The sequence below is a fragment of the Dermacentor andersoni genome, chromosome 5, assembly GCF_023375885.2.
Source record: "Dermacentor andersoni chromosome 5, qqDerAnde1_hic_scaffold, whole genome shotgun sequence".
Lineage (NCBI taxonomy): Eukaryota > Metazoa > Arthropoda > Arachnida > Ixodida > Ixodidae > Dermacentor > Dermacentor andersoni.
This window is the reverse complement of record NC_092818.1, coordinates 190,158,600-190,230,688: the sequence shown is the minus strand read 5'-3', so window position 1 is coordinate 190,230,688 and position 72,089 is coordinate 190,158,600. Positions and strand designations below refer to the sequence as shown.

The window sequence follows — 72,089 nt, the reverse complement described above, 5'->3', positions numbered from 1 at the left end:
TGTGCTATCATGCAGTAATCGTTTGAATATAACTCCTACCCGTCTCCCACTACGCACACTTAGACAATACAAGAGTGAGTCCGGAGAGGACAGGACAGATATGCGGCCTCCACAACCGGTACCGGTAACAGCGAGACAAATGCGGCGTGGGCGCAGAAGCGAGGTTTCTCATTATGTGCTTCGCATTTGTCTACCAAACCGCAGCAAAGCGACCGACCCATAGCGAACATGGCGGCGCAGGACGGCTGCCAGCCGCTGCACGGAATCAACCTGACCGGCACCGTGGTGCTCGCCAACGACAGCAGCCGCTGCCCGCTTGAGACCGTAGCTCGAAACTACGGCAGCGCCAACGCCTACGCGCTCGTTGTCGGCCTCTCCGACAACAAGCTCGTGAGTTCAGCGGCTCGCGACCATATATTATCGCTGCATGTATGGTCTACACCGTCTTGGTTTCATTCTTTTGGCACTGCCGTCGTGAAAATGCCAAGTTGTAAACAGATATATTCTCTTCTGTGTCAGCTGGCGGAAGACAGGCGCAATTTGAGATCTCTGGGAGGAGCTTTCGTCCGGCACTAGACCGTGATGATGATGATGATGATGATGATGATGATGATGATGATGATGATGATGATGATAGCGTTGCAAGCAGTGGCAGCAAGCTGGCGAGCGTGAGGAAGACCAAACTTGTCTCAATGACTTTCATCGCTTGCACATTGGCCATGACCTGAGCAGCGTTATACGCAAGGGCACCAGCGAATACACTCGTTTGTGTTGTCTCTTGTGCTGTTCACATTATGGTGAGTAACGAGGCAGACAATGTCAGCCTGTTACCTTATGATTGTTAACACCGTGGTTTAGGCGAAACTTCCCTCACTGGCACCAAATACGGTGGTGCCCTAGATCTCTTCTAAGAACCGTGTAAAATTGGCGCAGTAGCCATTGCACGAGCGTAGAGTGAGTGTTGCCAGACGAGGCACTCGCGCAGTGTCAATACAAATAGTTACTCCACACGTACAACCACCGTCAGAATTAACCAGAACAATGGATATACAACACTAGCAGCTTAATTGTGGGCTTAACTAGCAGCTTAACTTGGGCTTAAAACATCGGAATTTTCTTTAAGGAAGATACATTAAACTGCTACTTTCAAGGCACCTCTAACCAGAAATCTCCACCCCAGCAGAACAGTCTTTGAACCACGTGCCTTAAATTAAGCACAGGGCTGACGACATCGGCAAACGCCATTGCCCATCGATAACTGTTCACTGTAAAACCTTTGAATAACGCTGATTAGCAGCACACTTTAGCCTTCTCTTTTGCTAAATCACACTTCTATTTCAATGGAAGTGAACAACATTAGAAAAATGCGTGGGCGTACACATGTTCTTTTCCTATTTTCACAGGACGACGCCGTTTATGAAAGGAAATCATTGGAGCACCTCGATATAGTAGTTGGATTTGTAAGCAGGAGGAGTTTTGTAACTATGTTGGTGAGTGAAATACCTTGTATCCACGTATTTTTGCGTACTTTGACGTGCGGCAAAACTTGATGATGGTCATATTTTATGTTCACATTTTATTTTCTATAGTGTGAAAAGTTGGTCATAAAACTTTCAAATGATACCGCAGTATTAATTTTAATATTCAAAGTGTCCCGCCTTTTCAACGGCCATACTTCGTTTCTTCATTTTCGGAAGCTAAATTAATGTCTGAAAGCATAGCAATACTAATCCAACGCAGGAAGTTTAACGAAATTATGTGGAACTACGTTTTTTCGCGATGAACTAGAGCCCATGCTCTTTGTAGCACAAAGTGTAACAAATCAAAATTAAATTTTGCGTTTTTTGCGCACTTCAGAAATATATGCGAGTAGACCTCGCGCACTCGATGCTTGATTGATTGAAGTATACACAGGTGTCAATACCTCAGCGCTAGATTGTCTCATACAGACAGTGCTCACCAAACAGCCCAATACGGCCGTGCTGCTTCCTCCTGGACACTTAGAAAGTTTTCTTCCAAATGAATTGAGGCAATTTCATCCTTTACGAGCCGAGTAAAGACGTCGTCAACGTTTGTTTCGCTAATTCTTTCCCGGGTGGCACAAACATATTCCAATCGGAAGAAATTTGTGGAACATTAAGTACCAAGTTGCGGGAGACAGAACACGAGTTAAACCTATAAGGGTCTTAACAGCATGTTGTAAAATACTTCTATTACCCTCTTCATCGATATTGTTGTGGTTTCAAATGTACCGTTTCACTACATGTCGTTAGATCAAGTCATCCGATACGCGACAGCGTTGATTTCCGAAAATTTGTCGATGCCTATTGATGTTGGCATCGAGCATTTTTTTTTTTTGTAATAATCAGGACAATTTTACGTATTTGTTCATTAGTAGCGCTTATTGCCGATTTGTTTCTTTTTATATTTCATCAGAAACTGATGATGCCAAAGGAGCCGCTGACGGGATTACTGTTCACGAAGGAGTACGAGATGGACATAAGCCTGATACTAGTGTGGTTCATTGCCACTTTCAGCGTAGCGGCTGGCGCTTTTTGGGCAGGAACCGTCAGTCATCAGTTGTAAGTCACGAATAGAGCACTATCTTCTAAGTTTATATTAAACCAGAGACAACCTTTGGTTTCCGCCTTTGGAAACAAGTGACAGAAAAGGCAAAATAGTGCGAAAAGACACGGAACTGAAAAAGAAAGAAAGAGGCAGAACTGCAACACGAGGAGCACTAAACTGCATCTGAAGGAAAACCATCCACCCCGGTGGATCGTGGCACATGCGCGAAACCAGCCACAATCACTGCCAGAGCTATTAAAGGCGGATTTAGACGGGGTCAAAATGCAATAACACCCGTGTACTGTGAACCCCGTGTGTAATGTGTATCGCCGTCGAAACGTGCGCCTTCTGTGACATCAAAGTTGTTTTTTGATAATGTATGTACGTAAGGGGGGCTGGGTGTTGGTCATGTGATGCGTGTTATATATTAGTTTTCTTCCAGTAAACTTGAGTTGCTAGTACAGCGCCGTATTGTGTCCCCTTCTATTCCTTTTTGTGCGCGTCCGTTGCTCTGTAGCTACCTTGAAGCTTCACCAACTCGCCCGACTTTCCAGGTTATTGAACCCCAGCTGTCCAAAGTTAACGTTGAGTCCCCCACTACGGCATGCCTCATAATCATAGGGGGGTTTTGGCACGTTAATCCTCAGAATGTAATTTTTAAATGTGCTAACGTGTTTTTTTTTTCTTTAGTAAATGAGATATCAGGCATCTCGTTACTAACCTCAGATGAAATTAGTTCCTTAGTGCTTTGTACGCGTACCCAAACTTTTTGGGTGGCTTTTTCTATTACCTGGGAGATGTCAGGTATCAATATTCATCATGTCACCCAAAAGGTGTTTCTTTTCTTCCTTTTTAATTTTTCCGTACTCCAACCATTGCCATCTTTCGTTTTGCATTTTAGAGCCACTAAGTTGCTTAATCCGACCTCTAGGCTATTGACCACCACATATACCTAATATCATAGAAACAGAATTTAATTCCTTCCGTCCGCAGCTACCGCTATCACGTGCACAGAGCGAGAAAGCTGGCATCCGCCCCTCCTCGACGAGCACAAATCGAAGCGCGCAGGCCACGCCAGCCCGCTGCTGGTGTAGCTGACGCCGGGGCTGATGCTGGTGGTGCTGGTGGTGCTGGTGGTGCCGGTGGTGCCGGTGGCGCTGCTGGCGCCGTTGGCGGGGCCGCCAGAGGCGATGCCGGTGACACGAACAAGCATCTGAGTGACACCAGCTTCGCAGAAACGGTCGACATCGAGCTCACACCCTTCGCCGTCCTCGTCTTCGTGGTGTTCATGTCCTCCTCGCTCGTCTTCATCTACCTGCTCATCAAGTACATCGGTCAGTGCGTCACAGACCACAGCTTTCCGTGTCCCTCTTTGACTTGGCCCACGTTTCACTGGACGCGTCACAATTTTTACTTTCTGATTTCAACCTATCGGGTGTGACTTCTTCACGACCCCGGCGAGGAAGGTCAGTCGCAACGTCTTTATTGGCTGAACTACGTGCCAGCGCTTCCTAAAATGTGCCCACCACGCATACGCTTCGTGATGTCCAGTCTGGTTTATACAGAAGCGCAGTAAGAAAATATTTCGGGAAAAAAGTGCGACAGCGGCGCTTGCAAAATCGGGGCGAAAATTCGTAGCCGATTATCTATGCGAGTATACGAGGTCTGTTAGAAAAGTATCCGACCTTTGGTTGAAGAAAAAAAAAAACTGACACAACTGGAACGTTGGAAACTTAATCACCCTGAAAGTAGCTGGAGAAAAAAAAACTGACATAAATGGAGCGTTGGTAACCTAATCACCCTGAAAGTAGTCTTCTTGGGACTCCACACGCTTCTCCCAGTGGTGCTGCCATTGTTTGAAGCGTTCCGAGAAGGCCTCTTTTAGAATGGAGTTTAGCTCAGCTGTCATTGCAGCCATAATGTCCTCTCTTGTCTGAAATCGCGCTCCTTTCAATGGCGTCTTGATTTTGCGAAACAGCCAGAAGTCTCAGGGGGGCCATATCAGGAGAGTAAGGAGCCTGTTGAACTACAGGAGTCTGGTTTTTCGCCAAAGAAGTCTGAATCAAGTGTGAGGAATGTGCAGGAGCATTGTCGGGATGGGTGCGCCAATTTCCTGTTGACCACAACTCCGGTCTCTTGCTCCGCACAGCATCACGTAGGCGATGGAGGACATCCCTGTAGTACTCTGGTTATTGTTTGACCCTGTGGTGCATACTCGTGGTGTATTACACCGCGGGAGTCAAAGTAAGCAGTCAGCATCACTTTGACGTTGCTGCGCACTTGGCGGGCCTTCTTTGGTCTTGGTGACGTGGAGTGCTTCCACTGTGACGACTGGGATTTGGTTTCCGGGACGTACCCGTACAGCCAAGACACGTCACCAGTGATTATGGTGTCCATGAAGTCGGGGCCATTGTTTGTGAAATGCAGCATGTCCTGTGAGACTTCAACACGAAGTTACTTTTGCTCCACCGCGAGCAGCTTCGGCACGAATTTCACCGCAACTCTCTTCATGGTCAAATCTTTGGTCATAATGGAATGTGCAGAAAAAGATCTGATGCCCACCTCTTCTGCAATTTATCGGATAGTCACACGACGGTCCTGCATCACCACAGCGTTCACTTCGGAAGTGACCTGGTCATTCCGGCATGTTGATGGCCGACCGGAGCGTGGCTCGCTCTCCACCGATGTGCGGCCGTCTTTAAACCGGTTGCGGCACTCCTTAATCTGTGTGCTGCTCATAGCATCGTCACCGAAAGCCGTCTGAATCGTCCGAATGGTTTCAACTTGGCTGTCGCCCAGTTTCTCGCAAAATTTGACGCAGTAGCGCTGCTCCAGTCGCTCCGCCATTTTTCTTTGCATTAAAAAAACCGACGAGAGCACTGCGCACTACCTGACTCAAACGCTGCGTCTCAGCGACTGACGCTACCGGCAGGCAGGAAAAGAATCGCGCATGCGCATGAAGGTTCAAAGTCGGCTGATGCAAGCGCGCTTGTTTCATATCCATCAGGTGTTCGCAAAAAAAAAATAATAATAATACGGTCGGATACTTTTCTAACAGACCTCGTACAGTCTCCTGCAATGGTTTGTGGGAAAGCAAACGTGAAGAAAATGTGTGTGGTGGCTACTTAAAGTCCGAATAAATCAATCGGATAATAATGCCACGTCTGTTATTGTGTTATCGCACAAAAAATGCGTGCAGTGTTGTTTCAAAAATTTGGGGGTGATGGGCAGATGAGTGGTAAGTGCTAGAAAACCTTCGCAGGTGTATGCCAATCTGTGGGCTATATGATACTCCAAAGACTGTGAAACTACCAGCGCGCTCTCACACTCTTCATCGGCAGTAGTATGGGCTTGTTTGCTGACTTTCCTTAGCGATGATTCATCACCGACGCTGCCTGCGCGTTTTTACCGATGGCCTCGTCACGTGTACTACGGCTGCTTTTGGGGCTCTCAAGCAGGCTGCGTCGCTGGACCACGCGGTCATTTTGCGCCGTTGTAGCCGTATGAACTCCTAGCTTACCTCTAACGTGGACTCGGGCAAAACGGGACGTGTGGAACAAATATAGCGGATTACTGGCTAAAAAGACCGTGCAGAGGAGTTGTTGTCTATTCGAGCGAACATCAGCAGCACTACTCGCTTTTGCTGGCTTAGTGAATATGACGCCACTTAATTCTCTTTCTTTAGTGCCATTTGCTGGGCTAGTCTGTTCATGCTGATAAATTTCCTACCATAAGACCTATGGCCCATTTATCTCAACATGGCCATGGTCTTATAGTCTGAAATTGTTAATTATGTTGAAGCCAGAAAAAACAAAAGTGCTGGTTATCTTCTTTCTTTCGTTTTTACAGTGTACGTCATTATAGGAATGTTCGTGCTGGCATCGTCCGTCGCCCTCGTTGGCGTGCTCGAACCTCTGGTCCACAGGCTTCCTGTCGGCACTACGAAGTACGCAATGATTTTAAAACATTGCTGTCCAACTGGCTAATTGATGAAGCTTGATGTTTTAAACTATAGCACAACGGCCATAATATATGCGGTAGCGGAAGTCGCCGCGTTAAATTTGACCGCGAAATTTTTTTTTCTAACGTGCATCCAAACACGAGCGCTTTTCGGGCTCGGCCTCCACCGAAATGTGGCCGATGGGTTTAAAATCGAGCACTTGACTTCGTTCTTAGTGCGGCAAGGGAACGCTGTACCCACAGAGCGCTTGAATGCATAAAACAGCAGTTTCTTAAAGAAAGTAAGTGGAACGCCAATGCATTTCGATGGACACTTTGAAAATTAATATCTCGGAACTGATGCTGTCCAGATAATTCGTTCCAAGGGGATACGCTGTGCGAACTCAGCGGCTATAATTCGTAGATTGAAATATGTGGCGTAAGTCAATTAATTAAAGGTTAATCAGCGCAACTACATGAATTATTCAATTTAACATTTTCATTTCTCTTAGAAGTAATGGCCGCATCGTCGAGTAATTTAGATCAAAGGTTAGAATTGTGCTGTTTACCATTGGCAATACTTAAAAAAAAAAATGGTGCAGCTAAAAAAAGAAAGAGAAAAACACCCTGCATACTAACTAAAAGCTTTGTGAAATAATTCCGCAATCTTCCCGTAGCTCTGCGCGCTCGCATACGACGCGCATTTAGTTTTACCTAAATGTTTGATATCCCGTTCAGTCACTAATTATGACGCACTGTCAATGCACGTGTCAAAGTTACATATTTTATTCCAAGGGGCTGCAGACTCCATTGAAGTAAGGTCAAGGGTGGTAGGGTAATCAGTTGTGTTCTCGTGCAGCTTTTTAAGCGAAGCTTTCTTTTCCTCTTCTCCCCACATTTTGAGGTTTCTGCCTTGCCGATTATACAGTTTGGGCCACTGGGTATGGGAACATGCTTGGCCAACTCCTCAGAATCGGTATGTGCCACTAGCCAGGTGCCCGATTAGACAAATATAACAAGAGGTAAGAAAATGAGTCAGCAACAGAATCAGCCGAGAGTGAAGAAAGACGTAAAGGAATGAACGTATCTTTTTTTTTATTTCTCAGAGAGTAACAAAGGGTTACGGAGTAAAGCTGCGTAATGCAGTTTGACAGAGCTCCTGCCCCAAAATGGCCGAACCAGAGCTGCATTGAGCGAGAAGTACAGAAGCGAGCACAAATAAATGCTACTGCACTTAAGGTGGTCGTCGTCGTCAGCATCATCCTTTCTGTAAACATCAAAGAAAGCTCGACTTATCACTGATTCTCTCAGATATGTGGAAGCGCCGTTTTTTTATATATATAAGTAGTTGGATCACTGCCTCAAATCATACGCACAGCTTAATTATTGACTGCAGGCATTACGAGGAAGAAAGAGGTGTTGTTTCACCATCGCAGACGTACAACACGGCGCATCGGATATCCCGTCAAACATGTTTAGTGCCCTGAGCAGTTATGTACAGAAACACTCTGCAGGTGGGTCTGCAGAGGGTTCTGTTGAGCCACAGTTCAACGTCCACGGTTATTTTTTTTCATTGCCAGTGCTTAACATTAGTGGCAAAAATGCATCGCGTCAACAAATGTGTACACCCGCCACGATAGCTAAGTGGTTATGGCGTTGCACAGCGGAGCTCCAAGTCGCGGGTACGGTCTCAGCCGCAGCGGCCGCATTGTCGACAGAGGAGAAATGCAACAACGCTCGCGTGCTTTACTTAATTTAGATGCGCCTTAGAGAACACCAGGCGGTCAAAATTAAACCGGTGCACCCCTCTACGTCGCGCCTCATAATCATATCGTGGTTCTGGCGCGTGAAACTCCAGAATATAACTTTTTTAATGTTGAGCTCGATTACTTGTTTTCTTTCTTTCGTGTCTATCTGTATTGATAAGGGTGCCCGCCTACATGCTACCCTGCTTCTACGTCGAGATAGAAGTGCGGCAGCTGTGCCTGATTGTGCTCTCCGTGAGCGTGGCCTTCTCTTTTGTCGTGATCCGGCACCACCCGAAATCCTGGCTCCTGCAGGACGCCCTTGGCATCATATTCTGCATCTACATGATCAAGACCCTGCGCATGCCCAATCTCATGGTGATCGGGCATCGATTTCACTGCCTTTGTTGCGGCTCGCTTAGCAACAGTAACCTACTGAGTCTTATTTAACGATTAACACGAGAGGTTCGTATTTTGGGGCTAAACAAGACACGCTAAGTTGAGTGGCATATTTCTATTTTATCTTTATGTGATAATCTACAGGCCTCGCGCATGGAATGATAAATGAGCAGTTTAGAGCGTGGGCTCAAAATTGGTTCTGTTTAGCATTTGGGGCATATTCCGTTCCGCTGGCGCGATAGCACGCCTTCGTTAGGCCGCCCGGTGTCATTTGTTGTTGCGCATTATTATGAATTGGGAAATAGTTGTAACGTGTTTCTGTCGAATATGAGTATGGCACCTAAAGAACCTGTAGGGCCCGTATGCTAATGCAGGTTGATGTCTCTATCTGTATTGCGTAGTGCGTGCGTGTGTTATAATAATGGGTATACATTGTGTGTTCAGGCACACGGCTGGCATTTACAAGTAAATTCTTTATAACTACCATATGTGTGAAGCAGGGGGGATACGTTCAGAAAGTTTAGATGCAGGAGTTTGTAAAAAACTGGCTGTGGCCAATCGTAATATCAAACTAGATAATAGTCAGTGCTGCCAGCCAATGGAAAGGAGTTCTATATAGGGACGAAGAGCTTCGTGCGCGTACGGCTTTTGTGCCTCGCTTCGAAAACCCTTTGGATACAGCGCTTTGTAATCTCTTCAGGCCATTGGCGTTATTGGGTGTGCGATAACAACTGGTGGTAAATAGGAAACAATCCTTGTGGTAAAAAGATTTGTGAATCGGACGTCCGGACAAACCGCGGTAGGGCTAGCCTGTAACGAAGCTCAGAGAACGAGGAGCAAATGGGGTAGAGCAGGCCTGACCGCTGCATGTTTTGACGTAATTAACCGTGCTCATTCTTTACCGCAGGTTATCGCCGTTTTGTTGGTCTTGCTCTTCTTTTACGACATATTCTTCGTCTTTCTCACGCCGTTCATTCTACCAGTAAGTGAGCATGGCACACTTAACATTATACTGCACTTGGTATTTCGAGGCCACATCGCGTCGCTTCGTTGTGTCGCGCCTGATCGCATTTTTAACTGCATTCTCATACGATGAAGTTCGCGGGGCAGATAACTTCATTTCCTTGGTGGCTCGAACTTCTTTTTTTTTCTATTCAGAGCCGCACGACCATCAGCGGGCAGATGTGATTGAGTCATCGCTGTTCTGTGCCGGTATTAAGCTAGGAAAAGGAGCTGCATCGGCGTAGTCGATAGATTCTTGATTGGTGCAAACAGCAGCTGAAGTAATGCAACTGCATGCTCATTCAATACTCAGTATAGTCTTATTCTCGGTGATTGTCTTAACGACACCAACTGCATTAAGTTTGGTGGTTTCCTCTGTTCTTTTGTAACTCGGTGCCCATTGTTGCGACGCCTCGTTCTTTAACCTCGACCGGCGTTGTGATTGGGTATCGTGGCGTTGTCGGCAGGCAGCAGGCGTCCGGTAGACCATGGCGATCAGGCAGGGACGAGACGACTACTAGTGCGAAACTTGCGCTGTTTATTCAATGGTTGGTGAATATGTAAAAGAAGAGAATGAAGTGAAAAAAGTACATTGCGGGGACCTTTATATAGGCCAACTAAAATCGTAGGCGGTATCTTGCTCACGTCAACGTCACGTGACAGGCACCGAGTCTGGTTGTGGATGGGCGGCGGATCCCTTTTCCCCGCGGAGCTGGCACGGGCCCGCCTCCGCAGGTGGAAACCAGCAGGTCCGGGATCGTAGGCGCTTATCCTTTCCTCTAGGAGACGTCGGTTTGCGGTAAGCGTTCTCCCTTAGAGTTGGACAGTTCGTGGAAAGGGTTCTTCTAAAGTCGCACACACACGAAAGGGCCTGGAAGCACTGCGGGGCGCCAGCCAGACCGGCAACCCCTCGAGACAACCATGCCAAATCAGGCATCCATTCTTCGTTTCGCTTGCACACACACGAAGGGGCGTGTGAGTACTGCGGTGCACCTGCCAGACTGGTAACCACTCGAGAAAACCACACCCAATTAGGAATCCACCCTCCGTTTCGATGAGGCATGGTGGTTGAGCATCGTTTTTGCCCATTGTGTTACACGTCAACCGTAACACCATTCAGTTGTGGTGAAGTGGTCAATCATCTACTTTTCCAAGTGTAAAACTACGGCCAAGAATGTAAAAAGGACCAGAATGTGGGAACACAAAGTTAAAGCGTCCACTTTTTTTGATAGTGTTTTGTTTACCCTGTCCAATTCGCTCTTGTCTTCCCATGCGTTCCGTGCGACGCAAGTTATTGGCGCTCCCGTTATGGTGGTCAGCAGCAGATTCCGTCCCTTATACAACTGCCGGTCGGGAAAGCCGCAACTGCACCGAGAAATTTGATAAATTCTGTTGCACAATACGACAGAGAAAACTCGCCTACTCAGTAAGTGTTGTTGAGAGTAAATATTATGGCTACATATTTCTTTTTATGTTAGACCTTACGGTAATTCAAAGTGTTCAGCGCACGCTACCCTGGCCATTGAATGGCTGGCAACTGGCTGTAGTCAAGTTCGCTGTTTTTTCGGTAACATTGACCCGAATAAAGCTTGCCTACGAACTACTTCGTAAGCTCGGCATCGTTTTCACCCATACAGTCTCGTGATGCGCCACGTTTTTGGTCTCGGTTTAGTCACACAATACCTCGACGAATACATAGCGGGGTATTGTAGCAAAGACGCAGTCATTCAAACCGTGCTCACCTGCCGTACTCGTACGCCACCTAATGCATTATGCAAAATTCAACTAGCTCATTCGTTCCTTCTATTCTGCATGCTGTCAACCTTTCACGTCCGACTAAAGTCCGACTGACGAGTGTTTTCCGACTCCACTACTACAATGTGTGTGCCTTAATTAATTTCAGATTCTTTTTCCTCCGCAGAAATCGGACCCGCACAACGATACCAATAGCTTCGCGAAGTCATCAGGGGTAAGTCGGCGTGTACAAACGCGCGTTCTGATCAATCTGGAGAAGCAGGCCAAACTGGACTTGCTCTTCAGTACAATCATGTTGAAAACTACGAAACCAAACTCTTCATACGTGTATAACCTCAGTCCTGACTTTATGCACGCGCATTTACAGCAGAACTATTATTAAATTGATGAGTAGAGTAGAAACGTGCCAGGAATGATTGGTCGACAGGACAAACGCGGACAAACGCTAACTTCCAACTAAATTTTATTAAGCAATACAGCACAACTAAATGTGTTACAATTAAAGATAAGATATGCAAGAAATAGAGGTGGACTATCACAGAATGCACAACTCAGCACTATGTAGCGCGGCACGCGTGCAGAAGTGAAACCGCAGGAGCGCTAATTCCTTCTGAAGCATCAGGACTGACGTCGCGCTAACGCACAGATCTTACGCACTTTTCATTCATGCTGACTTTTAAGATTTCTTTCCTATACGCTGTCATTCAGATCTGTGCAACATCATGCACTGTTATGCACTTGTGAGATTCAGGTTTTCGGCAGTAACTTAAAGTGATATGGTTGCTGATGTATTTTTTATGCTGCGCTGCATAGTCGGCCATTCTCCACAAACTTCGTAAGCCACAAAAAGGAAACGCGTGTCCCCGCTTCCGGTCTCATAAAAGTGTGGTGGTCGAGCCAAAGCGCCCAAAGACACTTCATTGCATTCCATGTCCCGCGCACCTATATGCATGGTTGCTGGGCGGATGCAGTATTTGTGAATTTAGCTTGGTTCCTCTCTATTCAGAAACGGGAAATTCAGCAATACACTCACTAAGTAACCACTGAATCTACCGTATAGATCGATATATAGGTCGAGCCTAAATATAGGTCGACTCCTGACCTTGATTTGGCCAGACGACAATTCACAATGTGGTAAGACCGCCATATAATGTAAGAGGTGATTTTAAGCGTTTTTCTTTTCTTTTTTTTTTTTTTTGAAGAAACGTCGGCCTATATTTCGGTTGATAAGGTAGTTAAATGAAGTGCACTGTACTTGACTGAAAACAAGTCAAAATCTAGCAATGTTCAAATTTGTGGGAAAAAAATGGGAACTGAGAAAACACTCAAAAGTGTATATTGTCGCTTTATACTTGCAGTGATGGTGGAGGATCACACTACGCCAGAAAGTGCGAATGAATACTCACTCTTTATCGCCGAAATTCTGCTCAAGAACGAACAACGCTCATGCAGATAACACTGATTGCTGCGATCATGGCGCACTATCATAGCACTATTTTGGACGCCGTCAATTTCCGCCATGTTGGCGTTTTGAGCAAATCAGAAAGGTTGTAGTAGCCCTGTGGGCCATTCATAACTGACAAGACGGCGAATTGGGTGATATGGGATAAATTCATGGCAATCTCCAAAATGGTACCTACGCTTGTCGGTCGTTTGAATCTAGTCTCGCGCCTGAAGTCGGCCCGATATTTACGCACACGTCACCGTATATTTCAGAACAATCGCTGACACTCAAGCATATTCGAGGCAACACTATTTGCAACACTATTTTGTGTCACACTAGCAATCTGATTAAACGTGCCTTGTCACTATCGAATTAGCAACTTGCAGAAAGCTTACTGTACGCGAGCGCGAAAGCCCGATAACAGCGAAAGTTCAACAAAGCGGTCAACGGCAAAGATTAAAACATGACACGTGGCCATTTTAAAGAACTCCGCCACATGAACAGATATCTGGACCTGTATTCACAAAGTAAGTACACGAGAACTATTCGAAAGAACGAATGCCAGCCAGTCGCTATGACGGACATATTATAAACGAAGGTTGTTCGCCGGTGGTAAACACCACTACGAACCAAAAGATTTGTGAATTCGGCTCCTGAATTCTACACACTGATCCAATTCGAGAGGCTAAAGCCCACAAAATTTATGTATGCGTGATTCATCAGGACAATGCATCTATACTGTATTTACTATAAAAAATACAGTACCCTTGCGGAACTCGCATAGGCAGAGTAATTGTTTCAAACAATTAAGCAGTGTACATGTATGTAGTATGATAACATGTCGTCTATAGATTATTGTAGTATAATCGAAGTGTTTACAATACATACGCGCGCGTGTTCACTTGCTAAAATCCCTTTTGGATCCCATTACCTTGTAGTCGTTCGTTGGTGCCCCTTTGAGATAACCTTAAAACTACGACGATACTGCTTGCAATGTCGAACCTACAGCAGCCAGTCCTGCGATTACGGTGATATTAGGTTAAGAGATATGTGCTTGCACTATATAATTATTTATGAGTGTATTAGACTGTTGCTAGTGTTCAAGAAGTATTTGATGCCATAATACAAGCTCCGACCGAGGAAACTACGAAGTCTGTTTAATGATATTTATGCAAGCTCTATTTCTCTCTCCCCCCTCTCTCTCCCCTCACACGCAGTACGTGAAGAAACTATACGGTGTGCCGTTTAAGATAGCTTTATGCCACCCTCTATCAGCGTTACGGACAGGGCGTGAGCTGGAAGTACCAAAGAACGCTGTGTCTCGGCGTTCGCCTGTGCGCCTGGTATATGTTGGTGCGAGTCCTTCGGGATAGGGCGCACGCACTCGGGCTACTGCACGTTAAGCTTTTGACTACGCACATGTATCGCGTTCCTTGTACAACTAATCGCGCGTGACAGAACTTGAGTTTCCTGTTTGTGTTGCTGCATTCGGCGTGCCCAGTACAGTTGATTTAGCAGAATATAACAGGTTTATTTGTAACACTAATGAAGTTATTTAACCAATACACGTGATATCGCTGTATTGGATCAGCTGAAAGCGAAGACGTAATCTGCAATCCACTTAGCAAAAAGGCCTAGCAGATGGCAAACAAGCTTGTTTACACGTTCCAGAGAGGCGACAGTATCATGGTGGAAGTAGCCCGAGGCGGTGGCACCGATGAGATGATCCCGATGGTGATGCGGGTTCCTCGGTTCGGCAACCACGACCTCGCTGCTTGCTTCGGGGAATGGTCGTTGCTCGGACTCGGCGATATCCTTATTCCCGGTGGGTAGTGTCTATATGCATGACGTCACTAAACGTCACTAATTGCTTATGGAGAGCGTACCGGCGCTTGCGCTTGCGTCTCGGCCACTGGGGCACACGCGCGATTCCCTCGAAAGAGCGCGCGCGCGTGCTGCGGTCTGGCCGTGGTTGCACAAATCGTTGCCATGATGTGGAAATGCCATTGGGGGTTTTCGGAGTTCGCTAGCCCTCACTCAAAATTCTGGCGTCGTATATCTTAGGTGGTGGGACATACTTATCTTGCGATAGGTATCAGCAAGAGAAACAAGATGTGTCGGTTCTCCAGTGGCGAGCGTGAATGCCAGACGTGGCTTTGGTATATTCTCAGGTATACCAAAGTTGCCAGCTTTTGTTTTGTGGCGATAATAATCGTGTAAAGAATTGCTACGGGGTAGACTACGCCGTCTTTTAAACGGTGTGTCGCATCTCGCCTGCGTTTTACATTGCTCGGGTTAAATACTTAACGCTCCAGGAAACTTCTCGTTAGTTTACTTCTGATTTCAACGATGTTACTGTTGAGGCTAAGGCTGTCTCGACGGCCCCCTACTATTTCCTCATACCGTTCCTTCGTAGTGCTGATATATTCCACTTCCTTCTTGGTGCTCGCAGGATTCCTGGTTGCCTATGTGCACAGTTTCGACCTCATCGCGACTGGGCGCCGCTTGTATTACACTACGACAGTCATCGGTAAGTGCGTTCGTTGTCACGTTTGCTCTTTAACAGACTGCATGTGAAGCATCTCTCTGAAAAGCTTCTGGCTTCTGTGTGCGAGGACGTTCTATAGTTTGAGAGAATTTGAGCTCCGCTATCGGTGATTCTTTCAAGAGAGCCAGCACTGTAGGAAATTAGGGAAATCATTATGAAATCAGGCAATTCAATGCGCCATGGGAGTGGTGTATAATCTCCCTCTTTCATATGACTCTGCCTTTGTAGGACACACTGGACGGTGTGTGAATATAAGATTAAGGCAGCACGAGTCATCCACGTGGCAATGGTCAGTCAAATATTACCTTGCACTGAAAGGATTGCGGCTGCGTACCTGAGTTCAGCCAGGCTCATGTTGTTGCCAGGCATACATGATCAGACAACTAGGGAGGTTATCGAGGCATGGCACATACATAATAAAAAAGAATCATGTATCACTTTTCCTTCTATTGCATTGCATCAAAAATAAATTTAGTATTTTAAGGGCTAACTTGTTTGTTTAACCACGTGTGGATATATATTGTCTAGTTAATTGCGAGTAAATTTGAGTTGAGAGTCGACGCTTGTGTCCCTAGTGTCATTCGGTGTTCGTATTTTTCTATGGCGCGGTTTCAAGGAAATCACTATGAAACTGCAGTCTGGCATATCGCACAGTGACTCAGATATGCTGCTCATTTCTGAGTACTTCTAGCACATCTTCGTTCTTTTTATATTTTTTCGTTCTATGGTTAACTCCTTGCCCATAACAAATTTCGCAGCTTTCGCAACTTTCACAAGGGGGACTTCTTTCTTTTATTAGAATAAAAAATCGCCAATTTTTGCGAACGTTTCGTCAATCATCCACTTGTATTTCAAACTTAAAATTTTACTCAGATGTCGCTCTATTTCTGCAATTTCTGAAACTGGGCGCAGTCCAAAGATTTGTTGCAGTTGGCCTTTAAATTGATAGAGGCGAGCGATGCGTTATTCAGTTATGGGTGCGCGTAGCGTATGCCTGTTCATCTAGCCTCCCAAGCTCACAACTGAAGAGATTGTCTCACGATCTGGAACCTGAAAAAAAATTGTCTCTATACAAAAGGTGATAGTCAGTATAGGCTTAAGCAGACGAAAGCCGGATGTGCCCATCAGTGACGTTGCGTTTCACACGTCGAAATCAGGCATCCCTCTCGTTATTTTCTCATTCATTCGGTACATTAGGTCTATTGGGCTATCTCTGCAGCATTTGCTTTTTCTAACAGCTCTGTGAAAAACCACGGATCGCCTGACCAGTTTTGACATCATGTTGTGTCAGCCAAGCCTTATCGTGTCAGATTTCCTATTCAAAATAACGCACTCGTTGGCGTTAGGCAAAGTTTTCTTGAATCGTGTTGCAACTGTCCGTGCTGTTCACCGTGTGTTAAAACATAGCGAATACGTACCTCTTGGGCAAGACGCTTGTTCTTGGCTTTAAGAACGCGCTTCGATCCCGTGATACAAGTGGGCATGGCTCACATTCTCCTAATGCGAGCTTTTATATGTTATCCCGTGGTTTCAAAGCCTATAGCGTGGGCCTGGTGGTGACCTTCCTGGCGCTGTACATCATGAAGACCGCCCAGCCGGCGCTGCTCTACCTCGTACCTGCAACGCTGATCCCCGTCGTTCTCATCGCCCGATATCGTGGAGAGTTGCGCGAGATCTGGTACGGACTGAAGGTAAGTTACGGAACGTTGTCTTTGTGCGCTAAGACACATTCACTATTACTCCTGTCACACGGCACGTGTAATGCCATTCGCAGTGAATGAGATTACGTCTTAATGCCATCTTTGTTGCTTCTACACGGCCGTAATGAATGACATGTACAGCTAATGACATTCACCCATTGAATGAGTTTGCCGAACTCATGCAGCGCTCTGTCCTGTGCTCTTTATTTGCGCGTCATGTGTTTGCGCTGTACCTGTTTTTATTCCCAAGCGCGATTTGTGTAATCTCCATGACAGGGGCTTGGCAAAAATTACAAAATCGACAAGTTAAAACGAAATCTCATCAGAATAGAGGGTGTCATAATTGCTGTTATGAACTTTTTAGTAATTTTGTGACGCAGAGCACGATAGTTGAAGTGGTGTGTGCAACTATATTCTTGTTCCCAAGCTCGACTGGACTCTAGCACCTCTTGCTGGCCATGTTTACAAACGCTCGTTTGTTTTGTTAAATTTCTGCAACCAACCACGGAAGCTAACTCTACAGCTTCGTCACATGGAGAATGAGAAGTCAAAAGCGCACTGGACCGACGACGAGAGGTTCGCGCTATTGAAAGTGTGGGAAAACCACCTCAGTGATTTGCACACGGCGAAGCGCACCTGGAAGTGTACATGTCGATTACCGAATGCCTACGTGTGCAAGGTGCCGGTAAACATCGCCATCAATTGCGAATGCCAGTTTATATGCCCGTGTAGAAAGGGAACGCAAGACCGCAATGACATTCGGAATGAATGCCATTTACTGTGAATGACATTACACGTGTCGTGTGACAGAGGTTTAAGGCAAGCCAGTAGGCTCTCGGAGATTCGGTGGTTCGGCAGTGAAAGCGTGTTATAGGGGGGGGGGGGGGAGCAAGGGGAGGAGTGGCCGATCCCCAATGTCATCACAATATCATACCGCTGCAAACAAACTTCTACTTGCCTACAATGTGAACCCGGTAAAACCCAGAGTAAGAAAAAAAAATTACGGATTACCGGCTTAACAGCCCGCGCACAAAAGTTGTTGCCGATTCCGAGCAAGGTATACGCAAAGTAACTTTTATTTGATAATCATTCATAATTACGTTTTAGAACAAAGGTTTGGAACTCTGAAGGCAAGTTTCGTTGCTGGCTATTCTTTAATTCACATTTGACACCGAGCACGACATCGCCACACGAAATGGTTGCGGAATGCCCCCCCCCCCCCCCCCCCCCTCCCACCACATTTTAACAGCTTTCTTATTCGACATGATACTCGACCCTTCGTTGCACGCACCCCAGCCTGAGACGCCTCAGCCGTCGGAGGAGGAAGACGAGCCTCCTGCGGTCCCGAGGAAAGGCTCCGAGCGCCAGGGCCCGGCTGACTCGAAGGAACAAGGAAAGGCGCAGGAGCGGCGCAAATCCCGCGAGCCCTCGGAAGTCGGCGATGCCCCAGAGACCCGTGGCACTGCCGGAAGGCCTCCCTCCGCGGGATCGGTGGCGGCGACCTCGCCACAGCGGGTCGTGAGCCCCGCGATTCGTTCTCCCACAGGGGCTGCGTCCGGGACTGCGATTCCGCCGCACGCGTTGCTGGGCACCATGTTTACAGTGGGACTGCGCTAGATGAAAAAAGAGAACAGAAAAGTCGCTTCTCGAAAAACGCGTACGCTCTCGGCGACTCTGACTCGTGTTTGTCTTTTTAAAATACCGTACATGTCGACGTGTATGCTTGGCTGCAAGCTCGTGTTCCGCATGGTTTAGCAGTGAATTGCAACTTGATGGCTAACGGTGAGGTTCTGTTTTGATTTGGTACGCATATCGTTACCACATTCCTGCCTGTAGAAAACGTGCAAATATTTTCTTCGCATTTGATATTCCGTATCGAGTTCTTGATAATTCGTATCGTTGAATAAAACTTAAGTGCGATCCAAGAGCCACATTGACAAACCTTTCATTTCCATCGAAACTGAGAGTTGGGCGAGTTGGTGTGATTCCATCTTAACGAAAAAGTGCGCGAAAAAGACGTAGACGAAAAAAGAGAAACGACAAACACGGGCGCTACTGGCAACTAACAGTTTATTTCCAAAGAAACAGAAAAAGTAGAAAGATATGCTGAAAGGAGAACAAACATCCTCTCAAGTGTGCACGAGAAAACTAAAATAACTAAATATTTTAGTTTTCTTAGTCGATTACGAGACAGATTACTTGGTCGCCTCTACTTCGGCTTAGCGTGTTTTGCACCATCACACGTTGACATTATGTGTATTTGGTCTGTTTGTTTTACAGTGAATCTGTATATGGCCATCCGTCTGTCCGTCCGTCCGTCTGTCGGTCGGTCGCCTGTACGCAGAAGAAAACTCCTCCGGTGCAATCCCATGCGTATGCGCGAAATAAAACAGAAAAATAGGCGCGCGATTAGCCAACACCACTGAGGCAGCACAAAGCCTGTTTACACCGATCCATGACGTCACGCTATCTGGCCCGAAATTTACATTGACAAGGCTGGCGTGATGAAAGCGGTGACGTCAAAATCACTGTTGCCTACTCGGGAGCATCCTTATTAGATTCTGTGGCAGTCACGCCAGGTAACATGACGCCATGGATCGGAGTGAAAAGGCTTTGTGCAATCTAGGTGGTGTTAGATTAGCTGCTCCAGCAGTAACGTCGTTGCCCTCCGTCACAGCCGAGCGCGCACGCAGCAGTTTCTCTGCGGCTCCGAAATGGTTAGGCCACGCGTCATACGTACTCCCGAGGAGCAGACAGCCTTCGATCAGGAACGCCGCGAGCAGAACCAGGAACGAGCTCGTCTACGCCGTGCCGATGCTGCAGCCCGGGCACAAGAACAGGCTCGTGCAGCCAAGCGCAAGTAGCAACTGCGTGCCAAGGATCCGGCAGTCTACTAAACTGTCGTTTAATGAACTGTCGGGATTAACTCAGTGATAAACCCCGGGGCCGCACGTTTCAGCTTCACCGGTTAACCCTCCGTACGCAGTGCTTGGGCGGTGATTTTTCAATGCTTTGGGATAGTTCTAACTCGACCTGGCCTCACTTGCTTGCTGTCACCGCGGCATGCAGAATTCCCTCAGCTGAGCGCTACTCCGTACATCCATGCGTGCCTTTGTTCTCTTTTGTCGTTAGCGCCTTTTAGAACATCGGCCGCAGGCGTTTTCGTTTAGCTTGTACGGGATCCCGAAACTAATCAATTTCACCACATGCTTTGTGTTACTGCATGGCGATAAACGCAGAGGACACATGCCGTTGCTAGCGCTTCATCTGTAAACAGGAGCAGTTTTAGTAATGTTCTCGTTCAAGAGCATTAGTAGCTGCCGTCACATGCTTATATTTCGCTTCCATCGACACAAGCTCAAATCTGCGACAGCTTTGGTGATGGCTGTCTGTAGTTCCGGCCGAAAACTGGTATTCATTGTGGATAGGCAGTTTGTTTTGGCGTGTATAGTGAACGCCATCGGTGCGCTGCTATAACTGGCTAGTCCTCTCGTGCCACTGGTATCTTGTGGTATGACTTCACGAGGTCCACCTTGGAGAAGCTTGTAGCACCGTGCAAGTTTGTTGTAATATTGTGAATGTGTGGTACAGGGTGGCGCTATAAATTAGCCAGTTATAGCGGCGCGTGGATGGCGTTCATTGCAGTATCTTTTGTGTGGGCTGGGCCATTTGCCTGGTGCAGAATTCATGAAGGGCTGACGTCCAGGTTGAACGTTCAGATTGCTTGCGCTGAACATTTTTCTTTCACAAACATGGTGTGTACGCATTGCAGTCGAATTACTTTTTGAAGACCTCGCTTGTTGACGTAATGGGCGCGTCGTGGTGTAACCAAGCTGGTCATTGGCACTGCCTCGAGCACGGTGCGGCTGACACCTGTCATATGTGTAAATCAAAATTCACCCATGTGAGTTCGGAGGCGCGTAACCGGCTCACAATGGCTCGATGAACCCGCCGGGGTTGCTCAGTGGCTATGGTGTTGGGCTGCTGAGCATGAGGTCGCGGGATCGAATCCCGGCCACGGCGGCCGCATTTCGATGGAGGCGAAATGCGAAAACACCCGTCTACTTAGATTTAGGTGCACGTTAAAGAACCCCAGGTGGTCGAAATTTCCGGAGCCCTTCACTACGGCGTGCCTCATAATCAGAAAGTGGTTTTGGCACGTAAAACCCCATAATTTAATTTTAATGGCTCGATGATCAAAGGGATCAGGAATGCTGTAATACAGAGCACGTAAGACCAAGGGGCGGGCACAGTGTCGTGTCACCGGTGGTGTCGTGTGCTTCCGTTGCACCACTAAGCAAAGTAGGGTGCGCTGCGGCTTGCCTCTGTTTTTGTCCTGCGCGCCCTGACTTACCGCTGCCTTGTTCGGCAGAGCACAGTATATAAAAGCAATTCACAGGTGTCAGGTGTCAGAACCGGGAAAAGTAATAGTCCTCATTACTCCTGCCTTTCGCGACGTATTTCTCTTAGCGTACATCTGTCCTCATCACTCTTCCTTAGAAACAACACCCTTGTCCTCTAGACATCGCTGCGTCGACGTCGATTACAGTGTACACACGCATGAACTGCTGTTTCCATTTTAGCTTAGATTGTGACTGGTGTAGCGCATAAACATGCCATCACATGAAAGTTGGGACCGATTACGGCGCATAAACATAAACATTGCACCATATCACACGATATGATGATAATAAAGACATTGTACGTATGGTATCATTTAAGTAGCCGCTTCACGAGACCTTCGATTCAGCAATTCCAACATGCACAATGAATCAGCACAATGATTTTTCTTCACTCATTCTCAGTTGCGCTAATGTCAACATGACGTCATTGAATACCAACTCGCCGGAACCTGCAGCCTTGTTCTCGTACTGGTTGCTCTATCTATACTAATAGTCACAACCATTGAATAGTCGGCTGCACTTTCGTAATTGATGACAAAACGCAGCACAAAGAACTTGGGCGATGAGAGGCGCCGGAGTAGACGACTCCGGTTTGGTTTTGATCATCACAGGAATTTTCAAGGTGCAGCGATACCTCAGTGTACGGGCCTTTTTTATTGACATTTATAACGATGAGGAACGCGTATTTATTCAGAAATGAAACTTATAAGAAAGTTGATACTAATTCTAATACTGAGAAGTGTTTCGGTGCAAGGAAAATGACAAATGTTGCGCATCACCAACCTTTCCAGTCTGGCTGTTCTCGATTTCACGTTTACAGTCCTTCATTCAAAGCTTCGAAGTCTTTATTTACTTCTTATACCCCTCAAAATTCTCTTTGGAACGAAAACGCCGCCCGATTCTTGGTCGATGCACCAAAGTGGGTATGTGCCGCTGCTGGGGTTCATTATCGTCACCGTCTGTCTTGTTAGCGCAAACAGTGAAAAGGATGGCAAATACCAAGAGAAAATCAGTCTAATGGCGGCGGCAGGCGGTTGTAGCCTTATTTATTGCAATAGAGGCTCGCAGTTTTTTTTCTTTCATAGGCACGTCTACTGGAGAAGTGTTCTTGTTTTAAGGGCTCATCATCATCAGTTGAGATGTAGGGCGCCACGGACGGCTCCTACTGAGCGTGGTCGCGAGCGCCATCTGTCACTAAGCAGCGTCCATCCTGTAACACACACGCACAAGGTGCTGAAGCAACTGTCAAGCAGCCGGCTGAAAGGCTGTGTCCGACTCGGCGATGGCACCAGCACACCCTCAACGCAAGGCCGTCGCCGATAGCCGAGACAAACGGCGCGGGCTGTAGTCGTCGGCGCCTTTCGATTCCGACGGCGTCCGGTCTAGCCTGTCATGCTTGAAGCCACGCAACCAAGGCACAACGCCCCGGATCGCTCGCTGTGGAGACAGGCACAGGTTGGCTCACCTGTGACGCAGTGCTGCCGGGGCTCGTGAGCGAACCAGCAGGGCGTACAGTGCATGCATCTTACGCAAATGGCGTCGGCGAGACCTCCACGAAAAGCCAGCGTCGGGGCTGCGAGCTTCGTAGCAGCCGTGGGCCTGGCTTTCGTCTCTCTGACGGTAAGTGTGAGCAAGCAGAAACGGCCTTGTTGCTGCTTCGCGTATTTTCCCCCTTAAACACGTAGCCGACAGCGAAACGATCCCGCTTTCAATTTTATCGCGAAATGAAATAGAATACATCGTTCAGTCGGGAAGACACCAATATTGAAGCAGCGAGTAAAAAATATGTTCAAAATAAAATAGATATAAAGGAACAACACTTTCCACAAAATATATGAACGTACAGAACGCGTTCTTATCACTTAAAATGGTAATCTATAGCCTTAGGACACATTAAATGAAACCAAAATTTATACTTTTAGTGACTTACACGAAAGCCGCTGTAACGCTCTAAATACCTAAGATAATAAAAGGCCCATATTTATTGTGCGATCTTATCTTAGCTTAAAGATAATGACGGCAGAATGAAATATTTTCTACTTACAAAATAAATTAAGTTGTTGTTATTGACGCCTGCATCGCCAATTCGACACGTTGTAAATATCTGGCGACTATCAGGAGCGTGGATTATGGCTTTAAAAGATGGCGTATGTTGGCAGCACGTGGACAAGCTTGGCTCCATTAGCAGCGGGGTGGTAGGTAACGCTGTGAACTGCACCGAAGTGCCTATAGGTATTAATGTACCCGGTTTTACAAGTTACGGCCACTTGTGCTGTTACATATTACATCAATAATCTGCTCTTTGTTGTTTCATTTCTATTGTCGCACTAAGCGCTGTCAAGATTCCAAATAAATTCCCTTTCTAAGCACATTAATAAAAAAAAAAGCTTAGTGCCCTTCCACTCTTTGTAGAAGGATGACCAGCGAAGCCGTGTATATGGGCGCCTTAGTGGCGTACTGTACCTCCGCCGCGGTATAGGCCTGGCATTACACTATCTTCGGGATCGCCGCACGTATGGGGAGTGCTTAACGCCTGCTTCACCTCCGCCGCGGGTCGGCCTGGTATTGCACGATCTTCGGGATCGGCTCATGTATGGAGAGTTTTATGTCTACACGTGGACACGATTCCGGGAGGAACTAGCCCTTAACAGCTCCGGTGTAATTTCGCTGTAAAATTGGTTAAGTCTTTGTGTTTTCTAATTAATTAATTCCTCCTGCGAACGCGGGAGCACTGACACGTGCGCGCTCGCGCGGTAGCGCCGAGGGGCGCAAACGAGCCAGCTGTTGAAGAAGACGCTGCTAGAGCCAATCGTGATGATGATAGTTTCGTGTTGACACACGGACACGATCGTGGGGAGAGTAACCCTTAACAGCTTCGTAGAAGAAAAAAAAAACGACTATGTGCAGCTAATCCCGGCTGCTATCGAAGACTGCGTTTACCACGCTTTCGGAGGTGGTTGCTCGTGGCACTATATTGCACTATATGTGCTATGGGTGACGCTCCCTTTACTGCCGTGCCTTAGATATACACGGGAACCAACCCGTACTTCGAGCTATGCTGCCCCAAGGACCAGTTCGGAATTCCGTGCATCCAGAGGATCGGCGTCTCAACGGCAGCGTTAAACAACAGCGTTAAGAAATGTTAGCTGTCAGGAGGGAAGTATGCAAGAACGCCCGGCCACGGCGGCCGTATTTCGATGGGGACGAAATGCGAAAACACAAGTGTACTTAGATTTACGTGCACGTTAAAGAAGCTCAGGTGGCCCAAAATTTCGATGCCCTCAACGACGTGCCTCATAATCAGATTGTGGTTTTGGCACGTAAAATCCCATAATTTATTCTTTTAGTGCGCAAGAACGATCCCCACCACCGTGCCACCATGCGGTTACAGATTAGATTATGGGGTGTTACGTGCCAAAACCACTTTCTGATTATGAGGCACGCCGTAGTGGAGGACTCCGGAAATGTTGACCACCTAGGGTTCTTTAACGTGCACCTAAATCTAAGTACACGGGTGTTTTCGCATTTCGCCCCCATCGAAATGCGGCCGCCGTGACCATGCGGTTCTTAAGTGTTAGACTTCACTATGTTGGTGATCGGCCATGAAAACGGTTAGACACTCAAGAAATCTCGGTTAGCACTCAAAGAAAGTTAAACATGTTTTTTTTTTAAACAAAGTTGGAAGGCGATTAGACCTCTAGCTGACGCCGATCAATGAGAATGTCTTCGTGAGTGAGCTGAGGTGGGGATGGGGCGGAGTCATTGCGCATCGCACTCCATCGGGTCCCCCTTCGCGTGAGGGGAATAGGATGAGCGTCGGATTGCTCACATCTTTAGACTGCACTACCTTGCGGATCGGCCCACGAAAGAGGCTAAAAGTACACATACCCGATACGGAAATATCGGGATAACTCGCTAAGAAAAAACAGTCTTTAAAAAATATGTTCGCCGAAAGTATTATTAAAAACAGTGATAACTCTTCAGACATGCGTGCCAGCCATAACACGTGGTAGGTATTCTATATCCTTGCAGTACTTTCTGTTACGCGCGCACACGCACCCGCACCCGCACCCGCACACGCGCGCACACACACACGCACACACACGTTTGTAGAACACGTTGCTGCAAAATGCAACGTGGAGCCGCATTTATCGGCTAGATAACAGTCCCGCCATTTGCGTCTTTACAGCTGTGCAAATAGAAGCTTTAGCTCGGGAGCTCATATCGAAATACACGGGAACGGAGGAATCATTTTCCTCAGCAACACCAGCACCGATATTGAGAAGACTTGTTGCATTTAAAAGAGAAAGATAAAGTGCAGTGACTGTTGGAAGCGGATTTTTTATTTTTGCCGTCATTGTTTAAAATCAAATTTGTTGCAAATTGCAAAAAATAAAGTAAGCTCAAGTGTGAAGTTTACAACTCCGTAACTCCATAATAAATAGTGATATCACAATTATGTACGCTGCAACTAGTAATATACCTAAAGCGGGCAAAATTATGTTATGCATTGCTCTGAACTATACCACTTAGTTGTGAGTTGGACTTTTGCAACATCATTGTAAGCATTATAAGGATTTCATGTAAGCCGCCAATTCATATCTTATATTTGTGTGCTTTAGATTCTCTAACAGGCGCAGTTTACGGAACTGCGATATGTATTTTCATTGGTGGGTCATGGATTTGTAAATTCCGTACTTCAGTAGTTTTGAAGCTTACCAGCTGTCAGGAATTTTCGGCAAATTTATCCAGGCCCTACATCAAAGTTATGCCACCTAGTGAAACTGGTATTTAACTTTTTCTTTCCAATGCAACAAGTTTTATTCAAATTGGTCAAGCGGCGGTTTCAAAAAGCATTTATGCGTTACTTATTTGAATAGGAAAATTGTAGTTTGGGACACCGTCTCATTATCCTAATATAGGCCTTGCCGCAGAACAGCATGCTTCTGTACACTTAGGCCTGTTTGATATTCCACAAATTTCTTGGAATGACCTTATTTTGATAGGCTGATTTGCCTGCACGGTTTATTATTTTGCGGCACTTTATTTTCCAGCTTACACCCTGACTAAAGAACGGAAGTGCCCCATGCACTTCTCGTGTAATTATTTGAGGTGGTCGGAAAGCCGATGAACATGCGTGGACAAGTACAATTCTAGCCGCGTCGCTGCGCCTTTTCCTTTTCTTGAGTCGCATATCGCCTCACATCTTTAGTGAGGCATTCGGCCCCCGCAACCACAAGCTCGTTTGGGTATATACCCTGCTTCTTTTCTTTTTTAGAACGTGCCACTTGACCAGCATACTTCGTGCCATCTGGTGCAGATCAGACTTCCGAAGGGCACTGTGCGGACATTTTTGAACGATCCCTCTTTTTGCGAGGTTTGAATGAGCAGGCTTTTCCTTTCTTACTATAATACTACGGGTTCGGTCCTGCCAGCACAAATTAGGAGACACAACTACAAAAACTACAGCTGATTGTCGGCAGGCAGCTTGTGCATGAACTTCCGACTTTCAGAACAATGCGCAAAAACCAAGACATCTTTACAGCCTCTTCACTTTTATGAATTCGCACTTGTCCCAGTACCACCTAGTAATCATTCACGTGGTGGCACACGTTCAGTACAGGAAGTGTTTTTAAGTATATATGTATAAATGTATAAATGAGATTGTGCTGCTGGCGTGGAGCATCGACACATTTCCAAAATGAAGCTAAGCGGCCTTAATAGTAGACATAAAGAGGGCATAGGGACAACCGACTGCCCTGTGCTGCCGTTCACTCATGTTTCGGTGAGTGATTATCTCAAGTACAGTAATGTTTATGCTTTTTTATAAGCAAAATCCATATTTTCACCAACTCGACAGCATCAAAGTGATAAAATATAGCCATTTTTCACTCCTGAAACATCTTTCGATAAGTTCTTGCTCGCCAGTAGACGTAATTTTTCACAAAGATTACGAACTTTGAAGGCAGGACCTCCCGATGCATACTTCGTTCTCTTGCACCCAAATGAAAGCTGGAATAAAGAGGCAACTCATCACGTTACCTCTATGATATTTGTTAGCTCGTGAGGCTACATGAAAGCTTTATTCGGAAAACAGAAGCACTCAACGTCAGCAAAGTGGTATCAAGTGCGTAACTGATGTTTTGTAGCGAAAACGTTCACCTTACAGGGCGCTCAAGAAATCGCTGTGGTGTCCCTAATTACACCTAGCGAGCATCCAGTCCAGTTGTGCATGTCGTACTACCCAGAGTTCAAAGAGCTGCCGGATGGTCCAGATGCTGCGGTGAGAGTCTCATCGCCTTTTTCGTTTACTTTCTTTTGTGATCGCAGGCAACCCTATACGATTAACTTATGACTTGCGTATAAAGTGTAGAGACGATAGAGTGTTTAGTGTTAAAACAACCTAATGTAATTTGAAAGCACTTCACACTGCCTGCCTCAATGCCGCCCTGCGTCAATGCAACCCTGAATTGTGGTGCCACCAGTTTGCATTTTCGCTATTAATCGCTAATGGGTAACCCAGTGCATGGTTTTCGCTTCCTTTGATCCATAAAACTAACCATTGTGGTAGGCGCAGATCCATGGCTTGACCCGTATGTCTTCAATGCGGAAGTGTTTTCATCGGACTATCAGTGCTTCAGGCGTTATCGTGCCACACCTTGTGGTTAATAAGTTAATTATGGGATTTTACGTGCTAAAACCACTTTCTGATTATGAGGCACGCCGTAGTGGAGGACTCCGGAAATTTTGACCACCTGGGTTTCTTTAACGTGCACCTAAATCTAAGTACACGGGAGGCATTCTGGTGGTGTGTTTGTTTTAGTATACATAATAGGCATTACTAGCCCTTTCATGCACCAATGAATTCTGTTGAAACTTACTTTCACCGCATCTTTAGAATAGTATAAAGCTTACAGCTGCAGAATAAATTTAGAATTTTCAATTTTTAGTGAGTTTTGTTATGCTTACAGAATATGGACTTCATGCGAAAACTCACTACAGGAACATTAAATATAAGAACTACTTCATGTTGTCAGGATTGGGGGCTCAATCTCACCGTTCGTGACCAGTTGTCAAGATTGGAGTCCGGCATGAATTAGAAGGTAGCTGGCCCATGCCGTCGTCCAACTTATCCACGCTCAGGACGTTGATGAAGGGAAGGACTGCTTCTCATCGAGAACGAGGAATATGGGTTTATTTACAGTATCTACATCAGTCTAGCATGACTGCGAGAGAAAGTACCTCAGTCTAACATGACTGCTTGAGAAAGAGCATCAGTCTAACATGACTGCTTGAGAAAGAGCATCAGTCTAACATGACTGCTTGAGAGAGTGCATCAGTCGAACATGACTGCTTGAGAGAGTGCATCAGTCTAACATGACTGCTTGAGAGAGTACATCAGTCTAACATGACTGCTTGAGAAAGAGTGCACTGAGCATCCGCACAACAGCGGTTTATAAACACTCGCCCCCTCCCCCCCCCCCGATACTCAGGCGACGGAAACGGCCGTCCAGTCATCGTAAACAAGTCGCCTCTCTGCGGGACGGTTTACACACACACACTCACACACACACTTCTTTGCGAGAGGTTCATGGTCCTCAACCGAGGTCAGCCGGACTTCGTAGAGCTCGGGGCTTGTGTCAGGAGAGGTGTCTCCTATTCCCCGAGCTGACCCCCGCAGCGTAGCCGGTAGCCCATTGTCTTGCGTCTCGAACGGCGCGTGGGAAGAGGCCTCAGTAGACGTTCCCGTGGGCACTCCCGCGCTCGCAGCAGACCAGGTTGGGGTTGGCGGGCTCAGTAACAATAGTTGGTCCGCCGAGTGCGTTTAGTCACAATGGCGACGAGGATAGAGCGTAACGGTGGCGTTCCAAGAAAAGGTTGCCGCCGGTGTCGCAACTGGCTGGCAAAACTTGCATCTCAGTGGGCCGTTCTTAACGATGTCTAGCAGGCTTGAAAAGCACCTATCCAGGCACTTGAACATTATTCACAGGGCAATACACTGTGAAAGCCAATTAAAGAAATGAACCCACTACATATAACGACATACTCACACTGAGAAAAGACACATAACCGTCTAATTTACCACTTGTTTCACTAAAACATTTTGCTGCCGGGTTTCAAACCTGCAGCACGATTCCAAGCAGAAGAGTTTTAAGATGTGTGCGAAACATTTTAAAAATCATTACCTGCATCAGTGGTTTTGCTGTTGACGCGCTTTCTTGGCATACATAATTGTGTACGCGGCACTTAGTGTGCACAGATTTTGCTGTCGTAGATTGTGAATGCGTCTTTTGTAAACTACAGATGTCCAATGAAAAATGCATTGTTTTAGAGTCATTTTACCGTCCTCCCTGTCCGTCTGATAAACGAATACATAAAGGTAGTTTGAGCTATTAAATGTAATCATGTGATAATAGTAGGGATGTTCAGTCATCCAGCTGTCCTAGAGGCGCTGTGGGAGGAAGCTTGTATTCCACGCTTGTTTTTATTTACTGGATGAATACGCATTCAAACAATATGTTGATGAGGCGCCCCGTAATGACCGAGCTGGCCATATCCTTGACTTGCTTATCTGTAAGACTTCCATTACATCAAATGTCCATACATACATGACGTACCACCCAGTCAAAATCTTGTAGGATGAATGAACTCGTACTCTACAAGAACTATGCTTTGCAAAATGAAACGCCCGTACTGCAACTATAAAATAACTAAGTCGGCTAAAAATCAACTGAGTTAAAAAAAATAAAATGTGACTTTAATTACCTGTCGGCATCGGTTTAAAAAACTCTACTCCCCTAATCTCAAGGTGGGGCTAGTTTCTGACACTAAACATATATGGAAACAAGTTAGGCGTTATGGGAAGATAATTGTGAATCACCCTTGAGATATAAAGGTGGTATCATTCATGATGGCCTTATAAGTAAAGGCTAAACTGTTCTTATTCCTCACCCGTGTTTGGTCAGTCCGCTATTAGCCCAACAGACGATGCCTTCGTTCCAAAACTAAACAATATGCCTGAAGTTGGTATTATTTATGCGAATTTCCTTTTCCTCGCTCATGCTATAGCTCTATAGTAGGGCTACACTGTGTGTGCGCGTGCAGTGTGCGTGTGGTATGCGCGTGGTATTCGTGTGAGCGTGCGTGCGCGTTCTTGCGCGTGAGTGGGCGTATGCGCCTGCGTGTGAGTTTGTGTATGCGTATGAGTGTGCGTGTGCATCTGCGTGCTCGTGGGCGCGTGAGTGCGTGTGAGTGTGAGTGTGCGCGTGAGCGTTTGTGTGAGTGTGCGTGTTCGTGTGAGTTCATGTGCATGTTCATGTGCGTGTTTGTGTGAGTGTGAGTGCAAGAGTCTGTGCGTGTGTTCGTGTGCGTGTTGTGTGTGAGTGTGAGTGTTCTTCTGCGTGTAAGTGTTTGCGTGCTTGTGAGTGTGCGTGTTTGTGCGCGTGAGAGCGCGCGTGTGAGTGTGCGTGTTTGTGTATGTGTGTTGCACTTCACATACACACTTTTGCCCACTTCGTCAGTCCTAATGCTAGCACCCCTAATATCGTTTTCAGCTTCGACAATAATCCGTCCATTCTCACGACTTAACGGAACAAGACAGACATGATCCCGATTTTTTCAGGAGGTGCTCCAGGTGATAAGCTTTACAAGCCAGAGCAGCTGTGATAAGCCATATGGAATCGACCTCAAGGAAAAAGTGGTCCTCATTCAAGACACCGGCAACTGCACCCTGGAAAAAGCCATGCAGATATACAAGGATGCCAGAGCTTACGCCCTCATAATTGCGCTTTCCTCGAATAAGCTCGTAAGTGTGGGGGAACGGTGCGGTATCGAGTGAATGTAAGATTATAGCAACATTATTTTTTTCTCGCTATTGCAAAACTTATTCAGTACTTTAACAAGTTGAAGTAGACTAGGCATTTTGATAAAGCTACTGGCGAGATATCGATGGCCTTTTGATGATATTTTCGCTTTGGTGTCCGAGTATTTGTTGGTTTTCACAAATAAGAAAAATAGAGGACTTTCTTACTTCTATAATGCAGATGCGACCATGCCTATATATAAGTCCTCCTCAATCTGCGAGGTAGGTGATATTTGCCAAATTTTTCGCAAGTAGTCGAAAGGTGTTTGGCATCACCTATTGTTATTTATGTTTGCATTGTGCTGCATCTGTGGTACCTATCTCTATTTTTCAGCGTGAGTTCCTGCACCGCTGTATTGCACTAGCCTTTAGGTTCGTGCAGTCCGTTGGCAAACAACGACATTGAACTTATTTATTTATTTATTTATTTATTTATTTATTTACTCGAGGTCCTGAATTAGGTTGCTGCGTGCTGTTTTCCTTGCTCACTCTTCCCTGATTTATCATTTCATTGATAGCGATAAGGAAAATTAAAAATTAAATTATGGGGTCTCACGTGCCAAAACCACTTTCTGATTATGGGGCACGCCGTAGTGCAGGACTCCGGAAATTTAGACCACCAGAGGTTCTTTAACGTACACCTAAATCTAAGTACACGGGTGTTTTCGCATTTCGCCCCCATCGAAATGTGGCCGCCTTGGCCGGGAGCGATAAGGAAACAAAAAATAGCATATTTGTAACGGTGCAGTGAATTGGAACGACGGTTATACAGGGTGTTCCAAGTTAAACTAACAGTAATTTTAATAAATACGCGATGCTAACTACGCAAATTCTGCTTGCACAGGCGGTTTATGTGCGCTGACAGGCACAATATTCACAAACACTTAGTTATCGAGCGAATGCTTAACACGAACTTGTTAATGAACTTTTTGCTATCAAGATTAGGATATATGTTTGTCTGAAACGTCAAGACAATCATATTCGAAGACGATTTCACTTTGTTTGGTCCTCCTGGAGCGCTGCTGTTCCGAGATATTCAGAATCGAATACTACACTCATTCAGCTAATTTCGCACTCAAGGAACATGGATTTTAACGCAACATCAAGCCGTGAGGGAATGTCAACCTGAGGAAATGGGAAAAAGTCAGTCGTTGCTTGTCTTCACCAGCCGATAACAATATTGCAGTTGTTGTCAGCTCTGACCAGCTTGCAAACGATATGCCACACGCAGTAAGCTACGTCATAACGGGGGCCATGCCACTGAATGCGAAATTGGTCGGGTCAGTGTCAAATTTGATGATGAATATCTTGAAACGAGAGCGTTCCGGGAGAATCAAACAAAGTGAAGTTGTCTTCACCTGTGCAAGCAGATCTTGCATAGCTAGCATAGTCTTTTATTAAAATTATTGTTACTTTAGTTCTAAGACCTTGTACATTACGCTAAGGTAGCAGTAGACAGTGCGAAATCTGGGACATTGTCGATACTATAGACCTACACAGCGCTGGCTATTTGCTGCTTGCGCTCGATATTTCTAGAACTAACGGCCTGTTCTAGCTGCGTGCTGTGAGGAATATTCGTTGCAAGAACACTTGAAAGTTATTGCTTTGTGAAGAATTATCACAGTTGAAATGTGCATGATAAAATGACGTTGCATTGTGTTGCAGATTTCAGATACCACACGTCCATTTATGTTCTTTTTTACTTCAGGAAGAGTGAACACTATACGTACAAAGTTTTAGTTTTATACATACTCATTCAAGAATATTCACTGAATCTGGCTTTGTCTTTCTTCCATATGCAGAATGATATTACTGTCGAGAAGACGTCTTCGTCTGTGACGGACCTGGTGCTCATATTTGCAGCAAACAAATCGGCTCAGTTGCTTAAGGTACGTGTGTATCGTGCCTGCTACGAACAATTTGCTTCCCTGGTTTCTTTTGCTCGACGTGAGCTTGAGTTACCGCTGTTCACCCCGAGAAGACGGAGGAAGTATATCGATGGTGACGATGGCTTCTAGCTAGTATAAAAGTAGGACGGATCGAAGATTTTGCGGGCTGACATGATTGAAACATAGCTAGAGAGGAATGCAAAGTAAAAGAAACATGACGATGCGCCGACTTTCGAATGAAGCTTATTAAGAAAAAACACCAAATTTAAAGCTTTCACACGCCGTTTGGCGGTCAAAAAAGAAACAGATTAAATAAGACAAGATATTTAAAGCAAGGAAGGCGAATATTGACACGTGTAATCAAGGTTCGGGGCACCACAAATGTGATAATTAGCCCTCTAATTTAGTCAGCGCTTCGTTCTGTATGTCTTCCTTCTTCTCTCGCATACCTTTAGTCTTGTAGCCAGCGTTTAGGATGATAGCGGCATCATTTTCGTGTAGTGATACACTCGTTGTAAATCACGTAATGGAAAAATGCAACGACCAATGAATAATCGATGGCAGTAACGTAGCTTTTATATAGCGAGTTTTTATCTTTCCCGCAGAAAAACATGAGTTACAAAAACATTTAGAATTTATTTTAGTTGAACACGTTATCTCATGACGCCATTATATTATCCTCTTGTTAACCATCTGCGCTTGTTGTAGCGTCACCACTGATGTCACGAGAAGCTTTCTTTCTTGCCCGGTACCGTCTTTGTTTCGATGAAACGTTTGTTGTTTGATTAAAATTACTTCTGCGTTTTTATGCAAATTGAACTACCTTGCGTGGGGCATGAGGCGCAACAATACTCGAAGCAAACGCTTCTCTGACGTCAAAATTTCTTATAATCAGATAGTACCCGTTAAATATTCGCATTTGATTAAAAGTGATGTATTCGACAACTTTTAAATATATGACGTGACACAAATATTCTGAACTAATCCGAAGTTTTGAGAGCACATTGGCAAACACCAGCTTCAGCTTATTCTCTGTGCTCATCCACCCAGTGCGGCCTCTGAGTTGCCACAGCGTTGTGGCCGTGGATTCGATTCCCACTCTTGGTGACCACGTGTCGATAAGGCGAATGGCAACAACATGTGCCGTGCTTTCGGTGCACGTTATACAACACTGGGTGGTCAGAATAATTCGGGTGCCCCCGAAAGAGAAATCATCGGTGTTAAACCGAATACTGTGTATACCCTTTCCAACCACAGCACCACAAACACGCCGCATGAGCTTTCTCTGTGAGTAAGCCATGACCAACTTGTTAGTGCCTGGGGCTGCCGGAAGTTTCACCAGTGCCTACACCATCTGCTCATAGCGCCCCACGCAGGTTCCCTCTTTATTACGCCTTAATAAACATTATTTTAGATCATTATGGCAAAATCGCTTCCCTGTTTAGTTTCAGGCCTTAAAGCATTACGTGAGAACCGTTCCTCAGAATCCAAGTACGAGGAAAGCAGTCATTCTTATTGTAAATTATAGCATATGCAAGTGAGAGGCGTTCGTGGACATCTGACTGCTAATATATGACTTATTGCGAACTAGCCTTTTCTGTTGATTCAGTGTGTGTAAGCAAGGTGGCTAAGTGCGCTAACTAGTTTACACACACTTTATCTGTGCATTGAACCTTTGATGCCGTCATTGAAGGGCAGAGTAGCATAAGAGACATACATGCTATATGCGATTTGTAGTTTTGTTTAGCCCCTAAGTACGTTGTCAGATGCTTGAATCTTAAGTCACGTGTGTTTGTACACGCTCTGACACATCTGAACGAAAACCACGGGCTTCGCAGACAGCGCTGCCAAATTTCAGCAGACTATGGGTGTTCTTCTCACTTTCAGAAACTCATGATACCGAAGCAGCCATTTCCGGCGAAATTGTTCACCAAAAGCATGGAAGTAGACCCTGGCCTGCTAGTAATATGGTTTCTCGCAGTCTTCTCGGTAGGAATTGGTTCATACTGGTCGGGAAACATCAGGCATCAGGTGTAAGTATACCCTTCTCTGTCTAATAGGTTCACACTACGATTGAAGGGGAGCTCTCTCCATAGCGCTGCCCATGCATTCGCCCTCCGTACGGGCCGGTGCCGAAAAGCCAAGCGTATGGCCGGAAAACTGCTTCATAAAGCAAGCTGTAGCAGTTCTCTGTTACTCGTAGTCTCTGAAATGACTGCGTCATAGCTAAGTGCCACCGCTAGTGACCGAAAATTAGCGCATCTCTGGTTCCATGTATGAGCGCCTTCGTTGGGAAAAGAACAATAAAACGATTGAGCTTTCTTTTTCTGTTGGCCGCATGGGCCGCGTGGAGACTTATTCACCAATGTCAGTTTTTCGTAGTATCAGTCTCCATCCAGCAACACCTACTTCGTTGCCTGGGTGGTGGTGCTGTCTCGCGTCTTATATGCGGCCGACATCGTTAACCAATCTCGCTGCCAGCACATCGTTCCGGGATTTGTGCCACGCAGCAGTGTTTCTAATGTGCAAATTCATGCAGACGTGCCTCATTGATATGTCCATCGATATTTACACTAAGCTTCACTAACTCTGAAATTTAACTGAAGCAAATGTGTGCAAGATTTTTTGTTGTGCTGATTGAATATTCCTTTCATTATTATTATTTTTCGCTTTTGTGTCTGCTTAAACTGCACTGTGGGGCATACCAAGTTCGCGCGTCGACCAAAAGGCACCGCGCATTACAAACGCGGCCAGAACACGAGAGGCTAAAGATTCCGCTACAAAGCTACGTCTTTGAACACGGATTCGAAATAAAGTACAAGAAAGCCCCCTCAATCCTATCTATCGGTGCTGTCAAACATTAGCGGAAGAGGGTGAAGGCTGCAATGTTTGTTGTGACCTGCAACGAAGGGCTTGACCGATACTGCTTCGTTTCATTTCTATAGTGTCATAGTCAGCTGATCGACGCTACGGTTACCATTTGAGTTGCGTCGCAGAGTGAAAAATTGGCTGGGGTTCAACGTGGCTTGAACCTAGTTATACGAGCGAAAGCTCTGTTAAGCATTGTTAGACATGGTTGTGCCGCGATATCTGAGAACCCCGTCACAAGCAACACTGATTGCACGTCATACATTATGCGCTGTGCAGTGTCGTCGATATTCCTCATTTCCGCTACTGAACTAGAGATTCATGACCACCTGCAGAAAATAAAAAATGATAGTGCATGTGGCATAGACGAAATGAAGCCTCAGCCTATAAAAGCGATTTCTCATGTCATTGTTCGGCCACTCTCTCACATATCCAACTTAATTCTTTGCACCGGAACGTTTCCTGATAAACTAAAGATCGCAAGGGTGACAGCAATTTTCAAAGGAGGCGACAAAGGCGACCTTGCCAATTACCGGCTGGTCTCAGTCTTGCCGATATTCTCAAAAGTTTTTGAACATGCCATCTATTCTAGGTTTTCTAAGTTTTTTCAACATAACATAATAACTAAGCAGCAGGCTTTCAAAAACAAAAATCTACTGAAGCGGCCCTATTGGAAACAAAAGATTATTGCCAACTTCGAGCACAAACTGTTCACTTTAGGCTTGTTCCTTGATTTCCGTAAAGCATTTGACTCGGTAAAGCATGACATATTATTAGACAAACTGTATAAACATGGAATTAGAGGAGTAGCTTTAGATCTGGTTCAAAGCTACCTTAAATATCGCGTTCAATACACTGCCATTAATGACTTCAAATCTAGGATGGGGGCATATAGCAAGCGGCGTTCCTCAGTGGTCAATTCTTGGGCCACTTCTTTTTCTAATTTATGTAAATGATAATGTAAATGTACCACACACGCCACATTTAACATTATATGCAGACGACAGTGGCGCTTTCTTTTCCGGCACGGATTTAAAGTCATTATATGATCAGGCTAACGATTGGCTGCAGGAACTGTCAAAATGGCTTAATATTAACAGTTTAGAAGTAAACATAAAAAAAACAAAGTATGTTATATTTAGACCTCGTAATCAAGTAATCGACCGAGTTACATCATACAAATTTCTTGGTATACTTTTTAACGAATACCTAGATTGGTCTATGCATACAACTATTGTCCGTGCAAATGTGTCGCGAGGGATTGGTATTACATGTAAATTGCGAAGCTTGATTCCAGTGTGGTTAAAGAAACAGCTGTGCTACAATTTGGTACACTCACACATTCATTACTGTCTGCTTGTGTGGGGTACCACGACAAAAACTAACATGGAAAGTATACTTGTGCTCCAAAAAAGAGTATTACGTATTATCGAAGGTGAACCATACCATTGTCACACAGCTCCAATATTTAAAAAGCAACAAATCTCCTGACTATTGGTAATATACTCAATAAGAAAATAGCTACTCTAATATATAACCAAAGAGTATGTGATCCATTTGGTTTCGTAAATAAATACCTTCGGAGAGAACAATGCCGCGACTTGCGACATACGTTTTATAAAAAGGAAAAGCTGCGCACAAACTACGGCACCCACAAAGCTTGATTACTTAATACCAGATTTCTTGCACAAACACCCTAATGCATTGTCCATTATCGAAACAAGCACTTCTGTCCACGCCCTGAAAAAATCTATGCATACCTACCTATTATCATTTCAGTAGGAACGGACTATGTAGGCAAATGATCCCCTTTGTTATACGGAACTGTTGTTATCATGTTTTCAATGTTCATTATATCGTCTAGTGTTTGTATAATTACTCTTGAAGTCATCATATTTTACATATATTTTGTATCCTTGCAGTTATATGTGGTTTCCACTACTTTTTTGACTTTCTTAAACTACGAATTACCGTTTTCTTATTTTTACTGTTCTCTTCTGTTTTTTTTTTATGCTCACTGAGTGTTTGTGCTTATGGGTAGCTGGCGCTTTGTCAGGCATTTATTTGCCTTTTCGCCAGCGTCCACGGAAAACCTGTACATGACCGTTCGAAATAAACAAACTTCAAACTTCAAAAGAACATGGTTCTTCAGTGCTTCTTCCCGGCGAGCTATATCGGCAGGGTGCTCAGACGCAGCCTGGCGCCTGAGACGAAAAGTAGGCGCGCTCGCACCGGCGCGTGCTCCGTCCATGGCGAGACTGAGCGACCAAGCGCCGCCGAAGCAGCTGCTCAAACCCTCGCCTACTCGCGTGGTACACAGCGGCGAGGCTCGAGCGAGCGCAGCTGCGACGCCTCTCCCCAGTGGATCACGTGACGTGACGTCACACGAGCACCGGCGGCTGAAGGTCAAACGTACGCCGTGATTGACCTTGGGAGTTGTACCTCGAAGAGTACAGCTTTCGCTCTAATACCGGACCACTGGCAGGTTCTGGGTGGTGAATGTTGGAGGTGTTCTTAGACGTTGAACGAAGATTGATTTGATTTGGATGTTTGAGTATTGAGAAAGTTTAGTCTTGATAGTTAACTATTTGTCTTGAACTATTTAGTTTTGATTTTGAACCGATTTTGAGCGGTGTCATCTTTGTTTACTCAATATTTTGTTTGTGTACCTTTTGTTTAGTTCCGTAGTGAGTTAGTCACTAAACCAGTCAACCAGTTAGTGAGTTAGTAGGTTAATTAGTTTAGTGTTAGACGATCATTCAGCTATTCAGTCAATTGATTAATTAGTTTATCAAAGAATCCCAGCTGGTCAGAACTTATCCGAAGCACTCACTGCATGACACGACGTTCCTCATAACGCACTTCGTTATTTTCGGGATGTTGAACCCTTGGATATAGGTTAGTTAGTTAGTTAGTTAGTTAGTTAGTTAGTTAGTTAGTTAGTTAGTTAGTTAGTTAGTTAGTTAGTTAGTTAGTTAGTTAGTTAGTTAGTTAGTTAGTTAGTTAGAACGATGCGTACCCTTGCCGTGGTGACATCCTCGGTTGCCTGTGCACAAATATTTGTGTACAGGGACTGTCTTCTGTGGCACACCATTGCATGCAGGTACTTGTGCGAGGTGCACAAGCGTCAAGAAGCGGCGATGCGTCGTCGGCGGCTCTCGAGCACCGGCAGCGTGGCCGGCCGGCGGCCCAGCCGGCCGCAAGGCATGAACGTCATCGAGGAAGAGAGCTCGCTCAACGTCTCGCCCGTCTGGGTGCTCTCCTTCGTCGTCTTCATGGCCACCATGCTCGTCGTCCTGTACCTCTTCATCGCATACCTCGGTGAGCACGGTGACCCCGCGCCACCTCGAATGTGGGAGAACTGTGCTTAATTTTTACCGCTTACGGATCCTATAGGTTCGATTATTAGAGGTCACGTCTGAAATTTACTCTCACTGTTGGTCGCATCATCGTGCGGTTACTTAATTGCGTTGTCTACAGTGGGGCACCCATTCGAGATAACTTGCTACCAGTTACTGGTTTGTCGTAAGCACTGTGCCAAACTTTCGCAATTTTGTTACAATAGAGCTTGCAAGAGGCTGTAGGAAGAAAAATCTTAGGGTACCTCGATAAGACCTATATATTAAGACGGCAGTGTGGATTTTATACCAAAGGTGGACGGATGACATTCCACTTGAGATTGGAATTAAGAGGTGGAGTTGGGCATTTCACGTGTTGCCTGGTGCAGATATTCCGTGGTTTATCAGGAGTGACAATGGTGAGTACCAATGTAATGTAAACGCAGCCGAGTCCTGGAGAGTATTAGATGGAGTGATAAAATCATGACGTGGATGGGACAGTTGACATAGGTGCATGATCTCTAGGTGCATGTTCTTTTGACTCCTTTGACTTAAATTAGCGGCGTTTACACTAATGTCATATGTGGCACGTCGCATAACATTTTTAGCACATCGCATCCATGTAAACGGCGGCAGTGCGGTAGGGAGATGAATCGAACTGTTGCGACGGGAGAGGGTATGGTTCGAAACAGGGAAAGTTCTCACTTGGTAGACATAAACGCTGGCGTGTCACACTGAGGGATATAGGGAAAGTAAGACAACTGCCGGCGTGCGCTCTCGTCCACTTAACACTTGTTTCGGGCCAATGGGGATGTGCCACGTGGAAACGCTGTCGCAAAGTAATTACTGTGATGAGCTAAGAAACGCGATAGGCTAGTGTCGCATTCACATAAATGCGGGCATTGACTCATAATGATGATGCGTCATAGGACACGTGTCCAGAAAGGGCTCACCTTCACTTCGCAGCTTGGCTACTTCTGTGAAGTAGCATGATAACCGGAAGCTGCGAAACGTACTGCAGTGAAAGAGCCTGCTTACAGAACTGCCAACACCTCAAGCTCAGGGTAAAGCCGTCCAAAACCTGCGGAGTCTGCGAATGACGCGAACGTACCTTCCCTGCGGGAATCTGCATTCTGCCACGATATACTGCTGAGAAAGCATGTGCGTTAAGGGGCCGATAGCACTTCAGTGAGCTGTCTTTCACTAACTTTTTTATGCTTGCTACTTGCGTATACTGGGTGCTCTGGCGAATCCTTTCAAAAATTTTTAAAGGTTGCCTGTGGCAGATAGCACAATTCTAGTTCATGAGCTGGTCTACTCGAAGAGGTGGACATTTAAAAAATTGAAATGCATAATCGATTAATTAACAAAAATCACTAATTTAGCTTTAGCTAATTACCTTACGGCATGTATTGCAATTTACAAATTCTAGCCGTGGAGTTCGCAAGGCGCATTCACTTGGAACGAATTCTCAGGACGACACCAGTTTGGAGATAATATTTCCCGAACTTCGCGGACAAATGCATTGGATTTCCAGTTACTTTGTGCTTCAATGAATAAAACGACGTTTATTAAGAAAATAACTGGAACACCAATGCATATCTCCGCGAAGTTTGGGAATTATCTCAAAACTAGTCTCGTCCTGAAAATTCGTTCCAAGTTGATCCGCCTTGCGAGCTCCAGGGCTAGAATTTGTAAATTACAATATGGACCATAAGGTCATTAACTAAAACATTAATTGATGAATGTTTGTTAATTAGTCGATTATGATTTTTTTCCAAATAATGGCCGCCTCTTTGACTAGACCAGCTCATGAACTAGAACTGCGCTATTTGCCACAGGCAACCTTTAAAATTGTTGAAAGTGTTCGCTGAAACACCCTGATATATTGGGAGCATTACATTCGCCCTTCATATTCTTATCTGTACATATTCATCATCATGGTCAGTGTTATCGTCTTGAGCTCGTGGCCTTACAAGTCTGGAAGAAAACACCAGAATACCGATGCTCTTTCTCGCTGTCCACTACCACCGTCTTCAAACACTCCTTCAAACACTCTTCTGGGCGGCTCGGCTTGTTTCTTCCTTTCCATGTTGCGCTGTACCAGATTTAGAATGCAATACCAACTCGCCGAACCCTCAACCCTAGCGAACTTTCATACGGCGTTCTTCGCTGCCATAACCAGCTTCCGCGCGCTAGGTAAACAGTGTGAGCATTATGTTCATCCTTCCTCTCCTTCATCTGTGCATATTCATCATGGCCAGTGTCATCCTCTCCAGTGCTCGGCCCTGCCGCATATATATATCTTGTTGGTGTGCTTCCTCGCAGTTTATTTCATTCACGGCATGTTCGCGCTGTCTTCGGCAGTCGCCATTCTCGGTGTTCTGGAGCCGCTGGTTTACAAGATGCCCTGTGGCACCGGCAGGTACGCATGTGCGCACTACTGTTCGGGCTTTCCCCCCGCTGTTTAATAAAAAAAGTGCAGAGAAGCAAGGAATGGCCTAGCATGTCCATATTAAAGCGAAGCTTTCTGTGCTCTCGGGTTGGCCGTAACTCCTCTCTCGGGTTGGCCGTAACTGCTGGCTGAGTAGCTCAGTATCGCGATGGATATATATGTTGATACATATACGAAGGTTGTATATGCACAGAATGAAATTACCAGCTGACTGGCTTATGTATATACGAGCCCGATTTGCCACACCTTGACTACGCTACTGCTGTTAATCAGTAATTAATTAGTTAATTTGTGTAACATTGCAAAACGACTGACGGGCTATGAACGTTATTTAGTGAGGAACGCTTGATTAATTTGACCACCTGGGACTCTTTAACGTGTGCGATGAACGAGGAGAACACAGTGGCTCTATTTTTGTTGATCACAACCATATGAAGCGAACAGTTAATGAAGCCAAGGAAAGCGTTTCTTCATTCCACCCCACGCACAATGGTAGCGTAGGAGATTTGGCGTTCCGCTGCGAGGGCGCTGAATGAAATCCCGACTACGGCGGCCGCGTTTCGATGGGGGGGGGGGGGAATTCACACTCCCGTATACAGTGCACTGGGTGCACGTTAAAGAAACCTGGGTGGTCGAAATTAATCCAGAATGCCCCACTGCAGCGTGCCTCATAATCATATCGTGGTTTTGGCACGTAAAACCATACCATTTAGTTTTTTTTTTTTTTTTCGCTCCGCCGCAAGGGCTCAAGGCCCCGGGTATTACCTCAGTCAGGTTCGCGCAGTTGCAACGCCTGACCGTCGCTGTTCGGGCAACGCAGTGCAGTCTCTCGGTGCATGCGCAGGCTTCCGGTTGGCGCCGTACCTTGCTTCCATGGTTCGCTCGAGGTCCGGCAGGCGCTCGTGCTGATCATGGCCGTCATAGTGCCCGCTGTCTGGGTCTACTGGAGGCACCACCCGCTCTCATGGATAATGCAGGACGTTCTGGGCGTCTGCTTCAGCGTGTACATCTTGCGCGTGCTTCGCATGCCCAGCCTAAAGGTGGGTACACGACATGCCGATTGAACAGCCGATCAATGCACCCAGCGACCTGCGTATTTATTTAATCCGAAGCATTTTACCAAGCACTTTGCGCTAGGTAGGCTCTCGTCTCGCCACGTTCTGGGCCTATTCAACAATAAAAAAATTAGGTTTCCGATGTTGGGATTCGAGCCAGTCTCCTTAAGTGCAATATAGCCTGATGCCCTACCCATTAGGCAACAGATGCATGCATACTTCTGCACACCCGCCGTGGTTGCTCAGTGGCTATGGTGTTGGGCTGCTGAGCACGAGGTCGCGGGATCGAATCCCGGCCATGGCGGCCGCATTTCGATGGGGGCGAAATGCAAAAACACCCGTGTACTTAGATTTAGAAGCACGTTAAAGAACCTCAGGTGGTCGAAATTTTCGGAGTCCTCCTCTACGCCGTGCCTCATAATCAGAAAGTGGTGTTGGCACGTAAGAAAACCATAATTAATTAATACTTCTGCACAGTCAACTAGCACTTTTAGACGATTGCCGCGTGTGATGTCGCATAGCAACAACTGGCTTAGAAAAGCGAGAGCATGTGCCGGCGCTCCAGTTTCTATCCAGGGGCCGTATTCTGAAACGTTCGCCTTCCGCGAGAGTTTTGCCGCCGCGATAGTCACGTTCAATAAATCAAGCGACTGCGTACCCTTGACGTCAGCATGCACTACCAACACGCGCTGTCGAACGCTTCACATCGCATGAGAGAGCGCACCGTGCGAGGGCAGAGCGGCTCGGGTGTGTTGTTTTCGAGTGTAGTGGCCGCAGTACGGGTTCTGCGCACTGACTGCGGTTGGTTACGGCCGCATTAGGTAAAATAAGTTGAATAAAGAAGTGTGAAATGTTTTATTTTACATGAATCAACAGATATCGCCGCGAAACAACGCATGTAAGACGCCACCAAGAAGACTGCTATAAACTACCACTTATCTCTAGTACACTCCACCACCAACCGAACGCCAAAAGACGCCAACGGACGTGTTCGTTTATTCAATTTATGGCCAGAGCACCCATCGACACCATGACGTTAAAATGACGTGGGCCGGAACTACTAGATGGCGCTGTTTATTTTCCGGTTTCCGGAAATGCGGTTGTTTGCTTTAAATCAGGGGTAGAATCAGGACTCGACGGGAACCAAAGGTCAGTGGGACGCCTCGCATTGGGCGCTCACGGGAAGACTACAAACGAAGCTGTACAGGGTGATATGGGATGGACTAGTTTTGAAGTGAGGGAAGCTCGCAGTAAAATTGAGTATGAAGAACGACTGAGGAATATTGAAGAAAGTAAATGGGCTGGGAGAGTGTTGAGGCATCTGTACAGGAAAAACATTGATTTACAGTGGAGGAAAAGAACTAGGAAGCTTACCAGCAAGTATGCGGCCTGTAGGGTGGGCAACACAGCAACAAAGAACGTCAAGCGGAAAGTCAGAGAGGCTTAAATAATTTCATGGGTATTGGCATTGGAAAAGAAACCTGCCATGAGTAACTACTTAAGAGGAAAAAACGAAATCAGGAAAGAAACAACTTGATAACTCAAATGGAAGCTCATTACTTTTCGAAGCGAGATCGGGATGCCTTAGAACACGCACCTATAAAGCGAGATATAAGAAGGAAGAATAAACATGTGCTTGGTGCGGTAAAGCTAGGGAAACTATGCAGCATGTTTTATTAGAATATCAAGACGTCTGCCCAGCGGTCGATTTAAGTACCACTGGCCTCCTTGAAACCCTTGGGTTCAGCGAGAGCACGGGAAAGTAAACATGTCTGCGATAGGGGGGGGGGGGGGGGAGATTAGTAAGAGGCGATTGGAGGATTGGTGGAAGAAAAGTAGGGGAAACGACAAAGAACAGAGACGTACAACAGCACAGTTCTCAATAGGACATCAGAAAATTTGGTTGTGGGAGTTCATAGTTGTTTTTCTTTTTTTCTTGTTTAACATAGGTAGGAGGTTAGGCAGTATAACAAGAGCTTCGTGGCGCAACCCACCGCCCCGTGCGTGTGCGCGCGCACACGCGCACACACGCACACACGCACACACCAATTGGGCGAGTTGGTACTGGGTGAACATATTGAAGGGGCAGCGCAATATGACGACGACAGAAGGCAGCGCTGTCCTGTATGTTCCTGCCTTCTGTCGTCGTCGTATTGCGCTGCCCCTTCAAGATGTAGAACGTTTCAGAACACGGGCCCAGGTCCCACACGCAGGAACGTGCGAATAATATTCAAGCCCACCGCTGTCTTTCGCGTGCGTCACGTGGCGTCATAACAATTTGTTTGTAAAAGCGAGAGCGAGTTTGCTCCAGTCTTTCGCTGTGGCAGAGAGTGCTTTGAGATATTGCACTGCCGTTGCCACTGACGCACTTTTCACAGTGGGAGCTGTCTCCTTCCCTAGTAAGTGATTGGCGCTATGTGAAATCGTACCGCCTTCGGCATCAGCCTTTGTCGTAAATAGATGTTCCTTCGTCAGAATGTAGTGAGCCAGTCGTCGTGCTACCTTCGTCGTCGTGCTTTCGCCTTGACGCTGTCGTCACATGCACACTCGCGTTACACATGCAATCGGTCGCTTTGAAGAAGTTGAGGTCACTGACCAAGTCAGGGTGGACAAAACCCCTAGGAGGCGTTTGGGAACCCGTACGCGTACCTTGATCACTCTAAAGCTTTCTAGACTCCGAAACGTCTCTGCGTTCTTTTTTCCCTTGACTTGGTCAGTGACCGCAACTTCTTCTTCAGCGTGTTACCTGACCAGACAAACTTTTGTCGAACTCTAAATCAGTCGCTTTACGCGAAACATGTACATTGGATCATCTGAAAACACTTTGCGTGACCGCAAGCGATACCTTAAGTAGCTAGCTACCAGCAAAATCATTCACATAACATTGATTCTCACAGTGCTTGGAAAATGCACAATTTCTTTCTTTTTATTCTTCCAGAAGATCTGTCGCTTACCGCTGCTTTGTTCCCGAAAATATTTCCAAATATTGATTTTTTTGGTACGCATCGTCTATTAAAGCTTTCGGCACCTATGCGATTTAGAAATGACTGTTCCAATGTACATCCACTGCAATGACACCATGAGCTTTGCTGGTTAAGCCTCTCGCGTATACATCGCGCGTCCATGTGCACTATAGACATGTGCACTATAGACACCCTTGAAACAGCTGGGGAAGAGACCATTCGCTGTACTTCAATTTGCTGAACGAGCACGCATTATACAGAAGTTGTGGCCCGTCTACGACGGCGCCGTTATAGCTTCCTGATACATTTTTTTTTTTCAATTTTCGATGTGATGAATAAAAGAACACATCTATAGGTGTAATTAAAAGGCTCAGAAAAAAGTCCGATCATCCATCGCCGGCTCTGAAGAAACTTACGCTCCTATTACTGCACCAGACGTATCGTGACCACATACATACATATATATATATATGTATATATATATATATATATATGTATATATATATATATGTATATGTATATATATATATATATATATATATATATATATATATATATATATATATATATATATATATATATATATATATATATATATATATATATATATATATATATATATATACCGATGGTTCGACCTCCCGTACCAGCTCAACTGCCGCATTCGTCGTTCCAGCAAAGAAAGTTACAGTTAAATTCAATTCGCATACGACTACATCGGGAGAGCTTGCAGCTCTCCATGCCGCTATGATGTACGTCACCGAAGAGCCAACAGAGAAATGGGTCGTATTTTGTGACTCTATGGCAGCCCTTCACAGCATCAAGTCTGCATTACGTCAAAGAAATTACGAGCAGATGACATCTGACATCAGGGAAGTGCACCACCATGCTCTGGAAAGAGGGCACACCATCATATTTCAATGGATTCCTGCTCACTGTGGCATCGTCGGCAACAACCTAGCTGACGAGGCGGCCCGGTCTGCCCACGAAGATACCCAGACGCGTTCAATACCTTTGGCGAGGTCGGACGCTGCCAGGGAACTTCGCCTACATGCACGCAAAAAGTCGCAAGATCTCTGGAGTTCAAGTGCCTTCAATTGCCGATTATATAAACTGGAGCCCACGCTACGGCTACAACTGCCATCTATCCTTCCGCGCGGCGAAGCAACCTTTCTGTACCGCTTGTATCTGGGAGTAGCGTTCACGAACTCATACTCCTATCGTTTGGGAATGGCCGAGAGCCCGATGTGCGATTCCTGTGGGTGCGAGGAGACCATCGAACACCTATTGTGTACCTGCCCCCGCTACGATGTACAACGCCTCTCTCTGCGGGCAACTTTACACCGACTGGACTTAAGACCGTTCACCGAGTCAAACATACTCGGACCGTGGCCACACCTGTCACTGGCACGAAAAGCGAATCGTGCATTAGTGCAATACTTGAAGTGCACCGGCTTAAGAGACCATTTATAGTGTCCCGCCCACACGCACTCAGTGCTCACTTTCCCCCTTTTCCTCTTTCTATTCCCCTTTCCCCTACCCCCTTGTAGGGTAGCAAGCCGGATCCTCGTCTGGTTGACCTCCCTGCCTTTCCTGTCCTTGCTCTCTCTCTCTCTCTCTCTCTCAGATATTAATATTTCAGAGGACTTTTCGGAGAACGTGCACAAAAAGCGCAAACGACTGTGGGATTACGCTAAGGCGAATCAAGAGAAGACCAGCAATGTAAACCTCAAGTTCATTATTCTTCATATATATAAATAAGGTGAAGTACGTCTATGATGAATCCCTGGACCAAGTTGTGCAAGCAGAATGACAAGAACTGAACACGGATGGGTCGGTGCTCTCTTTCCTTATTGTAAATCGCAAAAGTATACGAAATAAAGGGGATGAATTTTCTAGCCTCGTTGATGTGTCTAGACCAATTGTCGTTCTTGGATCTTAATCCTGGCTTGATGCTGACATTGACGATAGTGAATTATTTTCCGGAGGCTTTGTTTGCTACCGTAAGGACCGAAATCGTTACAGGGGAGGTGTTTTTATTTTAGCGGATGCGACAGTGTGCTCCCGGTAAATTGATATAGAATGCAGTCAAAATGAAATGTTGTGGGTAGAGATTAGATTGAAGAACATAAATTCATTATCGCTATGTTCGTTCTATCGCCCACCAAGAAGCAAATTTAATATTCGTGGTGGCAAAGGAAACAGTAGGCACAGATTATCTATCTATAGGCGGAAATTTTAATCTTCCAGAAATAGATTGGTCTCTAGCAGATGCCAGCTACAGCGCTTTCAGCCAGTCAAGTAAAGAAATGTTGAAGATATGTCGCCTCTTCAAGCTAACTCAGCTATTTCTAGAGCCCACAAGAGCAAGAAATATTTTATATTTATTTTTCACTAACACGCCAGAGTCCGCGCGCTATACAACAGTGCTACCGAGCATAAGCGACTACCAAGCCGTATTGCGCGATATGAATTTGCAGTATGTGAGAGCTGCTAACGGTGTTACGCAGCGTATCTACAGCTATCAAAAAGCACGTGTCAGTGATATGGTTCTGGCTTTAGATTCCTATTTTGATGTGTTTGAGACACAGATTGAATTCTTGAACATGGAAGAGCCATGGAAAGTATTTAAGAAGTTGCTCGAGATGCGTGAAAGATATGTACCATCATGGGTTGTGACTGCGCGGTGCAGCAAAAGTAAGCCGTGGTGTTCGCGAGACGTGAAATGCAAGGCCAGGCACAGAGCGCACGTTTACGCAGCTTATAAGGAAAACCCTTCTTTGAAGCTTAAAGATAAACTCAAGAAAAAAAATACTGAAGAGATGAAGGCAACTTTGAAGACAGCCAAAGATAAGTTCCAACACGTTCCATCTCCGTAGACAGAAAAGACCGAAAGAACTGTGACCATTCTTTAAAATGAACCGTAAAGATGTATTATCAATACCGGCCCTTGATAGCGACGGCGCTACCGTCCATAACCAGATCGAAAAAGCCGAGTGCTTTATCTCGTTTCTTTTTTCAGTTCTGTGTACACTGCTCATGTTCACACTCAAAACTCTGTGGCGCGATCCCCGCCTGTGTTGGTGAGCCAATGAGCGATATCGTGATCAACCAACGAGAGATTGAGGCCGCTCTCAAAACATTGAATGCGTTTTAAGCAACTGGGCCTGATGCTTTATCGCCTGCGCTGCTTTCATTATGCCCACGGGAAGTAACCAAATATATCTGTGCGCAATCTTCACCAAATCTTTACAGAAGATCTCTTTACCAGATGATTGGAAACTTGCCACTGTCGTCCACGTGCATAGGGGGGACCGCGAAATAGTGTTTTGAATTACCGGCCTGTCTCACTTACCAGCGTTGCATGTAAGATACCTGGGCATGTGCTTTACAGTAATGTTATAAGCCATATGAACGCGCACTTCTTGCTCAGCCGCCAGCAGCATGGATTTTGTAGTGAATTTTCCTGAACAACACAGCTGCTTCAGTTTACGCATGATTTAGCAGGAGCTTTGGACAATGGTTTCGGTGTTGACCGCTTGTTTCTAGATTTTAAGAAGGCGTTCGATGTTGTCCCTGACTCTTATAGAAAAATTTGAAATGTATAATATAAAAGTATGGTTGTTAAGTGGATAAAGGAATACCTAAATTTAAGAAGACAGGAAGTTGTGCTTAACGGCAAGACATCCCGTGTAGTTGATGTGTCCTCTGGCGTGCCCAAAGGATCAGTCAGAGCCACTTTTGTTTCCCATCTATATAAATATCTGCTCCGATATTTCATCGCAAATCAGACTATTTGCGGATGATTATGTTTTGTATAGGGTTATTCATACTACCCATGACTGCAGTGTTTTACAAAAGGACCTGTACAAAGTAAATGAGTGGAGCAACAAGTGGCACATGCTCATTTACTTGAAAAAATCTGTTCATATGCGTTTTTCGAGAAAAAGATCAACTCACGACCCCTGTCACTCTCGAAATTCAACCAAATCATTATCAGGTCAGGAGCATAAACATCTCGGAGCTTATTTCACACCTGTTCTTTCTTGGAGCTGTCACATTGATCATATCACAGCTAAAGCATGCCGCGTTCTAGGTTTCCTGCGCAGAAATGCAAGAAAGTTGCCACTCGAGACAAAGGTATCATTGTACAAATCAAATGTCTAATCCATTTTGTATTATGCTTGCCCTGTGTGGCATCCGCGGTCAGCACGTGGCGTAAACAGTTTAGAAAGAATTCAAAGCATAGCCCTTCGTTTTGTTTGTTCAGATTATACCAGGAATTTCAGCGTTTCAAGAGCAAAAGAAAGCCTCGGTTGAGAACCACTACAGCAATGCAAGGAATACCTCAGAATAAAAATTTTTCGCAACGTATTCCACTCTCGAACGGCTATAGATCCCGGGAAATATTTTTCCAAGCCTGATTACGTTTCACAACGGCTGGGCCATGAAAGTAAGATTAAAGAAATAGCTTGTAAAATTGAAACGTTAACATGCCATTTTTTCCCAGAACCATAAGCCAGTGGAACAAGTTACCATCTGATGTCGCAACAATTATCTGAAGCAAGCTATCTTCAAATTCAATAAGCCCACCATAGTAAGAAAGAGAGAGTGTGTGTGCACGTGCGTGTGTGGTGTGTACGCGTGTGTGTGTGTGTAGGTGGGTGCGAAAGTATGAAAGTGTCCCGGGTACATGTTTTGCTTTACCTGCGTCACTTATTGGTTCTTTATTTGATCCGATCCCCCCTCCACTGTAATGCCTGCGGGTGCTGCGGGTATTGTGATAAATAAATAAGAATAAATAATAAAAGCACTCCATTACAAATAACGCAGTTGCAGTTCCCACTGACCATTTCCTGGCCTCATTGAGCAGTTTGTTTGTCTGAACTGATTCATACCAGGGACGCTGAAGGGAAGTGATGCATGTTTGTTATTGAGTACAGCACTGCGCACGTGACTAATTCAGGCAGTAACATCACAGACGCTTCTGACTGTCTCAGCGCATGCTGCGCACTTGATCCACAAAAGCGATAATTAATTTATAGAGCTAACTCTTTGATCGTTACGTTGACGAGGTTCACTGTAAATTTCAGAATACAAACACGTGTTCGATATATCTTCTCTGTCGCAGATAACAACAATATAAATACATAACTTTTTCTTTTTCTTTCAGATATGCACACTGCTTCTGTCGATTCTATTCTTCTATGATATATTTTTCGTATTTCTTACGCCACATTTGATTCCGGTGAGTCCTAGTTGGCGGCTCCCTTTCTTTCTACCCATATTTCATTAACACTAGTAGAGCCGTGTACCAAAACTTCTGTTAAGTTGGCCATAAAATACCGTGCTCCACTATAGCTTCATTTTTACTTTCGGGTATAGAAAGAAGCAGATACTAAATGAGTTTTGGAAAACTATTTCAACAATACTGCATCCTTTACGCCAACAGTAATCCAGTTATCTCATAATTCTGTTTGCCCAGTACAAAGCCTAACAACACCGTTATATCCTGCTGTCTTTGACATAACATTACCGGAAAATAGCGGTTTGAAGTGGGGAACAGTGGATGAATTAGGAATGTTCCTGGAGCCAATGTTTCAACACGGAGAGTTGTCTTCATCAGGCCAACGAAAGCACTACTTTCTTAAGTCGGAGGGAGGGGAGAATTATTCAGCTAAAACAGCATTCAATATCTGCCAGAATCCACTAAACATTCCTCTGAATTCGCTGAAAGATTTCTGTGGATTTATTCTAAAGAGAAGATGCACCAAAATTGCATTTCGAAAGCCTGTAATTGTATAAGTAACTTTATACACGCCGCAAATACAGGAAAAGCAAATACAAGAAACTTGTTTAGATTGATGGCAAAGCGCTTACGGAACCGCCTTTCAAAAAAGGCTCTTGGTTTTAATATACTGGTTCTGCCGTAAGAGCTGTACGCATATTCATTTCATCGTAACGTACGTACGTACGTACTTACGTCGTTAAAGAAAGGCGCTGCAAGTCATTGGCGTATTTTCGTTTTGCTAAAGCCGAACGTTGAGCTAAGCCAAAAGTCAAATTCGGTCACAAGACGGCTAAACGTTCTCGTGAACGTTCTCGTTCTCGCATGACAAATCCATTAAAAAGCCATTTGTCCGTTACAATTTCGTTTTTGGTGCTAAACAAGACGTAAATCCGCTAGTTTTATCGGAATATTAGCGGGAATGGTAGCAGTACTTTTTAATGACCCGTCAGATCGTCTTATTTTAACATTGATGCATCAGCAGTTGATATGATTCTGCCATCGTAGTGTAGAGACGTTTAGATAGCGGTACCGATGGGATTAATCACACCAGAGATGGTAGAGCAGATACGCTGTAAACGCAAACGTATAAGCGACTGTTGTAACACCTCGGCAAAATGAGAGCTGTAAAATTTATGACAAGCTTTGGGAGTAACATGGACTGAATAGCGTGATAACGCTAAAAGCAGTGAATAAAATGAACATCCTAATCGACACCACTTGCCCCAAGCGCTATTGCAAGAATCGTGCACAACTTTCGTAGGCTGCATGATCTTTGATGCATAAGCGACACATGCGTTTCTCACATGTGTTGATTTTTAAAAATAAAGGTCAGTGGATTGTACACTTGACGTGAATCACGAGGAAATCATCAAATTTTGTTTAAATGAAATGACTATGTGATACAATGAATAAGCCACTAAGTATTCAGTTGTATGACTTCGCTGACTGATATGGAAGGCTCTATATTACTGATGCTCATAGAGGTGTGTCTAATCCCTATAAAACGTATAAGATATTATTTTTTCGACAACTGTCAAGCTGCTTTTAAACATGAAAGATTGTGAAAAAAATATTTCTATAATATCATTGTTCACATTTGATATTTCCAGGCGAAAATTACTCACAATTCAACGACGAGCTTCGTAAATGCCTCGGGGGTAAGCCATTTTCAACCCTTTAAATTTTCGTGAGTTTTTTGTGTGTGCTGCATTTCCCCGTTCACGAATGCTTCTCGTCTTCCTGAGTGTTAAGTGCCACTCCTGTTGAAGTGTCAATAATTTACTCGGTAGTCTATTATTAAACCGCGCACAATTGTTATTCTAGCACCGCGCTCTTACTTGCTGATAGTTGCTATGTATGTTTCCATGTCTAACAGCCTGCACGGTGTTTTGTTATTTCCGCAATGAAATTTGACGATCTCGAATGTAAATCGGCTGTTCCCTTTCACGTTGACTGCACCCGCACAGAGATGTTTCAGGTGTGCCCTGTTGAGCTCAACAAACCCTCGAGGTGTCGCAGTGGCTGCTGATTAGCACTGAGTAGCTGATTCGATTCGCGGCGGATGCAGCAGCATTCCTATGGGGGGGGGGGGAGGGGGAGAGAATTTCTTGTGCCCGTCAGGAGTGCGTTAAGAGCCCTGGCTGGTCAAAATGGCGCGACTACTTCCACCAGTCGTCGTGTTTTTCTTTTGTATCTTGTGGCTTTAGGCTCAAGTTTCCTTCAACGCAAGTCCTCAGTTTGAAGGTCAACCAACTAGACCCCTTCGCTAGATTAATGACGTTGGTAGACGCGTGAGCAGCAGCTAGCAGTCGAGGAAGGGAGGGGAGATGGAGGAAAAAATGTTAAGTGGTATACTGGCACAATACTTTCTACTATTCTTTTTTTTTTCATTAGATGAAGATCCTATCTCTCTAAACCCTAGAAAAAATAGTGACAAGCCTCAAAGCGCCATTGGTAATAATTCGTAATCGCCAGTAAATGTTACGAAGAGGAAGCCCGATGCACAGATGTATTTACAACTATTTACATGGGGAAAAGTTAATGGTAATCGCGAAGGCTGGTACAAAGGTCACAGCTCGAGGAGACAGTCTACCACTCCTTCTTCGTTTCCCTCCTGCGCGCACGGTTCTGTCCGAATGCACCGTAACAATATAATAGCTTTTTCTGTAGCCAGCTTATGTTTCGTTTCCAAGAAGGATACCATGTTGAGGTCATACAGTATACTCCTGGGAAACGAAACCAATACTGAGTGTAGAAAAGCTGTTACATTACACTGCAATAAATTATTTACGGCGCGCTGGGGCTTATTGCTATTCTTTTTTGCGGGTTAGAATCTAGAACCTTCATTTAACGCAAAACAATAAATATTCGAAACTATCTCATGCCTGCACCTTAAGAGTGAGAAAGCAGATATAAATTGAAGGTATAGAGGACACATAGGGAAAGAATTCGAAAAACTATCTACAGAATCGCGACAAATTAAAGGTTCACCATAGTTAGCGTATTAAAAGAAAAGTTGAAAGAAATTCTAGTGACTGTAAGCAAATACCTTTCTGTTTATGACGACAATTTTTTTCTTCCAACAGATGACAAAATTCTAAAAAGCTGAAAAAGCTGTAGCTCATAGAGTGAATAAGTGTACAAATGTATAGCAATAAAATGCTATGTAATATAATTTACATATTCATGTGCATTATACTCGTTTTATATGTTGTGATAGATAAAGCTCACATTTCTTTTTTTGCCAAATTAAAGTTGGAAGTTTGGTACTTTTATTTATTTTTAGCATCCCCTTTTTCATGAACCTTTGGGCTATCGTTTAGGGACCTTAACACGCTCCAAGTAGTCACTGGAACTTAACTATTCTTCTTTATTGCAGAGCTATAGCCAGGAATCTTTGTTTAACCTGTACTACGCCTCATATGTTAAAAGGTTTGGTGACTCAGTAACCTTTCGCATATTCAGCTTCCGCTTGTGCGTTCGATGACGCCTCAAGCTGTCATGGAATATTTTGTACCCTCGCTTCTAGCCCCATTTCGTCATTAAAATTCATATATTTAAAGATATCTACAATCATTCGCCCGCAGAAAGGCGACAGTATCATGGTTGAAGTGGCCCGCGGCGGGGGCTCGAAGGAGCAGATTCCGATGGTGATGCGGGTGCCGCGATTCGGAAACCAAGACATCTCCGCGTGTCTCAATAGCTACTCGCTTCTCGGCTTCGGAGACATTCTCGTTCCCGGTGAGCAACAGCTGTTGATCTCCGCACACTGTTTTCAGACTTGGCTGTTAATAACGATGCATAATAGGGTCAGTCTGAGAGGAGTTTGCCGGGGCTCCAGCGCCTCTTATATATATCATAATTTTGTGATAGTAAATTGTACCCAAATATTGAATTTGTGATGAACTACTTAATTCTTTTGTTTAGCGAAGCCAAAACCTTTGCAATAACACACTTATGATTATATAATGTATTTATATTCTCTGTTCGTAAATACTACCATATGTACTTGCCCTTCCTGTTATAATCCCAAGAGGGATTGACAGTATGTGAAATAACTAATACATAAAAAATAATTACACGCAATAATTTGACTAATGGGCAAAAATTAGATGTGTTCGGCGAAGTTTTATTTGTATCCTGTACGCTCGATTTCTGTGACGCTGTGTATTTTGTGCCTATGACCGTGTGCTGCATATGTTTAATATTACACCTCTTGAACTAGTGCGAAAAAATCGTAATTACTTATTTTTGTGGAAACTAATTCACAGCCACTTCTGTTCGTAGTTACTGTCAGTTGTAACGTTCTGCGTGCCTCACCCAAACTTGCGTAATCCCAGCATTTTCTAAGTGAATTCCTCTTGCACCTCTAACGCTATAATACGTCTTGTGACACAACAAAATACCTTGCGTCATGATCTTGATATTTTGAGCTCTACTATTTGCTCATTGCCTGACTTCTCTTTAATTCAATATTTTGTTCAATTTGTACCATTGTTTTCTTTAGATTTTATGTTTGGTTTTTCTGTTTTCAGTTCTTTGTGTAACACTATTTCACCAATATTAGGACGTGGAGCTGTTCTTGGGCACTTTCAGAAAATAAATAAATGACATGAAATGGAAGCTCTCACTTAGGAGTTAACATAGGCAGCATGGAAACGGAAAAATAATGAGGCGTACAATGCTATAACGCCCAGTAGGAGCTCCTGCGTTTAAAACAGGTTAAAATTATCCACAAAAAATTTTATGAGTGCTTAGACCTACCGAGCCGAGTAAACGCAGCCACTGTGTGTATATCCAAACCATTGTCCAAACACAACCAGTGAAATGACTAGGAAGAGGCTTGAATCACTTGAAACTAAGAAAAAGAGTATCAGATGAGTTAGCCAACCTTGGTAACCTTTTATTTCGATATATAAGAGCGCCCAAAAACCAGGAAGAATAGGAAGAACGACACATGCCATAGTGCTTGCTAAGCTTATATTCCATAACAATATTTCCTCGCGTGGAAAATCGCGTATTTCATCGCACCCAAACCACTCCTTCCTACGCCTGCAGGTGCTTTTAGCGTAAAGGTCCTTTCTTTTCTCTTGCTTTCTTTTACAAATGCTTAACCTAGTTATTCGTCTGTAATAAAAATCCACTTGAGATCGACACTGGTCTCATCTGCGCCTTGTCTTGTGTCCTGTCGTTCTAGCGGCGTTTAGCTGTCGTGTCGTAGCAATAGTGCCGTCTTTAGTAGTGAAGTAGAGTGGAGAAGATACCTCACAAAACCATGCTATCATTTTTTGAGAAAGTCTCTTTATTAAGTGATACGTAATGTGACTTCCGGCGGTATGTTGGAACAGTTCACCTCCCAGAGGATTGTTGTGGTCTGTTAAAATGTCGCAGTTTCGCCCTGAAGGTAAAGCGTCCGTCGCGTAACAAATTAATAGACAGCTATATGAAGTAAAGATAGTAGCTTTACCAGCCGTATAAACTTGTAAGCATTCGCTTACTAACTAAATTAACAAGAATGGTGTCATGTGCACACAAGCAAATATGAACGCATCTCACTCGATGACCGCGGAAACTCGCTTTCAAAACGCTGAAGTGACGAAACGCGGCAGCAGCAGCGAGCGAATTGACCTTTGTGCTGCTTCTCGCTTCAACGCCAACTAAGCGGCAAAAATACAGTGCACACGAAGATACCAGCACTGGGCCCCTCTCTCCCCATTGCAAATCGCTTTTAAGCTAGGTCCCACTCGGCCGCGCCATACGCAGCAGCCGCCAGAGTAGAACGCCCCCCCCCCCCCCCCACGTCCCCTTCTCCTGGTGCTTTGCGCGCCACGGAAGACTGCGCTTCCTCCCCGCTTTCCTCCCTTGCGCGTGCTAGATTTATCAGCCGTCGCCGGCTCACCCTTGCACGCTTTCACTCGCACATACAGCACGCGCTACGCGTTGAAAATGTTATCAACCTTGGACTTTATACGGAGCATCACGGTGACGGCGACGGCAGAAATTCGTCGGCTGTGTCCATGTGATTGCTATCGCAATAATAAGCATATAGCTCAAAATCAGGTAGATCCTTATGTAGGTCGTCCATCATCCGGAGTAACAGCTGTGCCGCTAGCCTCATTCTTGGCGCTGTGCCAGCTTTTATCGCTGAGCTTCATACACCCGCATCGCGAATCTTCATAGTGGGGTCATATACGCTCACGCGTAAGCAATTCCTTTCATATGGGCGTACTACTTCACTCAAACGCCCTTTTCTATAGGTGTCAGGGGCGAATTAAAAAAACAAATAAAAAATGCTCTCAAGTGTGCGAATTGTCTTAGTGTGCGTGCCACAATAATGTATTAGCACACCAACACAATGATATGCGATGTTCCCATCTTTTTGGAATGTACTACTACGTTCAAGAACCATGTGTTATCTGATATCGTGAGTGCGTTCTCGCCAGACAACAAAAACGTGATATCAAAACAACCTACGAAGCGAACGAAGTGAACGATACTCACATGGCAATAGTTAGCTGCACCATACAGCCCATAGGCTACGGCTTCACGTTCAACTTAGCCAGCCTCTCTCCCCCTGTAGTTATTTTGGTTACACGGTACGAATTGGTGCTAAAGCATGAGCATGCAGCTATGGAAATCGAGGCGTAGTCATAGTTGTCGTATCCGTCGCGCTTTAAAGTCGTAAGCAATGATATGTGCATGTGTGTCGTCCAAATGTACCGATTCAGCTGCTCGCACCATTTGCGCAGGCCTTCTGCTCGCGTTTCTGCGCGGCTTCGACCTCAGCAATGTCGGTGGTTGCATGTACTTCCCGGTGGCCTTGATATGTAAGTATTCTCAGTTCTGGATGAACCTAATCAACCCTTGTGTTCCACTGCCCCCCCCCCTTTTTTTGTTTCTGTTGTCCAGCAGTGTATGGGGAAGAAAAGCAGTAGGAAAGTTGTTTTAACAGCGAAGATTTTCTTTGCGAACCTCACCGGGTTTCGTGACCGTGGCTGCAGTGTGGCTGTTCTCTTGCCGAATAGGTCAACCAATCACAGCGGATCACTGGGTTCTTTGCACCACCACCATAACGCGCTTGCATCCGCGCATCTGCGGCTGAGCGCATGCGCGGTCACGTGGCTCTATTTCACATTTTGTAAACTTTCCTTAAACGCCTAAAATATCACCACGCAGCATGTACATTGCCACAACAAAATTGGATTTGTCGTTCCTGAATCCCCTATCCAACGTAGCATGCTCGGCCCTAAAGTGAATATAATTTTTTTAAATAAATGATCTTAGTTTATTAACTAATCAAGCGAAATATAAAAAAAAATATTTTGAGGAGCGCCACATGACGGCAAAGCATGTGTCGTTGCTTTCAACCAGCTGCAGTTACCCAATTCTTTTTGTATTCTTGGTTTAAGCTACGTGAAACACCCTGCATAAGTGTGAAGAGATCACGTTTGGTTATTCCACCTCGCGATTCCCGCAAGCACTGCTGATTTTCTGTTAACGGAACACGACATTTAAAAGGTAACGCAGTTGAGGCTGCCAGAGTAGTCTTATAATGCGTTATTTGCATGACCTTCACGAAGAAAGGCCATGTATTGGTGGTGAGAATGTTGTAGGCTAAACTTGGCCAATCGAATTTCGCGGGCTAAGCGTGGTGCCGATGACGTCGATAAGTCACGCATTTCACGGCATTTATTTCGTTTTTGTGTAGCAGAGAATACCATAAATGCTACGAGGATTAGTTTTTGCTTATTTCTGAGTATATTACATTGAATCTCTATTGATAAAGTATTATTCTTCAGCAGACGTTGTCGGCATCCATGACGTGATAAGGAGCTCGTGTGGAAAGTTCAAGGCGTCGTCAACCCCAGATTTTGACTGTTCGGTCACTTTTTCTCTTACCCAATGCTCTGGCCACAGCTTCACTGGCCAACTTTATACTCCCATTCTCTGTATTGTTTCTCTGCCCGATGTATTGTTTTAACAACAGCAGCGACAACAACAACTAACGTTGGTTCACAAAGCACACTTATGCGCTGAGCAGAATGCACTATAATAAAGGTTACGTACATACTGTCTAATCTACCAGCCTAGCCAAATTAAGTGTTTTTTTTTAGTTTCCTTTCAGCTTTTTCTGGGGAGCAATTTCGGTCTCTCGCCATCCGTGCCATCCCAATCGCTTAATGAGACATGTATAAAAGAAAGTGAAATAGATGTTGTAACGTTGCTTGCAAAGCCTTAGAGAAACCAAGAAGTCAGCGCAGCACATAATCCGCCTCCACGTCAAACTGCAGTACGTGAACTTTCTTAGACCATGTACATCAGAGCTGCCATTTTTGCACCAAGCATCAAGCTCTTCCAGCTTTTTGAAATGTCCAATTGCTGCTTAATTCCTCAGGCCCAGTTTAAGAAACGGAATCCAAACTGTGGAGAGTCACTTTTAATTAACCTAATAATCATTTGTTGTTTCTAATGGTGATTTACAGTGATTTATCATGGAACATCATCGTAAAGATGAAGAAATATTAAGTTGTGCCCGTTTTTGCTACCTTTAGCGCCACTGTTTGCTCGTTGTTCTTTGATCCTTGTGCAGTCTATGGCTTAGGTCTTTTGGCGACGTTCGCCAGCCTCTACCTGATGCGCCTGGCCCAGCCTGCACTTATGTTCCTCGTGCCATTCACAGTGCTGCCGACACTGCTCATTGCGCGGCTGAGGGGCGAGTTCGACGACATCTGGAACGGAAATGCGGCAAGTCTCACGATTATTTGTTTGGTCTGTCGTTTCCGTACAATGATGCAGAAGCTTGAGCTAGAAGGAGCTAACTTCAGCGGAGTGTTCTGCCTCCTGCTTCTTGCGCGAGCGTTGTACGTACAAGCCCTAGCGTTCCTGCCGAGTAGTTGTAACACTGACGTGTATATACTAACGTTGATGCAGGCTGTCGTTTGATTGAAATAGTGCCGGCGTTGCGCAACGTTGCGAGACGCCTGCTGTCTGCCAGCAGGACACTGTTTCTTCTGCTCAGCGACAGTTCTCTCGCGTGCTGCGTCGCGCAGCCATGTCGCCTCTGTGCTTCGGTAGAACAGCGTGCGAGTGTGTGTATACATATATATATATATATATATATATATATATATGTATATACGTTCCGTACATAGCAGTGAACGTTGCGGAAGCTGCGCAAGAAGTTCGGTCAGGAGAAGTTATCACTCCGCACGTTGCGTCCATGCTTCGCTGCGCGTCAACGGCGTTCACTCGCGCGAGGATGCACGTGAGGCTTCTCGCGACGGGTTGCAAATTAAAAAAAAAAAGAACCCGAGAAGAACAACAAAAATAAAAATGATCTAAAACGATGCATTAGCAGCCGTTTACCATTTGCTTCTAAGGATAAAAACTTGAGCCAATATAAAATACAGTCGCGCACAATTACAGTCAAAAGACACGAAACTATATCCAAGCGCGAACGAAGCCACTGCGAGAAGTCACTACAGCCTCCACAGCGTTGACTGCTATGTGCGCAGCGGAGTACAAGCGCAGTGTGACGCTGCGCGCGTCCACTTATTCTCAGACCTTTCACAGCCGAACGCTGTGCGCCCGTCTCTGAAATTTTTTTTAACCATCCACGCGTGGTCCGCGCTTGCACCACTTGCACCATCGATACTACGACGGAACGGCGGCGGCAATCGAGATGTTCGCCATTTCCCCGCCTCTGTCACCGCTACGGTTATAAAGGCGGACGTGCGCGATGCGCACAGTTGCCTTGCGATAGCGGATCTTGCAACGCAGTAAGCTAAATGTATGTAGTAATTGCCGCGATGACCGAAGCCAGTTTCTTACAGGAGTTACTGGCCGACATACCTAAGAGTGGCGAACATACAATAGCTCCAAGCTTTCAATAAGTTCCAATAGTGGAGACAGCAATAAAAAAGAAACAATTATTACGCCTCAGCAAAGTCACACACTGTCAGTTGCAGAGAACATTAGCAGTAGCCCTGCTACAATGTTGCTTATTAGACGAGTAGAATGTTGGGCTAGTCTCTGCATACCTTAAGGAGGATGTGTAGAGCAAGGTTGAAATCAACGGAAGAAACAAGAGGAGACGAAAAGATTGCCAGAATGACAACAATCTCTGTCTCCTCCTCTTCCGTTGATTTTAACCTTGCCCCACACATCCTTTTTATGCTTATTAGGCCTCACCTTTCGTTAATTTCTTTGCTGGCGAAGTTTGTTATGTGGGGGTCAATGCTAGGAAATGAAGTACAAGTTTCGATAACACTTCTTTTCTCAATCTATTTATCGTTGCTGCGACGGCATAGGGATGGTCATTATACCGAGAAGCTACATTATGTAACAACGATTTGTGACGATGGTGCAGTTGCCATTGGGATGTACCTATTAAAGGTTAATGTAGTAATCGCCGTAGTGTGCGATTATAAGTGTACAAGGCAGACAAGGCCAAAGCATTTTACCCACAGATATTCCTCCCAGAATTTTTTCAATATTGCAGCGACGTATGTAGACTACATGTAACAAGACCTGTAAGCTTGATCAGCCGGCTGAAGTTATTAAATTGAAATTTTTGTTGTTGCCTGCACATTCACTTTAAATTCAGTGCGGATTCTTTCGTTTACTTCTGCACGAAGTTAAATAAAGAGGCCAGTGTTATATTTAGAAGAACAAAAACCATGCAAGTAGCTCGAAAATTTCCTGGCCATCACTTTCCGAACATGGCGAAAACGTGACATTCCTGATCTCGCTACAAATAACTTAATCTGGCAACACTACGACACTCTCTATGGCAAAGTCGAACGCGGATAACACTGAAGGGCCGTGTTTATGAGCCAACAAGATTACTTTTGTGCCGGACAAAATGTTCTGTGGACGGCGTTTGCTGGAATCGTGTCACCGCGGGTGAATATATCTCCTCATTTGTCCTAATGCCTACGCATCGATCTCTAGAGCAACAATTTCATTCTGCGTCGAGGAAATAAAGCTCGAAGTAAAAGAGCGCGAAAAGACGAAGACAGAAATCAAACATGCGCGCAGGACAAGCCCTGCGCTTCCAAGTGGAATTTTATTTGTCCAAACCACATTTATAACGTTCACCCCTTCACATTCACAACATATTGGCCCCTTTTAGCGCGAGATGTGTAAGTGCTCAGGTCATTCCTGCACGGAGGGAACACGTCACAATGTCCTATCAACCATAAAGCACTACTAATGGGGGTTTCACGAAATGCATTGGAAATTCCTTAAAAGTAGAAAACACGAGATAATAAATCATGTCCCTACGACAGTCATGCATTTGAAAATGACTCAATGTTGTAATCAGACAAGCAATTACGTAACTTACACTAATTACCTCATTAACTTAAAGATGCCGTGTGATTTATACTATTGGAAGACTTGAGGCACGCCATCCGAGAAACTCGTAGCCCTTTCAAGAAATGCCAGTAGTTGACGCTGCTGGTTTTTATAGGGCAATGAATTCCGATAAATTTCACAGAGAAAAGCGAAACTGAACAGCCGAAGAGCGCAACTGTAACGTCCATAGTAGACGCCAACCTGATTGGTTGTGCCTCACAGCTGCGAGCATCAAGCGAGCGCCCTTATCAAGCCATGATCTCGGTGGCTTAATTTGGGGTCACCCGATGGCAGGCCGGAAACAGTCACATCACTCATGGTCGCCACAGTAACGATCTTCGTCTGTTCAGTTTCGCTTTTCTCTGTGAAATTGGTCGGAATTTATTGCCCTGTAAAAACTAGCAGCGTCAACTTTTTTCATTTCTGGAAACGATTACGAGCTCCTCAGATGGCGCGCTTCAAGTCTTACATTGGAATCAATCGCATAGTTTTCTTGGTTAAAAAAATAATTAGTCTAATATGCATCATTAACGTGCAGCGGTGGCGTAGAGTGCATCGGTGGCGTAGAGGTAGAGCATCCGCCTCGCGTGCAAGAGGACCGTGGTTCGAATACTGGTGCCGCGCAATTTTCCACCGGATTAAAAAAAATCCGCGTGTTGATAAAATTGCATAAACAAGGCCTGGAGTGCGCCCTGATCCCGGTGACCAGAACCAGTAACACACTCCCTCACCAGAGCAGGATTGGCCACCCTGGTGCAGTACTTGGCCACAACCTCCTATATGAATACAACAATCAAACCCCGACCCTCAGTCCCCAGCAGCTGCGAAGCAACTGACCACGACGGTGGTCAGACCTGTGACGCAGCAGAGGGTGCTAAGAATCCCTGGATCCGGACAGGCCGCCATTGGAATCTCAACCTGGCAACGTTTAACGCTAGAACGTTATCTAGTGAGGCGAGTCTAGCAGTGCTATTGGAGGAATTAAAGGGCAGTAAATAGGATATAATAGGGCTCAGTGAAGTTAAGAGGCCAAAAGAAGCATATACAGTGCTAAAAAGCGGGCACCTCCTGTGCTACCGGGGCTTAGCGGAGAGACGAGAACTAGGAGTCGGATTCCTGATTAATAAGAATATAGCTGGTAACATACAGGAACTCTATAGCATTAACGAGAGGGTGGCAGGTCTTGTTGTGAAACCTAATAAGAGGTACAAAATGAAGGTCGTACAGGTCTACGCCCCTACATCCAGTCATGATGACGAGGAAGTCGAAAGCTTCTATGAAGACGTGGAATCGGCGATGGGTAGAGTGAAAACAAAATACACTATACTGATGGGCGACTTCAATGCCAAGGTAGGCAAGAAGCAGGCTGGAGACAAGTCAGTGGGGGAATATGGCATAGGCACTAGGAATAGCAGGGGAGAGTTATTAGTAGAGTTTGCGGAACAGAATAATATGCGGATAATGAATACCTTCTTCCGTGGGCTAGCTGGCATTGCATGTTAATATTCTTAGCGCAAAGAAACGCACGACACGAGAAGAGGCAGACAGGACACAGGTGTGTGCCTTCTCTCGTGTCGCGCGTTTCTTCGCGCTAAAGACTATTAACATGAGTAAAGAACTATGCACAACGGGTATGAACCCCGACAAAACTGAGAATGAAATAAAAAAAAGTTAGAATTATGAATATGAAGCTTATAGCAAAGTTAGTTGTCATTTATAGTTATTTGATTTCACTTAATTAATTTCATCCATGATTTCCCTGCCTTTATTGTCTGTTATCTTTATGTATAGTTGTTTACTGAAGAATGGAACCCTTCACTCTTTATTCTTCTCGCTAAACGTGTGTGGCATATTTTGACTGGACTAAGCACAATGGTATGTATTGTTTCTCTTTGCTTACGTATTCACTCACGAAAGGTATAGGCTCGACCAGTTGTGACTAATTTTAAATTTGTTCATTCCATTTATCTTACTTTCAGCCCGAGGAGGCCAGCCTGTCGGAGAGCGACGTTTCGCACCCGGACATCCTCGCGGAGGACCACCTCAAACCCACCGACCCTAGAAACTTGGTGACTCAACCCGTGCAGCCGGCGTTCCAACCGACGGGATCATACGGAATCGCCTTAACGGGACACGCTTCACAGCAGCTCACTCCGGAGAAGTTCCTCTAGCGAGCACACTATATCTAGCGCCGAAAGTCTGTTTTTTTTTTTTTTTTTTTTTTGTTAACAGACTGGTCATAATTTAAAAGATACATAACGGGCAGATGTTGATACTGACTTGTCCGTTATGTGTACCCGTCGCTTTGACTGATCGATATATTTTATATGACGTTCAACTCCTAGCACGCGGGTTCCCGACCCCGGGTGCCTTATTTCGCTGAGTGTGGTCCGCGATTTAGAAACGCCAGGTGGCCAAAGGTAATTACGATCCCTCCGCTAGGGCTTATCTTATAGACCCCTGTTGATTTTGGACACTAAAGTTAATCGTCGTCATTGCTAGGTACAGTGTCTTTGCAGTTGAAACTAGCCATTTTTTTATTTTATATTTTTCAGCCGTGCTATGCAACGAAAACCGCTGACATCTTTCTTAGTCGACACAAGGATGGTTCAACCTCATCAGAGGGCCTTAGACAAACATGTGCTTATGAGACATACGCAGTCTACACGGATAATATTAGCTTGCTCGGCTCGTCGCTGCATGGTCTGCAATGCAGCGTGCTTGAATCGCGCAGTGTTCATGTGTGGATGTTCTGTTTCGTGGCCACATAATTTGACTAACGTCGTCAAAACCGAGGGTGACTGTCCTTCACTCTTTTAGCGGAACCAACCACTTTTCTTAGCGCCTAATTTCACAAAATTCTTTTTTCACACGCGACATTTCTGACATTGTTCTTGATAGAAGACTTTGTCCTGGACCTTTGCTATAGTGAAAAATAAGTACCATAACCTAGAGTGTTTCAAGACAGTCTGACCTGTTACATATTTTAGCGCATCGGGTCACATATATACGTTTAGTTTAACTAGAAGCAGCTCAAGAGAATTGTGAACTCAGACTGACATTCTTATTTCGTGTTCTCCGTGCACCACTTCCATCGCTAGTGACTGCTGGGTCCATTCGCTGAGATGATGGCGTTTCGAAGTTCCTGGCTGACGGAGGTGCTTGGATCATCACCATTGTTGGCTGGCTTCGTTTCCTGGTGGCCAGCGCTAGACCGGCGCGTTTGGCATTAGCTCTTGTAACACGATAGCTTATTGTTAGTTAATTGTTACTGTCATTATGATTACCTACCCGTGAAGGCAAGAGGAGACGCAGGCTGAGCGGTATGGGCAGGCTTCTTCTCGAGCTTTGCGCCCTTGCCTTGTCTGTAAGAGAACCACTTGGCCTCGCGCGTCGCGTGCAGAGTTCTTCCAGCCTGTGACCATGACTTGAGGCCACCGGCTTTCCTATAAGCTTGCCGCTGAAGCGCGAAGCACTTGCGCAGTGCAGTGAAACCAACAAATACGAGTAAGCCGCTATAATGTAAAACAAGTTTCTGGTGCAATAATGAAATGATAGAAGCAGTCTCCATGCGGGAGATATTGGATGTTCACAACTGGTAACGTGGTGGGAAAATGTACAAATGACACGTGGTGATGAAACAGGCGAACTAAACTCATTATCCCAAATTCCTCGATGTGCATTTCAAAACTGAAGATGCAGAGGCGCGGTAGGAGAAATCGAAAATACCGTCGGAGCCTTGTGTTGAAATGTCGCCCTGGAGCCATCCAAATTGTCGCGACGTCGTCTCACAGAGCGAAATTTCTTAGTCTCATCGCAATGTGCCTAAGTATGATAAACACGTTGTTCATTAAAGAAGGGCAAAGGAAATATTGCACGCGTGCCTCCCCACTGCGCTCGCAGGAATGGAGCGAGCCAATGTATCATGACATTATGACACATCTGCCGCCATGGGTACTGAGAGCGAAATTGGTTTCCAGAAAGAAGTACTATATATAGTACATTATTTAGCGCGCTCTGACGCCTGCCAGCTTTCGGTCTTTATTTTTTTTTCCGAGGGGGACGGCGGGATTGAGTGGCTAGGTTATACCTTCGTTTTATGAAACAATCAAAGAAAGCGAAGTGAAAATGTGATGTCAGTACTTCAAGAACGGTGTCTTTCATTGATATTTTTTTTAACTCTTTCTCTGCAAAATCTTATAGTCGGCCCTTAATTCCCATGTCTTATACCCAACTCTCACCTTACTCATTCGCACCCGCCAACACATCGCGTCCTTGGGAGACGGGAGGCATATATCTAAGCCTGAGTGAGTGAATAAACTATTATTGGGTCCAGCAAAACGCGATAGAACGCGCACCCGGCTAATCCGACGACGGGACTGACAGATCTAGTCTGCCAGCCCGATGGCGGGCGCGCTGGGCGGCCAGGATTTGGTCCTCAAAGACTGGACTTAGCAGGAGCGCGTCCCACTCTTCCTTGGTGAACTTCGGGCCCAACGACCTGCACTCACAGAGCATGTGAGACAAAGTAGCAGTTTCACCACAGGTTACGCAAGAACAATTCGGGTAGATCTCGGGATATATGCTGTTAAGGGACGCTGGATTTGGGTAGGAGTTCGTTTGCAAGAGTCTGAGCGTGACCGCCTGCGGCCTGCTTAGCTTGGAGTGAGGCGGCGGGAAAACCCTTCTAAGTAAAATAATTTAGTAAGTTCATTGTGCGTGATAGGAGCGTCTCTGTGTCCGGGGAGAGAGTCGCCCCATCCGAGGGCAGCGTGGTCGGTAAAGCCACGCGCAGCCTCGTGGGCAGACTCGTTGAGGTTCAGAGGAACCCCCTCAATCGCCCCGATGGGGGCAGGGAACCAAAGGATGGAGTGTATGGAGGTGTCGCCGTGTTTGGCGCCTTTCAGAATTTGAATTACCTGCCGGGCTACCCGGCCTTTCTGGAATGGCCTGGCGGCCACTTTCGAATCGCTATACACCCTTTCTTTCCGACCGTCTTGCATGGCGAGTGCAATGGCCACTTGCTCGGCCACCTCGGGGTTCGTCGTCCGGACGAAAGCACAGTTGATGACTTTGCCCAGCGTGTCCACGACGGAAACCGCAAAAGCCCAATTGCCGTCTCGGTATGCAGCTGCGTCCACGAAGCTTGCTTCGATCTTGTCCTTGTTTATTTGCTTCAGTATATTCAATGCTCTTGCCTTGCGACGACCTGCGTTGTGAACGGGATGAACATTGCGGCGCAAATGTGCGACCACGATCTTCTCCCCTATTTCTCTGGGGATTTGGGTGTTTTCAGCCAAATTCTTGGTTGGTGCGAGTCCGATCTCCTCGAGGACACGCCTGCCGGCCGGCGTGGTGGACAGCCGCGTTATCTGGGACCGTTCCTGAGCCTCGGCTATCTCCTCCATGGTGTTGTGTATGCCGAGCCGAAGGAGGTCCTCGGCATGCGTTCTGATGGGCAGCCCGAGGGCTCTCTTGACAAATTTTCTAATGAAGGCATTAAGCTTTTCCCGCTCGGCTCTGAGCCAGTTGTGCATGGCCACCGTGTAGGTGAAGTGACACAGCACAAAGGCGCTGATGAGCCGAAGCAGGTTGTCCTCCTTGAGGTCACGATGTCTGTTAGTGACCCTTCGCGCGAGGCGAAAAGCATTGTCGGTCTTCGCAATTATCTTGCGCAACGCAGGGCCGTTGCCGCCGCGTGATTCGATGAACATACCTAGGACTCTGATGGCGTCGACCCTGGGTATCGGGTGAGTGCTCCGTGCGAACAGGTGAATGTCACTTTCCGAGACCTGTTTCCAGCCCCTTGGGTCTGCCGCCTTTTTCTTTTCTATAAAGCAGAATCTCTGATTTGGTCGGGGAGCATCTGAGTGGTGGGTAGCAGGTACTGCTCCGTCACGTCTGCCGCCTCTTGCATGACGCTTTCCACTTGCCCTTCGCTACCGCCGGTGCACCAGATTGTGATGTCGTCGGCGTAGATGGTGTGTTTGATACCTTCAACTTGGGCCAGATTCCTCGAGAGGCCGACCATGCAGATGTTGAAGAGAGCAGGCGAAATGACCGAGCCTTGCGGCGTGTCACGTAGGCCCAGTAGCACCTCGTCGGAGACAAAGTCGCCGATCCGCAGCTTCACTTTCCTCCCCGTGAGGATCGAACGGACGTAGTTATATAGTCTGGGCCCCAGCTCGAGGTCTGCGATGGAGGCCAGAATGTATTCGTGGAGAACGCTGTCAAACGCTTTCTCGAGGTCGAGTCCGAGCAGGGCCCTGGTGTCCGTGGTACTGCCGTCGATGATGTAAGCCTGCCCAGGAAAGCAACTGCCCTTTAACGAAGACACTGCACCTGTCGAAAAGGTAACTTCACCAGGAAATTCCTTCGTTCACCCACAAATACGGGAAAACCACGAATGACTTTTCGTGTATCTGTATGCATATATCTGTAAGCCCGAGAATACACCCAAAGTGCCTCGAGAGGCCAGTCGCGCGGCAATTTTCCGTGCATTTTCGGATTTCTTTCACGCTTCTTTCACGCTAGGAAAAACTTTTATGTAACACATAGTGAACAACAAAGCTGTATCGGTAGTATATACATATATATATATATATATATATATATATATATATATATATATATATATATATATATATATATATATATATCTCCGGACAGGCCGCCATTGGAATATGAACCTGGCAACGTTTAACGCTAGAACGTTATCTAGTGAGGCGAGTCTAGCAGTCCTATTGGAGGAATTAGAGGGCAGTAAATTGGATATAATAGGGCTCAGTGAAGTTAGGAGGCCAAAAGAAGCATATACAGTGCTAAAAAGCGGGCACGTCCTGTGCTACCGGGGCTTAGCAGAGAGACGAGAACTAGGAGTCGGATTTCTGATTAATAAGAACATAGCTGGTAACATACAGGAATTCTATAGCATTAACGAGAGGGTGGCATGTCTTGTTGTGAAACTTAATAAGAGGTACAAAATGAAGGTTGTACAGGTCTACGCTCCTACATCTAGTCATGATGACCAGGAAGTCGAAAGCTTCTATGAAGACGTGGAATCGGCGATGGGTAAAGTCAAAACAAAATACAGTATACTTAGGGCGATTTCAATGCCAGGGTAGGCAAGTAGCAGGCCGGAGACAAGTCAGTGGGGGAATATGGCATAGGCTCTAGGAATAGCAGAGGAGAGTTATTAGTAGAGTTTGCAGAACAGAATAATATGCGGATAATGAATACCTTTTTCCGCAAGCGGGTTAGCCGAAAGTGGACGTGGAGGAGCCCGAATGGTGAGACTAGAAATTAAATCGACTTCATACTCTGCGTGAACCCTGGCATCATACAAGACGTAGACGTGCTCGGCAAGGTGCGCTGCAGTGACCATAGGATGGTAAGAACTCGAATTAGCCTTGACTTGAGGAGGGAACGGAATAAACTGGTACATAAGAAGCCAATCAATGAGTTAGCGGTAAGAGGGAAACTAGAGGAATTCCGGATCAAGCTACAGAACAGGTATTCGGCTTTAACCCAGGAAGAGGACCATAGTGTTGAAGCAATGAACGACAATCTTATGGGCATCATTAAGGAGTGCGCAATAGAAGTCTGTGGTAACGCCGTTAAACAGGAAACCAGTAAGCTATCGCAGGAGACGAAAGATCTGATCAAAAAACGCCAATGTATGAAAGCCTCTAACCCTACAGCTAGAATAGAGCTGGCAGAACTTTCTAAGTTAATCAACAAGCGTAAGACAGCGGACATAAGGACCTATAATATGGATAGAATTGAACAGGCTCTCAGGAACGGAGGAAACCTAAAAGCAGTGAAGAAGAAACTAGGAATAGGCAAGAATCAGATGTGTGCGTTAAGAGACAAAGCCGGCAATATCGTTACTAATATGGATGAGATAGTTCAAGTGGCTGAAGAGTTTTATAGAGATTAATACAGTACCAGTAACACCCATGACGATAAGGTGAGAGAGAATAGGCTAGAGGAACTTGAAATCCCACAAGTAACACCGGAAGAGGTAAAGGACGCCTTGGGAGCTATGCAAAGGGGGAAGGCAGCTGGGGAGGATCAGGTAACAGCAGATTTGTTGAAGGATGGTGGGAACACTGTCCTAGAAAGATTGGCCGCCCTATATACACAATGCCTCATGACCTCAAGCGTACCGGAATCTTGGAAGAACGCTAACATAATCCTAATCCATAAGAAAGGGGATGCCAAAGACTTGAAAAATTATAGACCGATCAGCTTACTGTCCGTTGCCTACAAAGTATTTACTAAGGTAATCGCAAATAGAATCAGGAATACCTTAGACTTCTTTCAACCAAAGGACCAGGCAGGATTCCGTAAAGGCTACTCAACAATAGACCATATTCACACTATCAATGTGCGGAATATAACCAACCCTTATATATAGCCTTCATTGATTACGAAAAAGCATTTGATTCAGTCGAAACCTCAGCAGTCATGAAGGCACTACGGAATCAGGGTGTAGATGAGCCATATGTAAAGATACTGGAAGATATCTATAGCGGTTCCACAGCCACCGTAATCCTCCACAAAGAAAGCAACAAAATTCCATTAAAGAAAGGCGTCAGACAGGGAGATACGATATCTCCAATGCTATTCACAGCATGTTTACAGGAGGTATTCAGAGACCTGGAGTGGGAAGAATTGGGGATAAAAGTTGATGGAGAATACCTTAGCAACTTGCGTTTCGCTGATGATATTGCCTTGCTTAGTAACTCAGGAGACCAATTGCAATGCATGCTCACTGACCTGGAAAGGCAAAGCAGAAGGGTGGGTCTGAAAATTAATCTACAGAAAACTAAAGTAATGTTTAACAGTCTCGGAAGAGGACAGCAGTTTACGATAGGTAGCGAGGCACTGGAAGTGGTAAGGGAATACATCTACTTAGGGCAGGTAGTTACCGCGGATCCGGATCATGAGACTGAAATAATTAGAAGAATAAAAATGGGCTGGGGTGTGTTTGGCAGGCATTCTCAGATCATGAACAGGAGGTTGCCATTACCCCCAAAAGTAAAGTGTATAACAGCTGTGTCTTACCAGTACTCACGTACGGGCAGAAACCTGGAGGCTTACGAAAAGGGTTCTGCTTAAATTGAGGACGACGCAACGAGCTATGGAAAGAAGAATGATGGGTGTAACGTTAAGGGATAGGAAAAGAGCAGATTGGGTGAGGGAACAAACGCGGGTGAATGACATCTTAGTTGAAATCAAGAAAAAGAAATGGGCAGGGGCCGGACATGTAATGAGGAGGGAAGATAACCGATGGTCATTAAGGGTTACGGACTGGATTCCAAGGGAAGGGAAGCGTAGTAGGGGGCGGCAGAAAGTTAGGTGGGCGGATGACATTCAGACGTTTGCAGGGACAACATGGCCACAATTAGTACATGACCGGGGTAGCTGGAGAAGTATGGGAGAGGCCTTTGCCCTGCAGTGGGCGTAACTAGGCTGATGATGATGATGATATATATATATATAT

The 72,089-nt window shown here is 45.4% G+C and overlaps 1 protein-coding gene across 1 annotated transcript; it reads left to right on the top strand.

Annotated features, from left to right (window-relative positions):
- Positions 1–22,401: 22,401 nt before the first annotated feature.
- On the top strand, positions 22,402–64,890 carry LOC126532230 (signal peptide peptidase-like 2B). Its single transcript, XM_050179895.2, has 14 exons — positions 22,402–23,123; positions 27,673–27,786; positions 31,126–31,308; positions 33,168–33,254; positions 35,142–35,287; positions 39,226–39,443; positions 41,789–41,885; positions 42,760–42,955; positions 51,107–51,181; positions 52,834–52,881; positions 54,811–54,964; positions 57,973–58,050; positions 59,814–59,968; positions 64,561–64,890. The coding sequence occupies exons 1-14, from the start codon at positions 23,022–23,024 to the stop codon at positions 64,750–64,752; spliced, it is 1,845 nt and encodes a 614-aa protein (XP_050035852.2). The 5' UTR covers positions 22,402–23,021; the 3' UTR covers positions 64,753–64,890.
- Positions 64,891–72,089: the final 7,199 nt, after the last annotated feature.

Bases quoted from the DNA above. Each gene is read 5' to 3' on its own strand.
- LOC126532230 (XM_050179895.2), top strand. From the start codon at position 23,022: ATGCATCTTACGCAAATGGCGTCGGCGAGACCTCCACGAAAAGCCAGC. The intron at 27,787-31,125 runs GTGAGAGTCTCA...CGATTTTTTCAG, and splicing joins CGGATGGTCCAGATGCTGCG to GAGGTGCTCCAGGTGATAAG. The intron at 39,444-41,788 runs GTGAGCACGGTG...GCTTCCTCGCAG, and splicing joins CCTCTTCATCGCATACCTCG to TTTATTTCATTCACGGCATG.